At 55.1% G+C, this 68,663-nt stretch overlaps 3 protein-coding genes across 5 annotated transcripts in view; 1 reads left to right on the top strand and 2 right to left on the bottom strand.

Annotated features, from left to right (window-relative positions):
• PRUNE1 (prune exopolyphosphatase 1) overlaps positions 1–18,356 on the bottom strand; it is a 25,624-nt gene extending 7,268 nt beyond the window's left edge. The window contains exons 1-7 of one of the 2 annotated variants that reach the window (XM_054010784.1): positions 18,216–18,356; positions 5,003–5,107; positions 4,566–4,771; positions 2,856–3,034; positions 2,315–2,473; positions 1,938–2,032; positions 1,082–1,240 (exon numbers count right to left, since the gene is read on the bottom strand). In XM_054010784.1, the coding sequence (XP_053866759.1) occupies positions 1,082–1,240; positions 1,938–2,032; positions 2,315–2,473; positions 2,856–3,034; positions 4,566–4,771; positions 5,003–5,107; positions 18,216–18,254 (942 nt within the window). In that variant the 5' untranslated portion in view covers positions 18,255–18,356. Of the gene's footprint in view, positions 1–1,081; positions 1,241–1,937; positions 2,033–2,314; positions 2,474–2,855; positions 3,035–4,565; positions 4,772–5,002; positions 5,108–6,560; positions 6,658–18,215 lie in introns of those variants that run through there. The other variant, XM_054010785.1, reaches the window with a different exon arrangement.
• A 4,575-nt stretch (positions 18,357–22,931) lies between these two features.
• MINDY1 (MINDY lysine 48 deubiquitinase 1) lies at positions 22,932–44,204 on the top strand. Of its 2 annotated transcripts, none has more exons than XM_054010383.1 (10): positions 22,932–23,245; positions 29,226–31,280; positions 32,514–32,571; positions 33,222–33,286; positions 36,186–36,344; positions 37,914–38,016; positions 39,157–39,299; positions 39,695–39,874; positions 40,728–40,862; positions 41,651–44,204. In XM_054010383.1, the coding sequence occupies exons 2-10, from the start codon at positions 30,642–30,644 to the stop codon at positions 41,729–41,731; spliced, it is 1,563 nt and encodes a 520-aa protein (XP_053866358.1). In that variant the 5' UTR covers positions 22,932–23,245; positions 29,226–30,641; the 3' UTR covers positions 41,732–44,204. The 2 variants fall into 2 exon arrangements, with proteins under 2 accessions (XP_053866358.1, XP_053866359.1); XM_054010384.1 differs by lacking the exon at positions 22,932–23,245 and adding an exon at positions 24,428–24,675.
• A 1,382-nt stretch (positions 44,205–45,586) lies between these two features.
• On the bottom strand, positions 45,587–60,002 carry ANXA9 (annexin A9). The gene is made up of 13 exons (XM_054011416.1): positions 59,924–60,002; positions 56,583–56,683; positions 55,679–55,775; positions 55,493–55,587; positions 54,501–54,614; positions 53,592–53,682; positions 52,716–52,795; positions 52,253–52,312; positions 51,654–51,747; positions 50,631–50,726; positions 49,220–49,278; positions 48,781–48,903; positions 45,587–48,404 (listed from the first exon to the last, which is right to left on the bottom strand). The coding sequence occupies exons 2-13, from the start codon at positions 56,655–56,657 to the stop codon at positions 48,342–48,344; spliced, it is 1,047 nt and encodes a 348-aa protein (XP_053867391.1). The 5' UTR covers positions 56,658–56,683; positions 59,924–60,002; the 3' UTR covers positions 45,587–48,341.
• Positions 60,003–68,663: the final 8,661 nt, after the last annotated feature.

Raw genomic sequence — 68,663 nt, 5'->3', positions numbered from 1 at the left:
CTTTTTTGGCAGGGTAAAGAGAGTGCTGGTTCTGCTACAGCCCAGCATGCTGATCTGGGAGACATGGGCTGATCTGGGAATTCACAAGGCCAGGGGCATCCAGAGAGTTGGATACCCAGCGGGGGCTCTTCCTACAGGCAGCTCCCTTGTTTTTTATGTTGGACAAACAAAACCCGCAGATCCTAAGCTTTGGCTCCCAAACCCCATCACGTTCTGCCCCATTTGCAGGAGCAAATCCGTTTCTGCTCTGGGCTCTTTGCAGAAGCAACTAACCAAGGTCCCATTCCTCCCCTCGCTCCATTTCTAGGAGGTTCCCAAGGTGGGGGCGGCAGGGAGGGGCAGCTTTGGGAGCAGGGATTATCAGGGGTCAAGCGACGGCCAGACTAGAGCAATGGGCCACTATGAGAACAAGTCAGATAGGTTCTGACGCAGCAAAGCACTTAAGTCATACATGTCTAGAAAACATGACCTAGGAGGAAAGACTGAGAAAATTGGGTTTGTTTAGTCTGGAGAAGAGAAGACTGGGGGGGGCCAAGATAGCAGTTTCCAAGTACATAGAAGGTTGTTACAAGGAGGAGGGAGAAATATTGTTCTCATTAACCTCTGAGGATAGGACAAGAAGCAATAGGCTTAAATTGCAGCAAGGGAGGTTTAGGTTGGACATTAGGAAAAACTTGCTAATTGTCAAGGTGGTTAAGCACTGGAATAAATTGCCTAGGGAGGTGGTGGAATCTCCATCATTGGAGATTTTTAAGAGTAGGTTGGACAAACCCCTGCCAGGGATGGTCTAGAGAATACTCAGTCCTGCCACCAGTGCAGGGGACTGGACTAGATACCTCTCGAGGTCCCTTCCAGTCCTACGATTCTATGTGACTGAAGTTAAGCACCTGTTTAAATGCCGGGCAGAATCAGGGCGCAAGCAGGGGATTTAGCGCTTGCAGGAATCACAGTGCCCTCAGTTTGTTATATGCATGGGCTGCCGGGACTGGCCACTGAGGGAGGGCGCGGGGCTCTGGAATATCCCTTGAGAATGTGAGGGCAGACCCCAGGCAGGCAGGCGGCATGCCCCGACTATGCTCACCACTGTCCGCACCGCCGCGTGCTGGCTGTACACCGCGAGCTGCCGGAATGGCTCGTTCCGCTCGTTGAAGGAGATAGTCATGGCTACCAACCCGTCGTAGCCATGCCGCTGGCAGAAGGCGCACAGGTCCTGCTGCAAGCCAGGCCGCTGCAGGAAGGCCTAGACAAGGACAGCGATCGGCGTCAGAGTCTGGAACGCACAGGCACGCGATGGGACAGGACGGCGGGCAACGCTGCCAGCTCCTGCCCATCTTACTACCCCCGCCCCCAGCACCACCCACTTGTCTCATGCACCTGTTATGTCTGAACTGTTCAGACTGCAGGCTCCTTGGAGAAGGGATGCTTATTTGGCAGCAGTGGGGTCTAGTGGATAGAGCAACAGACTGGGATGCAGGAGACCTGGGTTCTATTCCCAGCTCCGCCACTGGCCTGCTGGGTGACCTTGGGCAAGTTCCCTCTCTGTGACTCAGTTCCCCACCTGTATTATGGGGATAACAACATTGCTCTGCCTCAGAGGCGGGTTGTGGGGGGAGGTGCTCAGATACTACACTGATAAGTACCACAGAGAGAGAGAAAACCCTCCACTGCCTTGCAAGGTAGATGGGCAGCATTATCCCCACTTCACTGGCAGAGCTAGGGAGAGAACCCAGGAGTCCTAGCTCCCAATCCTAGGATCAGCTTCTTCCCACTTGCACAGGGTAACATTTAAATGGCAAAAGGCACAGATACCCAGCGGGAGAAAGCTGCTTTCACTCCTGGGCTCTATTCCCAGCTCCGCCACCAACTCCCTCCGTGGTCCAGGGCAAGTCACTTCACTTCCCCGCGCCTCGGTATCCCCACGTTGTATTGATCCTTACCTCCAGCGTCACGTACACAGCACTGATGGCAAGAACAAGCCTGTCACTCGACAGCACCTTAAGGTCCTTTCGCAGCATCTGGTCTGTAGTGAGCCCTAGAAAAACGAGAGGGGCAAGCGTGAGTGAAAAGGGACTTTCGTTCCCAGCGGGAGCTCGGATCACTTCCAGGGAGCTTTGTGTTTTGCTGCTCCAAAAGACTCAGACAGCGCTCGCACACACAACCCTCTGACCACGCTGCTAGGTGGATTCTTGGACTGTTTTCAGATGAATTCAGATACTCATCTGATTTAGTGCCTCCAACTATCTAAGCTCCATGCAGTCCCTGCCCTTCCCATCCGTCCCATTTGATCCCCCATCAATCTGTGAAAAGCCGGTACCTGACACATCGAACTTGGCTGTCTGCAGAGCCTCAAACAGGACGCTCCTCGCCGGGAGGTCTGGGAACTTGGATTCCAACAGGGCCACGTACTGAGTGTCTTTGGGAGTCACTTTCCCAGCTTCTGGAGTCATATTGACACAGTCCAGAATTATGGTACCTTTAAAGCAAAGAGAGCAGCAGTTGACACAGAAACACAGTGTGCTGTGAGCCAAGCCACGAGAAAACAGAGACCAGACACAGTTGTTGCGGTCTCAGATATGAGCTGGGGAGTTAGAGCCGCTGGGTCTAGACAGGTGCTTTGGAATATCTCCCCTAGGCAAAGTCACGCTGCAGAAAACGGGCCTTGCAGAAGTCCAGGCTTTGCCGCTTCCCGGGTCAGTGAAGATGCAGCCATGCTGAGCACGCTACTGCTTAGGGGTCGGTTTTGCAGCCAGCAGGATACAGCCTGGGACATGGGCCTGATATTTGCGGCTGTGGGTCTCCGCCCCAGAATGCTACACCCCTCCCTGAGCATCAAAGCCGGCGAGCACTGCTCTCACCACGCAGCAGGGCGGCCGTCTGTCTGTCCAACAGCTCCGCTGGGCCCTGCACGATCCTCTCCGTCACCAGCGTGGCGCAGGAGCCCACCAGCTCCGCGGTGACCCTGCACCGAGGCGCCCTCTCCAGGGGCCGATGGTCGATCACCTCGATCACGGCCTCCTCCAGGGCTGCGTCTCCGCTGGGCGGGCGAGACGGGGAAGTGAGAGCACCCCTCTCTGGAGAGGTGCGTGCAGGCCGGGAAAGGCCCTGGTTTCGTCCCCAGGCGTTTCTCTCTGGCATTTCTCCCCCCACCCCCGCCCCAAAACGAGGGACTTAGGGTCAATGGCGTCACCATCCACCCCAGAGCATCCAAGGGCGTTATGGCGCACCCTGGTGGGCGTTATTGTGTATTTATCGCATCACCCTGGGGATGGACCAAAAATTCCTCCACTCTCGGGCTCTTTTCCTGCCCCCCGAACCAAAAAGGCCGATGTATTGGGGGGGGCTTATTTCCTCTACACTGAAAATATATTGACATGCACATGCAAAGGAGCTGGGCTGAAGGCGGTGCTGCAGCGAGGGGAGGGGGTCTTCAGCCCCTAAGCAGGGAAAGGATGGTATGGCAACTGGGGCGGGGTGAGGTTGGGGTAGTCGTGTAGAGGGGGAGACAATACCCAGAGTGTGGGCAGGGGTGAGGGTGGTGTAGGAATGGGGTGGGGTGGTGGCAAGGCGGGCACAGGAAAGGATGGTAGACACGCATGTAGAAGACGAAGGGGGAACGCCATCGTGTTTGGATTCCCAGCGCTGCAGGGGAACGCTGTGCAAACCTGCCTGCTCATATCAGAGATTTTACAGCTCATCCCCTTTAGCAAAACCCTCCCAGAGCACCCAGGGATGCAGAGCAGCTGTGGGGAAACCGCAGCTCCTGTCTATAGGCCCCTTCCAGCCACGAGAACTCTCCTGGCTCCTCCCAAGGAAGCTGAAGGGTTCATGAACTTGTCTGGACGTCAGATCCGCTCTGGTGGGTAACAGCCCACCCTGCCCAAGCCCTCTGTGCCTTGTCCCATGCTGACCTCCGTGTGCAGAGAGCTGTCCCTGGGAAAGACCCATCTCTTCCCCATTGCCCATGAGATGTGAGCCAACAGCAAAATTAGGAATATTTTAAAGCGAGTCACTTGCTCCTCTAGGGGCTCCCACCTGTCCTTGTGCACCTGTCTTGCATAATCCAGCAAGGATGCCATCCACTCCATGGACAAGACAGTCCCTCTGTTTATAAGACTAAGCAATTTCATCTACTTCGATTGCAAGCTCACTGGGGCAGAGGCCATCCTTCTGTTCTGTGTTCGTACAGTGCCTAGCACAACAGGGTCCTGGGCCAGGATTCTACCACAATACAAATAGTAACGTCTTCATTCGCCCATCATTTACTCCCCACTCCATCCTGCCTGGAGCCCCCACTTTCCCCCTCACCAGGGATTTAAAGATAACACTGAGCTGCCGTATTGCACGTTCTATCCGTAGATCTCAAAGCACTTTACAAAGGTGGTTCAGTGTCCTTAGCCTCATTTTACAGATGGGGACACTGAGGCACAAAGAGGGGAAGTGACTTGCCCAAGGTCACCCAGTAGGTCGGTGGCAGAGCCAGAATTTCACACACACACACACACACACACACACACACACACACACACCCAGATCTCCTAAATCCACTGCACTGCCTCTCCACTTGCCTCGGCAGGATGTGATGGTCGACCAGCGTCAAGGAGAGGAGGCCAGCCCGGTGCAGCGCATGCAGGTTGATCTCATCCCGGAAGATCAGGCAGCTGTCGGGGATCTGCTGCTCCTGCAGGAGGAAGGCGCTCTCTGTGCGCAAGGGGAACTCCGAGCGGGGGCTGTTCAGCACGGGGACAAATGCCACCTTGGACTCCAGAGAGGTCTGCAGGAGAACGCAGCAAATCACAGGGACGGTTAGCAGCAGGCCTTGGCTACGGAGAGCACGGCCCAGGGTGGGTCCAGGCATCACACAGCAGCTTTAGCGTGTGTTGGTCTTAGTGCTATGTGGTCGCCAGCCCATTTCCCCACATCCCCTTCCTTCCCCATCCTTGTTAAATCCACCCCAGCCAAAGCAGAGCGCCAAAGCGGAGCCAAGTCGCAGGGCAGCACTCACCTTTGCCAAGTAATAAGCCAGGGCAAGCGCCGACACTGTGGAGTCCAGATCGCAGGCTTCATTCCCCAGCACCACGTGGACTTCCTGCCTGCGCTGGACATGTTCCTGCCAAGAGACAGGAGGCTTTGAATCCCAGCAGAGCAGGCCCAATGCCGCTGGCACAGGAAAAAGACTCACTCCCATGTGCTAACGCAGAAAGAAAATACAGGCCGTCTCCCCCGTGGGCAGGCTGAGCTGGGAGCGGACCGGGGGGGAGGGGTCTGACATGGCAGGGTCTTCCCGCCCAGCTCCTCCCTGCCTGGCCCAGTAAGGCTTGCTCATCTAGACCCTTTGCTGGCTTAAGGACCTGAGGCTCCCAAGTTCATCTGCTGAGCAATCCAGCACCACACTTGAACCTGATCGTTCCCGGCCCCCCCAGAGCATGTGTCCTACCCAAGCACGTAGCCAGTGCCTGCCCCACTCTCCTCGCATTAAATGAAGTAGCTGAGCAGGACGTCTGCTCTGCCGGGACAGGACAGGACAGGAGAGGAGTCCGTAGGGGGAGCGGGGGGGGGGGGGAGAAGGAGGATGCACTCATGCTCAGACCAGGTTTCTGGCAGCCTATAACAAAACACAGGCAGCCAGATCTCAGCACTGCGTGCTCCTAACACAGCAGGCCCATCACCGGCTCGTCAGAGACGCAATCGAAACTCCAGCTGCTATTGATTCTCTTTGGTTCTGAAACATGGGGGAGGGGGGAGGATTGAGGGGGGGGAGGCACGTGCAAAGAGCTGCAAGAACAAGCTCTGGGCCAGATTCTCCTTTCACACCACTTTTACTCTTGTGTAACTCCACTTTAGACCAGTGCCCGTGGCTCCTCTGGTTGCAGCCAGAAGTTCAGATGCAAGGAAAACGGAAAGGGATGAAGGAGGGAGTTTAAAACTGAGGGGCATGATTCTCTGTTTGCCACGAAGTCATTTACAACAGTGCAACTACGCTGACCTGCCAGCATTTTACAGCGGCGTACGTGACTGTATGAAGTGCAGGGTAAATGGAGAATCAGGCCCAAGATGTTTGAGGTTCAACATGCACGTGGGGTGAAGGGCTGGCTGAGACGCTTATGGCCTCTCTGAGCGAGCTCTGACGCTCCAATCTCTACACTGGCCCTTTTGCTACAGTGCTGAAACTTGCCAGTGAAAAGTGAGCAGCCAAGAAGCCCCCCTTGTCGGACAGCAAACAAGGCAGATTTGCACCAGTTCCCTAAAAGCAATTTGCCATTCCCCGCAGGTGCTAAGAGGCAGCATCTGTTTCCCAGTTACCGTCAAGAGAACAGGCAGACACACTCAGCGCCGGTTTGAAGCCTGGCTGGCCAAGCACTTTAGATAAGCAAGGCTGGGCTAGTGCATTTATGGAGTAGAGTTAAGAGCTGCATGTTATCCAGCGAACATGCAAAACAGCAGCATATGGCCCCAGGGAGGAAAGAAAACAACCTCACCGAGAAATGCACAAGCAATTTGCACTAAAAGGCACTCAAAGGCCTTGGAGAGGGATGTGTACAGCCTTTTCAAAGCTAATTTACCTCCACGCTAGCTGGGAATGGCAGCGATGTCCCAGCCATTCCTGCAAACACATTAAATCAACATGACGGGTCTGAGCCATTAGGATTGTAAGAGACACACTAGCACCTTTTGGAATCAGAATAGATTTGGGGGGGGGGGGAGGCAATTAAAATTGTCATTCCATCTAAATAATACAATCATCTAGTCTGATCTACTACATACCACCGGCCACAGAACCTCACCCAGTAACTTCTGCATCCAGCCCAGACCTTCTGGCTGGGCAAGCGTGTATCTTGTACAAAGACATCCCGCCCTGACTCAGTGTCTGCACCACCATGACCCTAGGAGAGTTGCTTTAGCCTAGTCAGCACTGACTCACTGCTACAGCACCCGGTGTATCTCGATTTGAGATCCTGGGACTGCAATCCAAATAGTAATAGCTATAGCAATGGTAGGTCTCTTCCTGGGATACTGGATTCAATCCTGGCCCCGCTATCTCCAGAAGGAGATTGCCGGAACAGAGAGGGCCTTATGGGAAAACATCCAGATTGAAAAGGCAGAGAGGGTTTAGTTTCCAGAAGCGATGCGAGAGGCAATATGATTGAGTATGTAAAACAGCAGACAATGGAGAGAAGAGAACTTGGGACAGTCCTAGTTATCTTCCCAGAACACAAGAACAAAGGGACGTTTTTCAGCAAAAGGCAGCCAGTTAAAGACTGTGGAAAGGAAATGGTTTTATTTGTATACAGTGGGCAGCTAGCCTGTGGGACTCACTGCCACAAGATTTCAGCAAGGTGAACAGCTCCGTCAGATTCACAAGGATTGGATTTTTATACTGGTAATGAGGGCCTCCAAAGATACTTTAGGTGGGATTGAAGAAAAGATTGGAAGGGAAATAGACCTTCCCGCTTCAGGGCATACACGGCCACTAAGTGAAGGGGACAGGAAGAAAATTCCTTTACAAGCAGGTTATTCCGTAGCGGCCCATTGCAAGGGTGGCTTGCGCCTGCCTCTGAAGCAGCTGGTACTGGCCTCCTTAGGAGACACGATAGTGAGCTGGCTATAGAGAGGAAGGATGGTGCAGTGGTTAAAATGCTAGACTGGGGCACGGGAGATGTGGGGTCAAGTCCCTGTGCTGCCTCAGGCTTCCTTGCACAATTCACTTCGTGGCACATTTTCAAAAGCACCTAAGTGACTTAGGAGCCTAACTCCCATTTTCAAAAATGACCTAGACACCGAAGAGTCCAAACCTCATCGACTCTGAATAAATCACGTGGGTGCATTAGCACATTTTTCCCCTTCGCCTCTCTGTACCTCAGTTTCCCTTCTATACAATGGAGATAATAGCCATGCCCTGCCTCGCAGGGGGGCTGTGAGGATAAGTAAGAGACTGGGAGGGGCTCAGATGCTGCGGGGACGGTGATCAGACTCAGTCTGGCAATTCCCATATTCCTAATTTGTGAGATACAGAAGGTGGGGGGGGGGGGAGGGCAAGAAAAGAAAAAAAGTTCACTTTTGAGCTACTTCTGCAACTGTAAATAGAAAATGCCAATGGTGCAGACCTGTAGTGATGGCAGAATCTGCTGATGAGGAACTGACTCATTCATACTAACAGAACACGAGGCTTAGCTCAGGCGCTGAGTTCATCTTTTGGGTTCAAAACTGAGAGGGGAAGGGGAAGCCGACAGGCAAGGGCAACTTTGGAGAGACAGCCACAAAAACAAGTTGCGGGGGGTGGGGGCGGGGGTAGAAGAGATCCTAACCCAGCATGCCAGGTGGCTCACAGAGCCTTGGCCAGCATCCTGCCAAACTAAACCAGAGTTTCTTCGTACACCATGAGCAGACAGACACCGTGGGGCTGAATGACAGAACGTCGGTCTGGGAGAACAACAAGGAAAGACAGAGGTTATGTCTACACTGCAATCGGAGGTGTGACTGCAGCTAAAACTAGTAGTGAAGACGCAGTGACACAGGCTTCAGTGCGGGCTGGAACAAGCCCGCCAGGGACCCTGGGTATGCGGTCGCATTGCTAGCTCGCATGGGGGTCCATGCCGCTGTGTCTTCACTGCTAGTATTAGCCACGCTAGCTAGTATCGACATAGAGAGCCCAGCGTGGGAGGGTGTCTACTTGAAAAGTCTGCACCCAACAAGAGTCAAAATCGCTGCTATTGTCTGCCCACAGCGCAATCCTCAGCGATTTGAAGGGGTAATTCACAGAACCAGTAGTATAGCTATATATACACGGCACATACCCAGCAGGGGACTGGAGAGGACTTGAATCTTCGGAAGCGGTCTGATCAAGGGAGGTCACAGACCCACCATCTCAAGCCAGGGTAGTATTCCGAGCTATTTACCGCAGTGCCTAGAGAGGTCTGCACTGAGCGTGGAGCCCCACTATGTCAGGCACTGTACCCCAAGACAGTTCCTGCTGCGAAGAGCTTACAGCCTAAGCAAACAAAACAGAAAGGGAGGGGAAACTGAGGCAGAGAGCAGGAAAGTGATTTGCCCAAGGTCACTGGCAGAGCTAGGACTAGGATTAGAACCCAGGACTACTGAGGCCCAGTTCAATGTGCTATCCCACTGGGCCACGCTGCCGCTCAGGCTTCTGGCATCCCCTTTTCTCCTGCCCAACTTTTCTTTTTCTTTTTTTTTTTTAGCCTTGCAAAGGTAGCGCGCATTGTCTCACACCCAGCCTGCAGGCAGCGTTAATTTGCAGGCCCAGCGGCAGCGCGACTTCACGTGAGTCTCAAGCAAATGCAGCAGACTTATTTTTGCGGCAGGCAAAGACGCACACGAATAGCAGCCCGACCATGTCACCGACGCGCTCGGCACAAACAGGCCGCACTCCATGAGCCGCACACAGAGGCTTGTTTATGTGCAGCCCCAAACAAACAGTTATTATGGAAGAACGCCCATCCTGCATTCATCCTACCAGCTCCTCTCTGCAGCCAGCAGAGTCCGTCAGGCCGGGAGAAAGCAGCTTTTTGTGCCGATTCCCCACACTTCCACCCCTCTCTGTGTTCTGTTTGATCTCTAGAACAAGGGGACCCCTTCACCAGGTCAGCATTTAGGTTATGCCCCACCACTGAAGCTCTGTCTACGGCCTGGCTTTTAGTCACCGGTGTAGTTATGCTAATGCCAATCCCTAGTGCAGATGTAAACGAAGTCTTACACTAATGCAGCGCGTGTATCGTACAGGCCGTGTTCGCCCAGTGTACAGTCTGTATAAACCACTACACCACACTGATTCAGCAGCGAGGCAGATTTGGGTATTTACCAAAAATCTCCTTCTCCCCAGGTCCTACTGCCACAGATGCAATCAGAGCAGGGCACTCCCCACTCCCATCAGAGAGATGGTGCAGTTGGTGGAACTTTCTCTGTGAGGGCCCTTTAGTTTTGAATTCGTTCCTTCTGTCCTGGTCTGAAACGGTCCTGCTGGGGTACGCTGCCAGGTCCATCTGCTTTTGGTAACAGAGACGACTCCAACGGAGACCATAAAGACGGGAAATACGGTTCTAGCAGCCAGGTGATGATTTACATTAACGATGGGGCGAAGGAGGCTTCCTAGAGCAAACCATGCATCATGGAGCACGTAGAACCGAAGACACATGCTGCTTTTTTATAGGTTCATGCGAGTTTAAGGTCGGAAGAGACCGATTAGATCAGGGGTCGGGAACAGTGAATCGGGGTTACTGGGAGCTGCGGGGGGGCTGTACCTGCGGACGGTCAACGTAAACAAAATGTCTTGTGGCCCGCCAGCAGATTACCCTGATGGGCTGCATGCCGAAAGTTGCTGATCCCTGGATTAGATCATCTAGTCTGGCCTCCTGTATAACACATTTCACCCAAACACCCCAATATTAAGCCCAAAGACTAAACCAAAACATTTCAGCTCTCAGGAGACTAAACTGTGCGCCACGGGCAGAGAACGGGAGAGACCAAGGTGCCACCAAGGGCAGGGAACTGATTCGGTGGAACGTGCCATGGGGAGGAAATTCCTTCCAAACCTGAATATGTGAGCAAGAGCCATCAGCCAGGCGTCTAAGAAAAAGGATTCGCGGTACCACCTCAGCACACTGGCCCACCCCATCCAGTGTCCCATCTCCAGCTGTAGCCCATCGTTGATGCTTCAGAGGAAGGCAAAAATAATCCCAGCATACATGAAGTCAATTGGGCATCAGGGAAGAATATTCCTTTTTGACCACCCCTTGCATTTTTACAGTGCCGAAAAATAAATACCCGATACCGAAACCTGCACTGGTGTCAGTGATTGCACACGGTGCAGAGCAAGGGAGAATCAGGCCCGAGGCAGAGAACACAATGTGATATACCACTGGCTAAAAATCCTTGTGTTAAATAAGGCCTTAGCACCCCTGCTAGGTCCTCTCTGCTACCCAGCGCGGAGGAGCAGGCCAGTCGGTGAACAGCACAGGGAATGATGCCAGGCAGCGGGGGGAAGGAGAAAGGAAAAGTGAAGTCTTATTCTTTGCGAGTCAGCGTCCCAGCCCTCCCCTCCCCTGCAGCACTGGAAGGTAGGTTTATAGAGTGTCACCTGCCTTCAAGACTCTAGCAACATGGAAAGGTGGGGAACTGTCCTTCAGCAGAACCTCCAAGGGACGGGAGAACAGGAATGCCTAGCTCACCTTACGGAGGCCCCACGCTTCTCCCACAAGTATCACCAGCCAAAAGGCAGCAGCTCCAGGGTCACCCCAAGCAGCACCTCCAAGGACAGACGCAGGGGGCACAGACAGATTGCAACGAGGAAGTTTTAGCACCAATTCAAGAGTTCTTTGGGCATCTGCTGACGAAAACACCCTTGGAGGCAGACATGTGAAACGCACTCTGTCCATGGCCTAGCATTCAAAACACACACTCAACACTGGGGAAGATGAATGGAATGGGTAAGACACCATGCTGCTAACCTATCTATTTCACAGGGGAAAGTGGGGATAATTCTTCATAGCACTTTGTAACTGTGAGGAGGAAAGTTGGTCTTGCAGCTAAGGCACTAGATTGGGACTCAGGAGATCTGGGTTCTAGGAAAGTCACTTAAATCACTCTGCACCTCAGTTTCCCCATCTGCAAAGAGGGGATAATCATCTTCCTCTCCTTCCGCCTTTTGTCTATTTAGACTGTAAACTCTTCAGGACAGGGACTGTTTCTTACTCTGTGTGTGTGCAGCGGCTGGTACGACAGCCCCCTCATGTCAGTTACTCAGTAGTATCTGTGCAGCGCTAGGCTCAATGGGGCCCTGATCTCAGCTGGCGCCTCTGAGAGCTACCATACTAAAACTTACTGCTATTATTTGTAGTAACAGGAGACATCACTTCCCCCCACCCCCAAGAACTGAGGAGGGTTTTCAGAAAGAACAATCAAAGCTGGGGATTAGCCGAGAAATAGGGAGGCTTTAGGGTATATTGAAATGTCAAGTAGATTTTTTTTTTTTTAAATCTCAGCTGATATTTTTACACCTCTGTGCAGAGAGAGATTAAACATATTACCGGCTGCTGACTAGCTCATGTCTCTCTGCAAAGAACTGCATAAAAATACTCATCTATAATTTCCTTACCATAACAAGGTATCAGTGTAGAGAAACCTGACAGCGCTACACTCTGGTTAGGAAATCTAAAGCTATCAGAGGAGAAGTGTAATTTAAATTGCATAGTAAACGGGATCAAAATAGACAAGCCTCTTCTGTCTTTCATATCTTCCATTGCTCCTCAAGCACACGGATATTACCACAGCCTGTAGCTAGCTGAGTGACCTAATTCTCCATTGCATCTATTAGAAGGTCTCTGAAAAAAGCATTGTATCATGTTATCTAGGTTTTGGGGCTTTTATTATTTTTTTATCCCTTGACCAAAGAAGATGAATGACATTTTCCAGATGCAGAGAGACATTGGAACCCGTGGCATGAGAATTTCTGCCCAAACACAAACTCGTGTCATGGCCACAAACAGCATCCGGATGTCAAAACTCATTGCAATGAAACACTCAGCAATTATCAAACCTGCTTGCATAGAACTGTTGCCTTCACTTGAATTTTGGCACACTTGGGGAGATGGGAAGAAACACACTCTATTGTAAGAGACAGGCCATCTTCCATTTGTATTTCCCCACCTGCTCTATCCGATAGGTTCATGCTAATCACGACATTCCCAAGCTTCTCAAGTATATCACCATCTCAAACACCTCAGAGGCCAGTGATGACTGTTTTATTGCCTATCCCAGCCTTACTAACTTATTCCACATAAGCAAAGCAAGTAAGTACTAGGCCTCGAAAAGACAAGCAGGGCCCTGAGGCCAGAATGAATCCCTAAAGGAGGGCCCACTCATATTTCATTTGACTGACATGTCTTCATCCATAGGGTCCTTTTGAACCTAATAATTAGTGCTCACAGCACTCTATGCTAACCCCTCTCTGAAAAGGTTGCTGCAAAGATATACGACGTCAGATGTTCCGCCCCCACAGCCCTGTGCAAAAGGGAGGTGTTGTACAGATGGGGAAACTGAGGCCCAGAGACTTCTCCACGGTCACATGAGACGTCGGCAGCAGGAACAGAACCCATGTTTCCTGACTCGCAGTCATGTGTCTTAACCACAAGTCTGTTCTTTTGCCACTTTGCTCACAGGTCAGAATGCCCCACATTATACATAGCTGTCAGCCTGTGACTGTTGCTGGACAGTTACAGATTGGTGAGGGTGCCCTAGCCCAGCGCAAAGAGAATTCTCTCTAGACTCACAGTGCAGTAAAGTCTCAGATCTGACGCACAACTTCGCCCTTACCATGAGTTTATAGCCTGGGCAGAGATCACATGTAAACGAACAAGCTAGACCTTTGCTGATTTTCGAATCAGGGGAGCTCCTTCATTTCTAAAATTTATCTTTTAAATGTTAGAGCCAAGGTCTACTTCATTCCTGGAGAGAAGTCTACAATACAGACAAGGCAACCACCTCTATTTCCTTCACTTCTTATTTTGACACTGTAACACGTTCACTTTAGAATTGTGCACAGCTGCCCATCACAGCAGAACTGAAAATGCTAAAGAAATGAAAACAACAGCTTCTCCCGAAGGGCAAAAACCGGGTCATTTCGTGCATCCACTTCTGACACTCCCTCTCCCTGCCCATACACACGAACATTAAACACCAGCCCCTTTGTTTCCACAACTTCAAACTGTTTTCATAATATTTGTCAGTCAACAGGTCCCACAGGTAAAGGAAATTATACGGGCCCAAGATATGCCACAGCCAGTTTGAACTAGCACCAAAACAAAACATCTAGCCTGATGGTAGAATTTAAGTCCAGCTTCACATGAAACATCAGAACTAGATGCCACTGGAAAATTGATTTGAAGTGAGTATATATATTTCTTATAATCTCTGGAAAGTCACTTTAAAGGTGTATCTTGCTTAACTTTCGTTCTCTACTTAAATTCGCCCATGATTTTAGCGGTCACTAAAGGGGTCACAGGGGTTCTTAAGACAGCAGACAGTGCTTCAAAGTCCAGCACTCCAGTAACAGAAAGTCTTAGGCTGGGATTCTCCTAGGAACTTGAAAGGAGTTTGGTACCCACCTTTCACTGAAAGTCAATGGGATTTGGGAGTCTAACTTCCCTGTAAGGATCCTTTGAAGATGCCAGCCTCAGTCTCTAACTCTCCTGGATCAGGAAAGATCAGCTGCTAACATCATTTGGAAAAGCGGCAGGGGAAAAGCACAATTGCAATCAGAGCACTGTGATTTTCAAGGTTGGGGTATAAGGTTAGTTCAACACGTTTTGCTAAGTTCTGGTTTCAGTCCCGTCACCAAACAGAAAATACTTCAATCCCCGGGTATCCTTTGTCCTAGTTCTGCATGTGTAAATGGACTACATCAAACTAGGCTCTTCCGTTGGTGCCCATCCCTGCAGCATCTGGGCACCTCAGCCTAGATCCCAGTCCAGTCCCAGAGTCAGGATGAGGGGAGATGGAGGGTCATGGAGGCAGCATGGAGGGGAACCATGGGGTATGGGGAAGCAGAGATTGAAGGGGGAATGGGGAGGCTTGGATGGGGAATGGAGGAAGCTGGAGGACCAGGCATGGATGGATGGGAGAGGAATTGGGGGGCAGCGGTTGGCAGGTGCTGGGGGGCAAAGGGGACCATGGACTAAAGGAGCAGGGAGAAGTGGGGGGCAGCGATGGACAGGGGTTAGGGTGGGGCAAGCTGTGGAGGGGAGGTCAGGCTGGGGAGCAGCAAGTGGGTGAGGTGGGTTGGGCACGGGAGAGGCAGGACCAGGCTGTGTGGTTCTGGGGGGCGCAACAGGGGGAGGTTCAGGGGGCACCAAGGCTGAGGGAGCAGGGGGGAGAGCTGGGGCTTGTGAGGGGGGCGATGGAGGGAAAACTTTGTGGGAGCCAGATATGAAGTTCCATCTATGGTCCCCATATGCCCCCCATGCCCTCCTGACTTCACCCCAGCCCCTGCCCCCCATAGCTCCCGCTCCTTCCACAGCCCCTCATCCCCCCAGTGCCCCCTCCTGCTTCCCTGAGCTCCTACTCCCCATAACTCCAGCTCCTTCCACAGCCCCTCACCCCCCAGTGCCCCCTCCTGCTTCCCCCAGCCCCTGTCCCCCATAGCTCCCACTTCTTCCACTGCCCCCACCCCCCCAGTGCCCCCTCCTGCTTCCCTGAGCTCCTACTCCCCATAACTCCTGCTCCCTCCACAGCCCCTCACCCCCCCGTGCCCCCTCCTGCTCCCCCAGCCCCTGCCCCCCATAGCTCCCGCTCCCTCCACTGCCCCTCACCCCCCAGTGCCCCCTCCTGCTCCCCCAGCCCCTGCCCCCCATAGCTCCCACTCCTTCCACTGCCCCTCACCCCCCAGTGCCCCCTCCCGCTTCCCCCAGCCCCTGCCCCCCATAGCTCCCACTCCTTCCACTGCCCCCCCCAGTGCCACCTCCTGCTCCCCCAGCCCCTGCCCCCCATAGCTCCCACTCCTTCCACAGCCCCTCACCCCCCAGTGCCCCCTCCTGCTCCCCCAGCCCCTGCCCCCCATAGCTCCCACTTCTTCCACTGCCCCCAACCCCAGTGCCCCCTCCTGCTCCCCCCAGCCCCTGCCCCCCATAGCTCCCACTCCTTCCACAGCCCCCACCCCCCAGTGCCCCCTCCTGCTCCCCCAGCCCCTGCCCCCCATAGCTCCCGCTCCTTCCACTGCTCCTCACCCCCCAGTGCCCCCTCCTGCTCCCCCCAGCCCCTGCCCCCCATAGCTCCCGCTCCTTCCACTGCTCCTCACCCCCAGTGCCCCCTCCTGCTCCCCCCAGCCCCCCCATAGCTCCCGCTCCTTCCACTGCCCCCACCCCCCAGTGTCCCCTCCTGTTCCCCCAGCCCCTGCCCCCCATAACTCCCACTCCTTCCACTGCCCCCACCCCCCAGTGCCCCCTCCTGCTCCCCCAGCCCCTGCCCCCCATAACTCCCACTCCTTCCACAGCCCCTCACCCCCCAGTGCTACCCTCCTGCTCCCCCAGCCCCTGCCCCCCATAACTCCAGCTCCTTCCACTGCCCCCACCCCCCAGTGCCCCCTCCTGCTTCCCCCAGCCCCTGCCCCCCATAGCTCCTGCTCCCTCCACAGCCCCCCACCCCCAGTGCCCCCTCCCGCTTCCCCCATTGCCCCCCATAGCTCCTGCTCCTTCCACAGCCCCTCACCCCCCAGTGCCCCCTCCCACTTCCCCCAGCCCCTGCCCCCCATAGCTCCTGCTCCTTCCACTGCCCCCACCCCCCAGTACCCCCTCCTGATTCCCCCAGCCCCTGCCCCCCATAGCTCCCGCTCCTTCCACAGCCCCTCACCCCCCAGTGCCCCCTCCTGCTCCCCCCAGCCCCTGCCCCCCATAGCTCCCGCTCCTTCCACAGCCCCTCACCCCCCAGTGCCCCCTCCTGCTCCCCCCAGCCCCTGCCCCCCATAGCTCCCGCTCCTTCCACTGCTCCTCACCCCCAGTGCCCCCTCCTGCTCCCCCCAGCCCCCCCATAGCTCCCGCTCCTTCCACTGCCCCCACCCCCCAGTGTCCCCTCCTGTTCCCCCAGCCCCTGCCCCCCATAACTCCCACTCCTTCCACTGCCCCCACCCCCCAGTGCCCCCTCCTGCTCCCCCAGCCCCTGCCCCCCATAGCTCCCACTCCTTCCACAGCCCCTCACCCCCCAGTGCTACCCTCCTGCTCCCCCAGCCCCTGCCCCCCATAACTCCAGCTCCTTCCACTGCCCCCACCCCCCAGTGCCCCCTCCTGCTTCCCCCAGCCCCTGCCCCCCATAGCTCCTGCTCCCTCCACAGCCCCCCACCCCCAGTGCCCCCTCCCGCTTCCCCCATTGCCCCCCATAGCTCCTGCTCCTTCCACAGCCCCTCACCCCCCAGTGCCCCCTCCCGCTTCCCCCAGCCCCCCATAGCTCCCACTCCTTCCACTGCCCCCCCCAGTGCCACCTCCTGCTCCCCCAGCCCCTGCCCCCCATAGCTCCCACTCCTTCCACAGCCCCTCACCCCCCAGTGCCCCCTCCTGCTCCCCCAGCCCCTGCCCCCCATAGCTCCCACTTCTTCCACTGCCCCCAACCCCAGTGCCCCCTCCTGCTCCCCCCAGCCCCTGCCCCCCATAGCTCCCACTCCTTCCACAGCCCCCACCCCCCAGTGCCCCCTCCTGCTCCCCCAGCCCCTGCCCCCCATAGCTCCCGCTCCTTCCACTGCTCCTCACCCCCCAGTGCCCCCTCCTGCTCCCCCCAGCCCCTGCCCCCCATAGCTCCCGCTCCTTCCACTGCTCCTCACCCCCAGTGCCCCCTCCTGCTCCCCCCAGCCCCCCCATAGCTCCCGCTCCTTCCACTGCCCCCACCCCCCAGTGTCCCCTCCTGTTCCCCCAGCCCCTGCCCCCCATAACTCCCACTCCTTCCACTGCCCCCACCCCCCAGTGCCCCCTCCTGCTCCCCCAGCCCCTGCCCCCCATAACTCCCACTCCTTCCACAGCCCCTCACCCCCCAGTGCTACCCTCCTGCTCCCCCAGCCCCTGCCCCCCATAACTCCAGCTCCTTCCACTGCCCCCACCCCCCAGTGCCCCCTCCTGCTCCCCCAGCCCCTGCCCCCCATAGCTCCCGCTCCTTCCACTGCTCCTCACCCCCCAGTGCCCCCTCCTGCTTCCCCCAGCCCCTGCCCCCCATAGCTCCTGCTCCTTCCACTGCCCCCACCCCCCAGTACCCCCTCCTGCTCCCCCAGCCCCTGCCCCCCATAGCTCCCACTCCTTCCACAGCCCCTCACCCCCCAGTGCCCCCTCCTGCTCCCCCCAGCCCCTGCCCCCCATAGCTCCCACTTCTTCCACTGCCCCTCACCCCCCAGTGCCCCCTCCCGCTTCCCCCAGCCCCTGCCCCCCATAGCTCCCACTCCTTCCACTGCCCCCCCCAGTGCCACCTCCTGCTCCCCCAGCCCCTGCCCCCCATAGCTCCCACTCCTTCCACAGCCCCTCACCCCCCAGTGCCCCCTCCTGCTCCCCCCAGCCCCTGCCCCCCATAGCTCCCACTCCTTCCACAGCCCCTCACCCCCCAGTGCCCCCTCCTGCTCCCCCAGCCCCTTCCCCCCATAGCTCCCACTCCTTCCACAGCCCCTCACCCCCCAGTGCCCCCTCCTGCTCCCCCAGCCCCCCATAGCTCCCGCTCCCCCCAGCCCCGCCCGGTACCTGCAGGGCGGCCCGGCGGCTCCGCACGAAGCGCTCCATGGCGGGCGGGCCGCGGGGCAGGAGGCGGCGGCCGCAGCGGGCCCTGGCTCCGGAGCGAGCGGCTCCTCCCGCCGGGGTGGGGAGCCCCAGCCCCGGTCCCGGTCCCGGTCCCGGCTCCGGCTCCTCGGTCCGAGCCACGCGCGGGGCTGCCGGGAAATGGAGGCGGCCCCGGAGCGCCAGAGAGCGGGAGTGTCCCTGGGTGGGTGTGACAGCGGGGTTGTGTGTGGTTGTGTGTGTGTAGGGGAGGGTGTGACAAAGGGGGTTGTGTGTGGGTGTGTGTGTGTGTGTGTAGGGGAGGGTGTGACTGTGGGGGTGATGCATATAGGGGAGAGTCTGACTGTGGGGTTGTGTGTGTGTGTGTGTGTGAGGGTGTGACTGCGGGGTTGTGTGTGGGTGTGTAGGGGAGAGTGTGACAGCGGGGTTGTGTGTGTGTGTGTGAGTGTGTAGGGGAGGGTGTGACTGTGGGGGTGATGCATATAGGGGAGAGTCTGACTGTGGGGTTGTGTGTGTGTGTGTGTGTGTGTGTGTGTGTGTGTGTGACTGCGGGGTTGTGTGTGGGTGTGTAGTGGAGGGTGTGACTGTGGAGGTTGTGGGGTGGGGGAGGGTGTGACTACGGGGGTTGTGTGGGGGGGGTGTAGGGGAGGGGGTGACTGCGGAGGTTGGGGGGGAGGGTTTGACTGCGGGGTTGTGTGTATGTGTAGGGGAGGGTGTGACTGCGGGGGTTGTGTGTGGGGGGGAGGGTTTGATTGCAGGGGTTGTGCGTGTGTAGGGGAGAGTGTACCGGAGGGTTCTGTGTGGGTGTGACTACGGGGGTTGTGTGTGAGTGTGTAGGGGAGGGTGTGACTGTGGGGATTATGCATATAGGGGAGAGTCTGACTATGGGGTTTTGTGTGTGTGTGACTGTGGGGTTGTCTGTGTGTGTAGGAGAGGGTGTGACTGTGGGGTGTGTATAGGGAAAGGTGTGACTGTGGGGGGCTGTGATGGGAGAGTGTGTGTGTGTCAGTGGGTTGTGTGAATAGGAGAGGGTGTGATGTGAGAAACCATGGGGGGTTGTGATGGATGTGTTTGTAGTTATGAGTGTGTGTGTAATCAGGAGTGTATGTGAATGTGGTAACTTGTGATTTTATAAGAGGGTTATGAATATAGGAGGGAGTGTGTCGGGGTGACTGGGGGTTGTGTTGGGGATGTGTGGGGAGTGTATAGGAATCTGGTCTGAGTGTAGGGGGTTGTGATGGGGAGGGAATGTAGTTGTAAATGTGTTGAAAGATTGTGCATGTCAGAGATTGTGATGTGTGTGTGTGTGTGTGTAAGAAAGGGATAGATAATAGGACAGAAAATACCGTGTTGCCTCTATATAAATCCATGGTACGCCCACATCTTGAATATTATGTGCAGATGTGGTCGCTCCATCTCAAAAGAGATATATTAGAACTGGAAAAGGTTCAGAAAAGAGCAACAGAAATTTTTTGGGGTATGGAACAGCTTCCGTATGAGGAGAGATTAGTAAAACAGGGACTTTTCAGCTTGGAAAATCTACAGCTAAAGGGAGATATGATTGAGGTCTATAAAATCGTGACTGGTGTAGAGAAAGTAGATAAGGAAGTGTTGTTTACTACTTCTCATAACACAAGAACTAGGGGTCACCTAATGAAATTAATAGGCAGCAGGTTTAAAACAAACAAAAGTAAGTATTTTTCACACAACACACAGTTAACCTGTGGAACTCCTTGCCAGAGGATGTTGTGAAGGCCAAGACCATAACAGGGTTCAAAAAAGAACTAGATAAATTCATGGAAGATAGGTCCATCAATGGCTATTAGCCAGGATAGGCAGGAATGGTGTCCCTAGCCTCTGTTTGCCAGAAGCTGGGAATGGGCAACAGGGGATGGATCACTTGATGTTCTCTTCATTCTCTCAGGGGCACCTGGCACTGGCCACTGTCGGAAGACAGGACACTGGGCTAGATGGACCCTTGGTCTGACCCAGTAGGGCCATTCTTATGAGGGGTGTTCATGTGCTGTGGGCTTGGGTAGGTGAAGGTGTGTGTGGGGGGGAAGTACTTTGCAGGTGGGGGCTATATGGAAATACACATCGGCAGCAGGTGTGAGTGTGTGTAGTTGTGGGATTTGCGGGGAAGGGGTGGGTGAGTAGTTGCTGGAGGATATTGGGGGCTGTGTGTAGGAAAGGGAAGGGGTTGTGATCCAGTTTGACAGGAGTGAGGCAGATCATTCAGGCCAAGTGACAGGGACAGAGGGAGCGCTGTGGAAGTACTGATGGGGCGGGGGTCTGGCTTTTCACAGTCACACGATTCCCCATCCCTCTTCCAGCTTTCCACACCCTGTAACTGTTGTTGCCCTGAATCCTGATTTGTTGTTCACTGCATTTCTTTGATCCAAAACCACTGCCAGAGAACAATATTCCCTGCTACCTAACATCCAAGTGGTGTTTTACATAACCCACTGGCTCTCCTTTCAGAAGGGCTCATTGCTGGACTGGCTCTTTTTCCTATGTTGTTGCAGCAGTCCTGCTTCTCGTTGTGTCTTCTGAATTACTCCTCTTGCTAAAGAGCTAAGCTTCAGATGTGAGTCCCAAATCCAGTGCAGCAGATGACTTGTGGGAGATGTCATTTCTTTGACAGCTGCGGTTCAGAAATAGGGAGGCCAGGGTGTGAGTGCATGTCTCTGTCATACACTCCCTTTGCAATAAATACTTGAATTAAAAAAAACAAATCGTCACAGGGCAAAAATAACCCTGCAGCAAATTGCAATTAGGCTGACAATATTGCCTGTGAACCAGTTTGACTTCCTAATAAAGAAGCGCAAAACAGATTAAAGAGAAAAGGGTATGTCTAAAAGGTAAAAAAATCAAATATGATTTTAAATCATGATTGGCCTAAAAATTATGAATATTTTTATAGCACCGCAACATTTGAGGGGGGTGTCTTCTTTGCTTTCTGCTATCTGAGACTTTAGGGTTCAGTTGCTTCATGTTTTTAAGCATTTCTCTTCAACCGTAAGGACAAGAAAGTTACTTTTTTTCTTGTTTCCTTTTTAAGAGTCTCTTGCAATCTCATGATTCCAGCAGCTGGAAATATCACGAATCTCGTGAGGCTCGCAATGAACTCTCGAGAGGTGGGAATGCTGTAAGAATGACGGTGGTTCTTGTGATGCACGTGCCTATCCCTGCAAGCTCATTTCAGACAGGCTGGTATTTTTTTGGCTACTTAATAACGTGGGCTAGGTTGAAACCTAAACATGAATGGTTCTGCACAACCCTGTGTCATCCATTATGCCAATCAGGATGATTTTTAAAGGTCTTCTGGTGATATTTGTCCAGGGTGAGAGTAGAATTGGCCCTGCTGGAGGGAGGCATCAGGTATAAAACCCCATGAGCTGTGATGTACTAGTTATAATGTCCAGGTGGCAGCATTTCTTATGGAGATAGGCAAGAGGGGTTTGTTATTTCATCTGGGAGGATGTAGGGGTGACTCATAGAGACCCTGGCATGGGGTGAGGATGAGAGAGTGGGAGGCACACAGCTGCTGGTATGGGAGCAGAGAGGAATGGGAGGCATAGGGGAAAGGGAGAATGGAGGGAGAGGAGAATGGGGTAGCACACAGCCCCCAGTATGGGGGGGGGAGAGAAATGGGAATTGGTGAAATGAGGGGCATGCAGCCCCGAGCCTGGGGGGAATGGGGGATGTTGGAGGAATGGGGGGTACATGCCCCTGGCATGGGGAGGTTGCAGGGAGTCCCTGGAATAGAGGGGTATGGAAGCATGGTACCCAGGGACCTGGAGATGGAGGGATGCGAGAAGCCCCTGAGGTGGGCAGTGAGCTCAGCCTAGGCAAGCTACAAAGTGTGCACCCTCCTAATTAATGTCATTGCAGGGCTAGGCAGATTGTACTCTCTGAATTATTATCTGATCATTTCTGTTACAACCCCCTCAGCTGCTGTCCTAAATTTAAAGAGTATCCCACAACTGGAAGAGTTTCCCCTAAAGATGAGTGAGGCCCCCCAGAATCTGACGAGGTTGGCTTAAAAAACACAGGGGCTTTTTTGTTTGCTTATTTTTATTTTTTAAAGCGAGGTTCTTTTTCTTTGGCATCTGTTGTCTCAATCATGCTTTGCTCCGCAACCATGAAAGCTAGACACCTACTTAAAACACGCATGCCACACCTGTGAGTCACACCTAATCACATGCCTCCAGCAGCGGGAGCTTTAAGAAACACGCACCAAATATTGCCAGACTCACAATAAAATCACAGGAACTGGGTGCTGTTGGATAAGAAACGAGATGGACCAGCCCACTGACCCAATATGTCAGATCCTGCAGGCCTTAAATGAGAATGATGATATTTCAGTGTAATCCCCAGTAGGTTGATCTGCTTTGCTTTCGCCCTGGACTCTTATCCTATGAGACAGCTCCTGCACATAAGGCTAATTTCCCTGGTACTGTTTGCCCTGCCTTTCTTTCTCCAGCCAGTTCTTGTGTATTGCTTCAACTGGGAGGGAGGGGGAAAATAATCTCTTTTCCCTCCTCTTTGGTTGCTGTAAATCCTCCAACCCAGCAGATGTCTCTTCCGCAAACACAAAAGCTAGGCCAAGAAACCCAAGTACTTTTCTTTCCCCAGCAGCCTGGAGTCCTGTCCTTGATCAATTCACCCAGGGGGAAAAAAAAATAAAAAATAAAAAACTTCCTAGAGAAGGCAGCAAAGTAGCATCAGAGAGTTCCAGGGGCGTGGGGGTGTTTTGGGCACCCCATGCAGGCAGGAGAGCTTGCATGCATCTATGTGTGTGGGGGGGAGGAAAGATACAAGGTTTCAGCACAGTAGTGTACAATCTGGATTAGTTGCATTTACATTTGCACCAAGAGGGGTGGGGAGGGAGAGCAGCGCAGTGCTGACAACAAGACGAAGGTGAGAAAAGTCGTTCCTTGCCCTGAAGCAGCTTCAGAGTGGAATCTGCAAAGAAACTTTTACACCCATATCAGGTAAAAATCAGGAGGCACGCGGCTTGCGTGGTGGGGAGTGGGACAGATGCCAGCTGTGAAAGAAATATGGCTGCTGAGGAGCAGAGTTTGCAGAGGGTGTATGTGTATGGGAGGGGGGTAATCAGTGGGTTGGGATCACTGTCACATCTGTAATGTAGGGGGGGTGGTTTGGATCCGCAAGGCGACAACTCATTTGCTGGCTGTCTTTGGGGCAGGGGTGGCTGACTCACTGGCTGGTGCACTGTAATAAAATACCCCTCTACCCCGATATAACGCTGTCCTCGGGAGCCAAAAAAATCTTACCGCGTTATAGGTGAAACCGCGCTATATCGAACTTGCTTTGATCCGCCGGAGTGCGCAGCCCCGCCCTCCCCCCCCCCCCCCCCGGAGCACTGCTTTACCGTGTTATATCCGAATTCGTGTTATATCAGGTCATGTTATATCGGGGTAGAGGTGTATTTGGGGGCTGGGGTTGTTTTTAAGAGCTAATAATCTCTCCTGTAGCGCTTTAAACCTGCTGCAGGCTGTTTCCCTAGTCCCCAGGGCAAGCAGCGTCTGTTTGCACGGTGCAAAAGCTTTGCTTTTAATGTCGGCCGGGGGCACCCATGTGGGCAAACCCATCTTGCCCCCAGAGCGGCATGCTCCCAGATTCTGAAGCAGGGCAGAATCTGCTGCTCAGAATCCGTCTCTGGGGTTTGCCGGCGGTTTGTTTGCAAAGGGAACTCAGGACGATTATGGAAAAAATGCCCAGCCACCTAGGGTGCGGTGTTTCTACAATTAATGGACAAGCTTGGGAGCGTCTCTTTGTGTGTGTGTGTGTGTGTGCGTGTGTGTGTGCGTGTGTTGCAAAGCTTGAGACAAAGATTGCTATGTGGTAAAACACAAGGAGGGGTGGATCCAGAGGCTTGTGATTTGGCTTGGAGGAGTTATCCAAAGCAGGGGGAAAACTTTGCCTGGCAGTGGCGGCCTGAGTTTATAAGGCAATGAATCGAGTGTGGGAAGTTTGCTGGGATCCTGGCTCCTCTCCGGTTCCGGCCTAAGGCCTGCCATCTCCTCCCCAGATGTTCCTTTTATTTTGCTGCGCTGGAGCGTGCAATCCTGGAGGAGGGAGGGGCTCAGAGGCCATGCTGGGTGTGCCCAGGAGAGCCACACAAGCCGTGGTGGCTGCTGAGAGCCCAGACAACAGGACCCCAGTTAAGAAACTGGGTCACTCCAGGCTAAGCTCGTAAACCCGTAATTTGCAGTCAGAAGCGGCTCGTGTTCTGGGAAAGGGATGGGGGCCGTGGATCACCCTAGCTTGCCTGTTTAAAAGCTGCTCTCTTAACCCCATCTCTCACGGAGAATGGCGAGCAAGCGAGCTCTCTTCCTTGCTTTGTGGTCCCCATGACTCCGTCCCCTCAGATGATCCTACCGGACACAGCAGTAAAAAGGTCAGCCCTCCTTTTCTATAGCTATTTATAGAGCACCCATCCCCGTGGCATCTAGGTCCTGAGGCCTAGATATTTGAAGCCAGCTGCTCATGTGGGAACGGAGACCCCTTCTCCTTCCCACCCAGGCCTCTCCAACTTAACCCTTTCTATCCTGGGGCCAAATTCACTGCCGGTGTAAATGAATGCAACTCCGATTTCAATGCAGCGCCATCGTCCCATTGAGCCCCATGGTTTCACCAGCTCTGAGTCTAATCTGTGGCCTTGTCCGAGGACTTTCAGAGCCTGTACGAAGTAAATTACAGTTCTTACCCATCACAAAACTTTTAACTGAATAGGTTTTGCATGTAAAAGCCCCCCCTCCCCCCTTGTGTTTTGGTATGTGGTTAGGTATGGGTATGTGCTGTTTTCCTCATTTTACAGGTGGCGAAACTGAGGCATGGAACTGGGAGTGGTTTATCCAGTGGGCTACGGCGAGTCAGTGGCAGAGATGGGGATAGAACTCAGGTGTCCTGCTTTTCCCCGCTAGACTCCAGGCCTGCTAGCCGTTTAAGACTGAGCCTGGACATAAGCAAGTGACATACTCTAGTGGACTAAGGCTAGGGAGGAATTTGGGTGAAAAGTGTTTTCTCAGGGTTTCACTTCTGATAAGTTGCCTTTGTCGGCTGTGATGCAATGGCTGTTTTGACAGCTCCGGGGAGTGGCCCGGGGAAGGAATGTGATTCTGCAACACGACATTGCCATCTCTTGTCATTTTGGGTTTTGTTGTTGCAAGTCTTGTGATATTTGATGTTTCTTAAAACCCCAGCTCCTGGGTGTGGGAGAATCTCAACGTTCCTTTTTTTAAAGTTTCTAGCCCTGGTGGTGGTGGAGAAAAGATTGAAAACGTAAAACCGAAAGGCTCAGTCTCTTTGTCGCTGTTTACAGATCCAGACTAACACGGCTACCCCTCTGATACCTGAAGGCTCAGTTATTACTTGTATTATGGTCATAAATGAGGACCCCACTGTGCAAGGTGCTGTACAAACAGAAGAAAAAGAGGGCCCCCATTCCAAAGAGCTTCTAATCTAAGTATAAGAAAAGAGAGAACAGATGTGTACAGTCAGACAGGGGAGCACAAGGAGACAAATAATGGGCAGTGCTCTCAAAGGCCGAGAAGTGAATAGAAAGAACCCCACATCTATATTTAAAAAAAAAAAAAAAAAGCAACCCCCCCAAAAATCTGTGATTTCTTTGGGATCCTGACTAGTGACTTTTATTTATTTTAGTACCTGGGGCAGGCAAGACTGGTGACAGCCCCGTGACTGCAAATGTTCTGAGCGTATTTTCCTTGGGAAGAGACATCAGATATATACTTTTAAAGCAAAAGCATTTCCGGCTGGCTTGACAGTCTCAGATCTCAAGTCCCCTCTATCACTGGCAAGGCATGTAACCCCCACTGCTTCTCCCACTGCCAATGTGCCTCAACCTTGATCTGGGGAGGGGTCCCCCAAAGGGGAAGCTCATGTCCGTGACCCATTCAGTCCTTAGTCTCGGCAGAGAGGTTACCAAGGAGGGTTCAGATGGTGTCTAAACTGCAGGTGGCTTTGAAAGCCTGTTTTCAGACATAAGACTACAGAGAATAAGGTGGAAGCAGGATGCTTCTCTCGTGAACGGTGGGCGCCTGGATCCTGTCTCTCTCTAATCTATCACAACAGACTCTATTACCGCTCGTGCTTTGGCATTAAGGGAGCTGGCAGTGAATTACAATGGCAAGACAGAATTCACAGCTGCGTCAGTATCATTTTCTACCGATGCAGGGTACAAAGCCCTGTAGCTGGCAACTCTTCACCACTCTCCTTTCTCCCTGCAATCCCCTATGTACTCCGCATGCAAATAGAGGAAGCTTTAATGTATCCTGGCTGCTTTTAAGTGTGCTTTTAAATTTATCTGGTCTTGATCCAGCAAACCACTTAAGCATGTGCTTAACTTTTAAGCACAGGAACAGTTCCAATTGACTTCAGTGGTACTACTAAGGTGCTGATAGTTAAGTATGTGATTAAGTGCTTTCCTGGATCAGGGCTGAAATTATTTGACCTTCCTCTCTTTTTTTTTAAAGCTGTGGTTGTAGCTGGAAAGGGGAGAACTTTACACGGTCGCTTTTTCCGTTCCGTTTGTATGAATCAGATCTGTAGACCTGACTGACTGAGGCAAGTTTTCAGGCCTGTTGCAGCTTTGAGCCTTGGTTGTAGTTCTTCATCCCTCGCTGGTAGAGCCGTCAACAGCTGATTGCCGAGGCTTTAGCGCTGCTCATGCCATCAGGAGGTGGGAAGAGCCATGAAGGAATTGTTAAGGGCTTAAATTTGCAACACGAACACCTGGGGAGTGGTGGGGGAGCATTTTTGTAAATCCAGCGAGTCTTAACGATCAAACTATCCTCGAAGCATAAGGGATACGCTGTCAGCTTAACTTTGAGCTAAAATCTAGATCCCGTATAAACAAATGGAGGGCCTCGTCCAAAGCCCATTGAAGCTACTAGGAATCTTTCCATTGACTTTTGGCTTGTCTACACGCTCAGGCTGTACCACTATAAAGCAGTAAACCTCCCACTCCTGGCCCATGTCTACGGTGCTTGGCCGGTGTAGCCATACTCTTCACAGAACGCGCAGTCAACCTGTGGAACTCCTTGCCAGAGGATGTTGTGAAGGCCAAGACTATAAGAGGGTTCAAAAAAGAACTAGATAAATTCATGGAGGATAGGTCCATCAGTGGCTATTAGCCAGGCTGGGCAGGGATGGTGTCCCTAGCCTCTGTTTGCCAGAAGCTGGGAATGGGTGATAGGGGATGGATCACTTGATGATAATCTGTCCATTCCCTCTGGGGCACCTGGCATTGGCCACTGTCGGAAGACAGGATACTGGGCTAGATGGACCTAGTCTGACCCAGTATGGCCGTTCTTATACTGGTATACTATACCAGCAAAGCTCTCCTGCAGCGGATGCCGCGGGCAGGTCCACACTTAAAAAGCTGCAGCCGCACCAATGGAGCTGCGGCGCTGTAGCGCTTCAGTGAAGACGCTGCTACACCATTGTGTGAGCTTCTCCCGTTGGCGTCGTTAATCCATTTCCGCGAGAGGCGGGAGCTATGTTAACGGGAGAAGCCCTTCCCACTGACAGCGCTGTCTACACCCAGGGCTAGGTCGGTATAACTGCATCGCTCAGGGGGGTGGATTTTTCGCACCCCTGAGTGATGTAGTTATACTGATGTAAGTTTGCAGTGTAGACCTGGCCTATGTATACTGGCAAAACTGCACTTTGCTGGTACGGCTTATGCCAGCCTCTACCCTGAGCAAAACCAGCGATACTGGTAGAGAGGTGCAGCTGTTTCTGTGTGAGAAGGCGAATAAACTCTACTGGTATAAGGCATCTTGGTGCTGGTTTAACTGCATCCACAGTAGGGGTTGTACTGGTATAACTATTAAGGTTTTAAAAATAAATAAATCACCTCCTAACCAAAACAGATAGACCAGTATAAAAACTGGGATTCATAGTGATGTTTTTAATGCCAGAAGGAACCATTAGATCAGCCAGGCTGACCTCTGGGCTGTGTTATGGAGACTTTCACCCCGTCACCCCTCTATCGTGCGTGTAGGCTGTGTCTTTGTGAGTTTGGGATCAAGACTTTGAAGGAAAAAAATTGCGGTTGCCACTGGAAATTTCCAGTTGCTTACATGTTTGCAACCTAGACATTGCAACATTGAGATCCTGCCCCAGAGAAAGTTACATTGGATTTTTCATTTTCAGTTTTAACACCTATCGAAGGAAATTTTTGTTTGACTCAGTAATTATTGTTATAGTTATTTATTTCAAGAGCACCCAGAGGGCCAAATGAAGATCAGGGTCCCAGTAGTGTGGGCTAATGCACTGGATTGGGACTCAGGAGACCTAGATTAGAATTGTAGAATATCAGGGTTGGAAGGGACCTCAGGAGGTCATCTAGTCCAACCCGCTGCTCAAAGCAGGACCAATCCCCAGACAGATTTTTGCCCCAGATCCCTAAATGGCCCCCACAAGGATTGAACTCACAACCCTGGGCCAATGCTCAAACCGCTGAGCTATCCCTCCCCCTGACTCAGCCCCTGGCCTGCTGGGTGGCTTGGGTGGATTTGAATGAATTGAAGCAGTTGGTTTGGGATGGGGTAGGGAATCAGTGCTTTAGGATCAGCATGAAAAAAAGGCCCAGAAACGGGAAATGCAGCCAAGATTTCCAAAAGGGGACCGATGCTGCTGGCCTCGTTTCTGGGGAGCCAACTTCAGACACTTTTTAAAGGACCTAGAGAGCAGGTTCGCAGCTCTGCCTGACAAACAAGGCCCCCTTAAGGCATCTGAAATTGGGCACCCAAAAACTCTGGTTGCTGGAAAGTCTTGGCCTGTATTGCTGTATGCCAAGCAAAGCTGATATCCATTAGGTGTGTGTCTGTCCAGCTGCAAATGAGCTGACCTGTAACGATTATTGGAAATCTCTTAATGGAATTATTAGCTCATCTTTCTCCTCTCTTGTGTGTCTTTATTCAGAGAACAGGGTGGAGTCTTGCTACTGGAGCTCCATCTGACAACTCCAATGCTGCCGATACCCCAACCCAGTTAAATCCCGAAACGGAGAAAAACAGCTACAGAAGAAAAACTGGAAAGGCAAGTCAACGCACTAGGTGGAAAGACCCACAGATCAGGTCAAAACAAGATAAGAAAGCACCAGCCCTCTGCTCTGTTGACATAACCTCAAGGCTAGAGAGAAAAGGACGTTGGGTAAAGAATTGAGAGGAATCAGGAGATTCCAGACCACTGATAAGGCGAGAATTAGCCAAACAACCCCACTGACTTTGCTTTTTTTATTTTATGACTTAAAAATACTTTTTGTAGGAAAATCTTTGCTCTATAGATTGAAGGGGCTGGGAACATACATTTTCTATAATTCCATCAGGCTCTTTTTGCAAGCTAGTGTTCTGTCTTTGTTTTGTTTTGAGTTAAATCTCTCCCCTTCTTTCTAGCTTATTGTTACTTTTCTACACTCAGAAAAGCATTGAGACGCCAGTTGCAGACACACCTTTTTTTATTTTTTAAAGGTGATTTTGAGCTATAATTATCCAAAGTGTGTACACACACACACACACACACACACACACACACAGAGAGAGCAGGTGGAATATTGCATTTCATCAATGCTGAGTAATTGAATTTAAAACAGGAAAGGAAGAGGGATTGGGATTAATTTGCTTTGAGGAAATTGATCAATAAGGGATAGGCCAGGGATCAGTTTGGAATCAGTTTTTTTGGGGAGGAGGAGACATTTAAAAAACCAACTTTCATAGAAACTTCAAAGTGCCTAACAAAGATTTTTTTTTTTTTTTTTAATACCTTGGATTGACCAAGCAGAACTAAATAGATTCTGGAACAAGAATTAGACCGTTTTAAAAGGAGCTATTTATTATAATCTTATTCTTTTTAGATATACTTTTTTTATTAATTTGAACAAATTTAATGGGAAGGAAGGGGAATCTAAATTAATAGACAGGAAGAGGAAAGTGCTCTGAACCTGATAAATGAATAAGAGTTCCTTTTGCTTAAAACACACTAGTTTTATATCCTTGAAAGGAACATAGTCCTTGATTGTTACTGGACAGACTTGACGTGTTTGTAAAGGCTAGGTTGAGACGTGGGGATTTTTTTTTTTTTTTTTTCAGAAGCAGGTTGTGGTGGTTGTTGTTGGTTACCCCCCTCCAGTCGTGTTCAGTGGAATCGGCTTCCCTGAGAATTTGTAGAGTCAGGGACGGGAGCGAAATACGTGACAGTCAGACTGCAGCGGAAAGTGAACCGGGATTGCAGCTGGCGCTGCTTGCCGGAGAGGGACCAACCCGCGCGATCTGCTCCCTGCCCCGGTGAATGTACTAAGGACACCGAGGGGCACTGTGGAAGGGGTTTTGTCTGGGCCAGATGGAGCCCCGACTCGAGCAGGTGGATCCCATGGCTACGAAAGGGGACGATGTAAACACGGAAGTCACCACACCTGAAATCTGCCAAGCCCCTCTGGGGCTAGAGGAGGACGCTGCTGGCATGGGGGATGAAACCCAAGCGGCAGCAGGGCAAGGCCGCATGCTGAATGGGCAGGGGCTAGGAAGCCCAAAGGGGATTGGGGTAACGCATAGCGAGGAGGCTCCTTCTGGGCAGGGCAGCTCGAGCTGCCAGCAGGCCACAGGCCGGGAGCATGAGGACACCCCGAGGAAGGATCCGTCCCCGAGAGCAGAGCCCAGTGACGAAGCCAGGCAGCTGGAGCGTGGGGAGCCAGAAGGAAGAGCGGATCCCAAAGAGAAGCAGCCTCCCCCGAGCGGGAGCATCCAAACGGGAGGCGTCGACTCCCCGCCGGACGACCCCATCTCCAGCCTTAGCCCAGGCGCCGCAGAGCAGGCGTCTGACGCCACCAAGGCCCGGCCCCCAGCCGGCGAGCCCGAGCCTGACTTCTACTGTGTGAAGTGGATCAGCTGGAAAGGGGAGAGGACACCCATCATCACCCAGTGTGAGAACGGGCCCTGCCCACTCCTGGCCATCATGAACATCCTGTTCCTGCAGTGGAAGGTAGGTGGGAGGCCCAGGACTGCCGTTCAGAGCAGGGGCGCTGGGCGCGAGGAGGGGGCGGTAAGGACCTAGAGATCGAATGTAGTTCATGTGAGAGGCTGCTATCTAGTGGCACGGAGGAGGCTACTTGTACTGAGAGGTTGGATGGCCCCAGGGTTAGGACACTGACCTAGCACTGGGAAGACCCAGGTTCAAGTTCCTGCTCTGCCACAGACGCTGAGACACCAGTCATTAGTATCTCCGTGCCTCAGTTTCCCCAGATGTAAAATGGGGATAATAGCCCAGCCCCACATGGGTGCTTGAGGCCATAAAGTGCTCAGATACGATGGGGCCCAGATAGGTATCCAGGACACTGGGGAAACCTGCCACAAGGGGGAACTTAATGGGTGGTGCTAGCTACCTGCTGTTGTGCACGTGTGGGAAACGTGCACCATGCTCCTCAAGCTGCCGTTGTTCTGCAGCCGCTGAAGCGCGGGCCTTCTGAACTCCCGTTGTCAGGGTTCTTGCCGGCACCAGCCCACTGAAGTTGGTGGAAAGACTCCTATTGCCTGCAGTGGGCTTTGGAGCAGCCATGGGTATCCTGGGATGTGTCTGACATTACGGTAAAAATAAGTCTAGTCAAGTCTCATGCTTCAGGGCACCTGCTGGCTACTGCAGGGATCAGGAAGGATTTTTCTACCTCCGTGCTGTGTTGCTAGGTAGCATGGCCCAGTGGATCAGGGCCTGAACTCGGGAAACCTGGGTTCTATTCCCAACCCTGCCGCTGATTTGCTGTATGACCTTGGGCAAGTCACTGCCCCGCTATGTGCCTCAGTTTCCCCTCTGTAAAATGGGGATAACGCGACTGATGCGGTGTGGGAAAGTGTTTAGCAATTGATGGATGAAAAGTCCTGTAAGTGCCACCTTATGGTGGGGTGGTTGTTTTATTGCCATCTTCTGAAACATCAGGTGTTGGGTGGTGGTGGTGTGGGTTTCCCGACATGGTTACGAGGGCTAATGGTCTGAATCAGTATGGCAGGAGGCAGACTAGATGGACCAAGTGTCTGACCCGTTATGGCTGAAGCGGGGCTACCGGGTTAGCTGGACCATCTCATGTGGCATGGCAAATCTACGTAAGGATGCTATTGGTATTGATTATCCCTGTGCCCTGATTCAAGGGGAAGCCTTGAGGGTCAAAACAGTGCTGGGAGAAAGGGTCCTTCGCTAACTTCCCCACCCCCCCTCTGTCTGCAGGTGAAGCTCTCCCCCCAGAAGGAAGTGATCACGTCGGACGAGTTGATGGCGCATCTCGGTAAGTGGTGACTTCAGGAGAGCACCTGAGGGGACTGGGCTTCCCGGAGCTATGCTGTGCTCCTGGGGCGCTCAAGATTCCCATCCGCTTCTCTGGGAATTCTAGGTACACAAAGAAGAAGACAGGACCGGACCCTCCTGCCTGCTTGTGTGGGTGCCTTTCTCCCCTGCCCCAAATGGGAAACGGGCTGCATTTAGTGCGTCTCTGTTCTGTTCCTCCCACCCCACTCCCTCCATCCCAGTCTTCATCCCCTGATCCCATCAGGACCATGCTGCAGGGCTAGACAGAGAGCCATCAAAGGGGCCTTTCCATTGAGCCTGTGCAGGAATTGCCATCTTCACCATAATCTAGATCCAGCCCACGCCCAGGGATAGGCCAAGCCCTTGCCCTGGTCCTAGAGGCAAAAAGGATACTCCAGTTCCTGGCTCCGCCACAGACTCCACGTGTGACCTTGGTCAAGTCACTTAGCCTCTCTGTGCCCCAGTTTCCCCATCTGTACAATGGGGATAATAGCCCTGTTCTGGCTCACGGGTGGGAGGGGGCTGTGAGGATAAAAATATTAGAGAATGGCGCCCAGGTATTACGGTATTGGGGGACTAGATAAGTACCATCCATCAGTAATAGGGACTGGGTGTTTTCTTGTCTCAAAGGCGACTGCATCTTATCCATCAAACCCCAAGAGAATTCAGAAGGGCTGCAGCTCAACTTCCAGCAGGTGAGACCATCTGGATCCATCCCCCCCCACACACACCTTCCGCAGAGTATCGAGGGAGGTCCGGGCGGCAGGGTTTAAAAATGCCTATCCTGTCATCCTGAACCGCAGCCCCACTGCGAGGGGGAGAAACCTCGCATGCTGCAAAAGGAATCTGCAAATCAGGGAGCTGTGTAGCTAGCAAGAGTAGTCTAGCAGACAGGGACTTGTTCTGCCATTGGCCCGGTTGAAGCCCTTGTGCGAGCCACTTAATCTGCCCGATGCCTCAGTTTCTCCACCTGTTTAAACAGACAAAAACCCCAATGTGTGTGTCTATGTAAAACAGGGATGGGCAAACCGTGGTTCCCAAGCCACATGTGACTCTTTTACAATTAGTGTGCGGCTCGCGGAGCCCTCCATGCTGCCCCCCATTCTCCACCTACCAGACTTGAGCCCCGAGCCCCGGCAAGTGCCTCCCGTGGGGCAGAAGCCCCAAGTCCTGGCAGGTGTGCCCAAGTTCTTGAGCTTCTATAAATTGTTCTATGCGGCTTGGAGGGTCAGTGAATTTGGCCAGCCCTGATATAAAATAAAATAAAAGTTATTTAGGTAACACTTTCCATCTGGGTTATAGGGATTAAAAAAAATTCCACGCTCACATTTGTTGCTGGTGAAGGCCAGATAGGTGCCTGAACGCTTAGATAAGTAGCAGACTAGTTGATCAGGCAGCGGCGGGCAATTTCAGAGCCGCATGCTGCTCCATCTTCCTTCGCCCTGCGTCCACACTCAGGATGCCTTCCGCCTCTACGGCACTTTCCACTAGGGTGAGAGAGGAGCCACTGAACCTAAAGGGGAGTGTTGGCCCAAGAACAAATGGGGATTAAACTGGCCAGGAGTCAATGGAGACTGGAAATTTAAAAGCGGGTTTCTAGCCACCAGAGGAGGGAGGTTCTGGACCAGCCTCCAATACGAGGGGGAAATGGCCTACCTAGTGTTAAGATGGAGCTTGATCAGTTTCTGAACGGGCTGACGTGGCAGGGTTGTCTGTGCTAGCAGGGACTCTGGACTCCGTGACCCAGAAGGCCCCTTTCAGACCTGTGTCCTCCGTTCCACACGAGCATCTTGTCTGGATTTCGATCAGCTGTGCAGCCTCCTTTAGTTACTGTAGCCCCAAAAGGATAGGGCAGAACTAGCGCGGGGTTCGGAGAAGGGCAGCGAGAATGGCTGGAGGCCTGAAAAGACTCTCCGATGGAGCGAGATTGGAAACCTTGAGATTGTTTTACCTTACAGAGGAGGCAAATGGGGGGGAGGGATAGCTCAGTGGTTTGAGCATTGGCCTGCTAAACCCAGGGTTGTGAGTTCAATCCTTCAGGGGGCCATTTAGGGATCTGGGGCAAAAATCTGGCTGGGGATTGGTCCTGCTTTGAGCAGCAGGTTGGACTAGATGACCACTTGAGGTCCCTTTTAATCCTGATATCCTAAGAGGAGACACAGTAAAACCATATGCAGTAATGAATTGGACAGAGAATGTCGAGCAGGCACTTCTGTCTTCTCTCATTTATTTGAGAACAAGGGGACAGTCGGTGAGATTGAAAGGTGGTAAATTCTAAGCTAATAAAAGGAGACGTGTGATTAACCTGTGGAACTCATTGCTGCTGGAGGCCACTAAGGCCAAGAATAGAGCACAGCTCAAAGAGGAGTTGGGTGTCTATATGGAGAACAAGTATAGCCAGAACTAGAATAGCTAATGCTGACTATATGAGCACTGGAAGGGAGACAGAACTTCAGGGCTGAAATCCATCTCGGTAGGGGCTAGGAGGAGCTGTTTGGGGAGGCTGGTCATCCCACATCTGCCCCTGTGGGGTTTGTGCACCTTCCCCTAAGGCATCTGGAGCTGGCCATTGTGGGAGTTGGGATACTGGGCTTTAGGTGGGCTCGGGTCTGATCCAGGCTGGCCAATCCTATGCTCAAAGCCCTTTGCAAGCACTAATGGCTTGTCTACACGGGGAAATTGATCGGCATAACTGGTGCCGAAGAAGCTCTTCCGGAGCAGCTGTCCTTGTGAATGCTCAGTTCCAGAATAAAAGTGACTTTATTCCAGAATACTTACTCCGCTTTGGAAGGGCACTGATTATTCTAGAGCAGAGTGACTCTTGTTCTGGAGTGGAGTTCTTGTTCACGGGGAGCGATTCTGGAGTGGCTCCTCTGGTCAGTTTCTCTGTATAGACAAGTCCTGACTGAGGCTAGGTCTACACTACCCGCCTGAATCGGCGGGTAGAAATCGACCTCTCGGGGATCAATTTATCGCGTCCCATCGGAACGCGACAATCGATCCCCGAATCGGCGCTCTTACTCCACCAGCGGAGGTGGTAGTAAGAGCCGCCGACAGAAAGCCGCAGAAGTCGATTTTGCCGCCGTCCTCACAGCGGGGTAAGTCGGCTGCGATACGTCGAATTCAGCTACGCTATTCACGTAGCTGAATTTGCGTATCTTAAATCGACTCCCCCCTGTAGTGTAGATGTACCCTGAGTCTCACAGCTGCCCTGCTAGGAAGTTTATGTGACAGTAGTGCCCGATTCGGGATTGGGACCCCATTGTACTAGATGCTGCGCAGGCCTCACAAGAGACAGTCCCTGCGCTGGGAGGACACAGATTGGTGAAGCGAAGGGCCAGAAAGAGAACCCGAGAGTCCCGACTTCCAGTTGGTACTACTAGGAACGCTAGCCGAGGATCAGGGCCCCCTGCACAGACAAGTCACAGAGGGACTCTCCCTGCTCTGGAGTGCTTATGAACGATGTGACGACAGGATGAAAGAGACCGACAAGGCAGGGATAGGACGAAAGCCGGAATCCCAGCCCCTCCCTTGCCACAGCTCCTCTGTCTCCTATCTATACAAGGTGCTGTCCTCTCTCTTTCCCGACTCCAGAACGTCAACGATGCCATGATGGTCCTGCCCAAACTGTCCACGGGGCTCGACGTGAACGTGAGGTTCACGGGCGTCTCCGACTTCGAGTACACCCCGGAGTGCATTGTCTTTGATCTCCTGAACGTCCCGCTGTACCACGGGTGGCTGGTGGACCCGCAGGTGAGTGCCGTTGCTGTAAAGTCCACCCTGGGCATCGAATGGATACAAGCCAGAGCCGGTGTGTCGGTGCATGGAGAGGGTGAAGCAGGGGAGGGGGAGACAGCATGGTCTAGTGGATAGAGTGCTCGACTGATCCTTGTAGCACTGACTGGCGTCTCCAGCTCTGGCACTGCCCTGCTGGGTGACCTTGGACAAGTCACATCCCTGCCCCGTGCCTCAGTTTCCCCATTGCAAAGTGCTTTGAGATCTGCTGGTGAAAGAGCAATAGGAAAGAGCTAGATGGCATTATGGTTATTATAGGAGTGGGGACAAAGGCAGCTGTAAATTCAGAGGGGGTTTTAGGAATTGACGAAGCTGAAGTCCCGTCCAGAGCTTCTTAATTCAGTTTCTTATGGCTGCTGGTAGCTGGGAACATCGGGGGGGACAACGAAAGGTTTGGAGCCCGCTCAAGGGCCGTCACTCCACACAGTGGGGTGACACCCGTCCACGTCCGCTCCAAGAACAGAGGGGACGGTCTGTGGGAGGAGATGATCTAGCCGGGCAGGAGATGGTGCAGTCTGTCTCTGCAACGTTGTGGGTCGTGCCAAGCTGACGGCAGTTTCGGCCCCGACTGTGAAGGAAGTCGAGCCCAGCCCCCAGATAGCGGGAGAAGAGCAGAAATATCTCTGGGACCAAGAGCCAGTGTTTGGGTCGATGCTGAGACACAAGGGCGAGCGGGTGGGTCGGGGGGTTTGCAGGTGAGATCCTGGCCTCGCTGAAGCCGACGGCAAAACTCCTGGGGGCTTCAACAGAGCCAGGCTTTCTGTGCCTGTCGGCTGCTAGTTTGAATCCAGCCGGGCTGGTAGTGACCAAGCACTCTGCCCCCCCGGAACGGGGCTCCGGTCCCATTTTCAGAGCAGATGTGTCCGGATTGCACCCCCAAAAAGCCACCAACCTAAGAGCCGCCCTCGTTGGCTGCCCAGCAGAGAGCTGAGGGTGGAGCGGGCCACTCTGGCTGAGATTTCCCCATACAGAAGGATGGGCTGCCTTCTTCCAGGACAGGTGGGGGCAGGGGAGCAGCGTGGTGGCCCGGCTGTCCCAGATCTGGGAATAACCAGGGGCCCCGGTCTCCTGTCTCCTTCATTTACAACTTAACACCAGAGGTGCAGCTAAAAGACCAATGGCGACACCAGGGCAGGTTTGCCCCATTGCTGGCAGCGGCACAGAGGGCAGGCAGCCTGCACCACCCCAAAGCAGGGGCAGTGGGCACCCATCTGGCCCTTACTGGACCCTCTGGTTCTTCGGCCCCCCTTGGGGCTTTGCAAGGCAATGGATAGCCAGAGCGCAGGGCTGCACCAGAACCCTGGATTGGGTGCAGGGCTGGCTCTGCTTGAGGGGAGCATCCCCTTGAGGGGCGGAGGGGCAGGTTGTACGGGCATTAAACTCCCTGTGCACCGTCCTCGGTGGCGCAAAGGGGCCGCAGGGTAGCGACCAGTCAGGCCTGCGCTTTCCCTTCTGGTCTGGGTTAAAAAACCCCTGTCGGGAGCCCTCCTTGGGCCATCTCCTTCCCCCTCCCCCCTTCTCCCCCAGAGCCCGGACGCGGCCCAGGCCGTGGGCAAGCTGAGCTACAACCAACTGGTGGAGAAGATCATCACCTGCAAGCACTCGAGCGACCCCAACCTGGTCACCGAAGGTAAATCCCCATCCCCCGGAGAGCTCAACTCCCGACCTTGGCACGGGGGGGACCTCCTGGGTGCTGGGGCTCCCCTGGCCTTCGGGGGCTCCTGACATTGTTAACGGAGGGGTAACAGCGAGCTGATTATCCTTTGAGCTGTTCCTCCCCCGTCCTGCAAGGCGCCGAGTCCCCCTTCCCCCCTGCTGAACACCAGAGGGCACTCGCCCCTCGTTCGGGGCATAGTGAGGGAAGCGATTTCAGATCTGCAATGGGGTAGACCCCGTGGCCAGATTCACCCCTGCACTGGTACGGGGGGGGGGGGAAGTCTCCCCTAATCAGGGGTTACGGGAGCCTGTGCCACCCTCAGGGGACCCCCCCGTGTGCCAGCAGAAGAGTGCAGAATAACCAGGGTACAGACTTGCTCACGGGCAGCGAGGAACTGGGGTTCCCCAGGGAATCGGAGGATGTGGACGTGGCTCTTTGAGGGGCCTGGCTGCGTTGAGGGCGGGGGTGCTGCAGGTGGGACACTCCCCTTCACCCCATTTCCACCAGCCCACCCAGTGTCGGCAGGTGGGAAAAGCTCAGGGAGGAGCCACCCTGCGCCTGGCTGCGTTTCCGTTCAAGGCCTTGTCGGGTTGCCCTTGCTGGCGTCAGACAACCGGGCCGTCAGGTTGCGCCCAGGAGGGTTAGGTGGGGACGAGGCATCAGAGCCATTCCCTGGCTGTCTGGGCAAATGCTGACTCCGCTACAGGCATGGAGGGAGCTAAACCACTGCTCGGCAGAGCACCTGCACCCCCCCCACCCCAAAGGTATTTCCTCCCAGCCCCTACCGCTGTTTGGTGAAGCTGCAGCGTGTTCGCTCTAGGCATGTGCTTCCCAAGCTGTGGGTCGCTAGGCAGAGTGGCCCAGTGGGTAAGGCGCTGGATTGGGACGCAGGAGACCTGGGTTCCGTTCCCTGCTCTGGCACTGAGCAAGACCCGTCCCTTCCCTCTGTCTCTGGTTTGGTAAATCGATTTAGCTACTGTCAGTCAATTTGTAGGTGCAAGCTGAACCGGTTTCACGCCCATCGGTTCACCCATGCTGAGCGCCGGTCTAACACCTCCCCCCCCGTTCACACCTGCACCCCACCCCAGCTGACAACTCGTTTCTCCGCCCCAGGCCTGATCGCCGAGCAGTTCCTGGAGTCCACAGCCACCCAGCTGACCTACCACGGGCTGTGCGAGCTCACGGCCGCCGTCAAAGAGGGGGAGCTGAGCGTCTTCTTCAGAAACAACCACTTCAGCACCATGATCAAGCACCAGGTCAGCCTGGCCCCTTCCACCCACACCTCTGCCTTCCATAACCGCTGCTGCGTGCATTTGCGCTGGGGAGGCTCCAGGAAAGGGTTAATGGGCTACTGAAGGCCCAAATAGAGACATTGGGGAAACAGAGGCACGGCTGCTGCCCCAGCACGGCCCTTTATGGCCCAGTGCGGCATTTGTGGCAGCCGTGCCTCAGTTTCCCCAGTGTCTCTATTTGGGCCTTCAGTAGCCCATTAACCCTTTCCTGCCTTGCATGGAGGCTTGTGTGCCCCACTAGAGGTGGAGTGATGGTGACCCCTTGATTGCGACGTCCCCATTGTGAATCACAGGCTGCTGCTCCGCCCGCCCTCCGAGGGCTCTCAAGTGGACGCTGTCTCTTATTCATCTCTCCACAGGGCCACCTATATCTGCTGGTCACAGACCAGGGCTTCCTGCAGGAGGAGAAGGTGACGTGGGAGAGCCTGCACAATGTGGATGGGGACAGCTGCTTCTGTGACGCGGAGTTCCACCTAAGCCACACCCTGGGGAAGGAGGCGGCCGGCAGCTCCCCCCAGGAGCAGAGGCAGGTGGACCAGGTAGGAAACAAACGGCTCAGCGGAGGCTCGACTGCGCTGGGAGGTGGTTAGTTACAGTTTTGTAGCTGAGTGGTTAGAGAAGAGGGTGCTGGGCTTCAGGACTCCTGGGTTCCTTTCCAGCTCCAGGCAGGATATGTGGCCTAGCGAATGGAATTTGTAGCTCCCCTGCTCTTCTGACTGAAATGTGTCACCTCCAGGAATCGGTATCTACTGTAGCAGGATCCTTATCTTTAGGACAATGTTGTCTAGTGGTTAGAGCGGGGTGACGCTGGGAGCCAGGGCTCCTGGGAGCTGTCCTGGGTGGTCAGTGAGGGAGATAGGAGCTCAGGATCTCTCTGGGTGGCTCTGTCTCTTAACCCCTCTGAGCTTCCATCCCCCCTGCGCACACACTCCCCATAGAGCAAGGCTGATAGAACCTCCGGGGCGGAGAGGGGGTCATTGCGGAAAGGTGACCTAGCCCAGAGCCTCCGAGCCTTCCAAACCCCCCTCTCCCGATAACTGCTGCTAAGGTGAATTCATGCAGAGGCCTGTTGAGACTGACGTACCTCCTCAGCGACTTGTCTCTAGTTCCTGCCCCTAAGTGTTTTGCAGCACTGTTAAATGACTGCTGCGTTGCTCCCCAGAGGTGGCCGCATGCCAGCGCTGGCCGAATGAGCCCTCTTTGCACACCTGCTGCGTTGCTCCCCAGAGGTGGCCGCATGCCAGCGCTGGGCGAGTGATCCTGTACGTGCACAATTTGTGTAGGGCTTTGGAGCCCTCTGGGATATAAGATCTCCTCCTCTTCCGTGTATCTCACTCGCTGGAAGTCCCAGCACTGACCACGTCTCCCCCCCCCCCCCCCCCTTGCCCCCAGGACTACATGATAGCCCTGTCCTTGCAACAACAGCAGCAAGGCCCCTCTGCCCTGAGCGACCTAGAGCTTGCGCGCCAGCTGCAGCAGGAGGAATACCAGCAGCAGCAGCAGCAGCCAGCGACGCCTCCTGCGCAGGTAATGGGCCCTGGCCCCCTCCCAGAATACATTGCAGCCCCATCCCACTCCCCTGCTGGGAGGACCTTCCTTCCTCAGGGATTCCGGGGAGCCTGTCAGCGCTGCTCCTAGACCGGCCAGCAGGGGGTGCTGTGGGGGTGGCACCCTCCTACGGCGAGGGAGACTCGAACTCATGCCTGCATGGTGGGTCCATTCCAGCCTCCCTTTAACCCTCCCACCCAGGAGTTGCTCAGCCCGACCGTCCCCCTTGTGTGGGGACGACGCGCCGGTCACACGCGGTGGTGGTGGGACTGCTACCCCGGCCTGTGCAATTCTGTCTCCTCCTCCCCACGGCCTAGCTGCGGCCCGCAGGCCTTTGCTCCGTGGCAGAGGGCAGAGCGGGGATCTGCGGCTTTGCATGGGAATCTAACTCCAAAGCCTCCGTGTTCTCCTCTGCAGCAGCTGCTGCATCTCTCAGGACAGCGACTGGAGCCTGGAAGTGAGGCCGGGCACCTGGGTTCTGTTCCCAAGCCCGTGGAGGGTGCCAGGGTGCAGTCCTGGAAATGGGGACCCATTGACTCAGCTCTGGGAGGAGTATTGCCTAATGATTAGAGCAGGGAGCTGGTGCCAGGACACCTGGGCTCCATCCCTGGCTGCGCCAAGGCCATGTGCCAAGTCACTTCCCCTCTCTTTGCTTCCATTGCCCCCTCCTAGGAGAGGCTATTGGTGGGGAGGGGAATGGGACTGGTCTGAAAAGCACCTGGAGATCGCTGAAGGCAGTGGCTGCTTTTTCGTCTCCTTGGTTTCAGGGGAGAGCTCAGCCGTCCAGCCGGCCGGCCGGGGAACGCAGGCAGAGACACAAACAGGAGTCGGACTGCGTCCTCCTCTAGAGCTGCTCGCCCCCTGCCTACTGCTTTCGGACCCCTCGCCCTCCCCCGGTCCTGCCGCGTCACCGTAAAGACTCCCAGACGACAGCCCCTGCGGGGCTCGCCTCACCTCGCCTCCGGTTCCCCCGCTCGCCGCCCTCCCCAGCACAGGACCCGCATCCCTAAGAACTCGGTCCTGGCTCCCGCACTGCGGGGGTGAAACCTCGGGCCGTGCTGCTGGTGTTTCCCCGGCCCCTGGCCTGTGCATCGCAGCGCGTGGGGGCCGGGAGGGACCTCGCAGGGCAGAGTCCAGCTGGGCTGTGCATCGCCTGGGGTTTCTCCTCGTCCCCGACGCCCTCAGCTGTACCTCGCACTTCTGAGCTCTCACCAAAGATGCCGAGTGTTCTCCTCTCCCAGCTCACGCCGGGGCCAGGCCCGGGGCTGCTCTCACTCCTGCTGGTACCCTTTGAGCTTCCTCCCTGCAGAGCTCTGTGGTGGAGGCAGAGTTCAGTGATCAGAGCCCCGACTCCTGGGTTCCATTCCCAGCTCCGGGAGCGGAGTAGGGTCTAGTGTCTAGAGCAGGGTGGGGCTGGGAGCCCGGACTCCTGGGTTCCATTCCCAGCTCCGGGAGCGGAGTAGGGTCTAGTGTCTAGAGCAGGGTGGGGCTGGGAGCCCGGACTCCTGGGTTCCATTCCCAGCTCCGGGAGCGGAGTAGGGTCTAGTGCTTAGAGCAGGGTGGGGCTGGGAGCCCGGACTCCTGGGTTCCATTCCCAGCTCTGGGAGCGGAGTAGGGTCTAGTGCTTAGAGCAGGGTGGGGCTGGGAGCCAGGACTCCTGGGTTCTATTCCCAGCTCTTGGAGTGAAGTGGGATCAGTGCTTAGAGCAGGGTGGGGGTGGCGGTGGGAGCCAGGACTCCTGGGTTCCATTCCCAGCTCTCACCCTGACTTGCTGTGGGATGCTGGAGCAAGTTGCTTCCTCCCCCCCCCCCCCCCCCCCCCCCCGTTCCTCCATTTCTCCATCTGATAAAGCGGGGGGCGGAGGGGAGAAAAGGGGGGGATGGGACCGGTGCACCCACTCCTTCCTCAGATAGAAGCAGCTGTGATGCTGTGAAAACACAGAGGCTTATTTAACAGGGACGAAGCGGCAGCTGCCAGCCTCCCTCGGGCGGGGGCAGCTAACCCACTGAGCGTGCCAGGCAGCTGCCCGGTGCCTCTCGTGAATTCAGTGCAGGATCTCTGGGGCAGGGGGAGCCCTTCCAAAGGTGGAGGGACACCCGTGTGTCCCTCTCCTGCCGCAGGTGCAAGGAATGCTCTGCACGGCCTTGACGCAGACCGGAGGATGCAGAAGGTCCCCAGGGTGCTAGCCCATGAGTTGCTGCCTCCTTGTTTCGATTCTCATGGCAGGGCGAGCGCAGAATCTGAACAAGCACATTTTTCCACCCCTCCCCCTCACTGCTCCTGTGTAGGAGCCGATCCCATCTAGTCTCCCCTTGGGCAGGCCCGATCCTGCACTCAGCGGTGCCGCGGGGAATTCGGCGGGCAAGGCCGTCGGCTCTAATTAACTAAGGCAGCGTTGGCTGAGGAGCGGGGGGATCTGTCGGGTCAGAACTCTCTGTCCAGCCCAGTGACGCGATCTGAGCTGCAGGAAGCGCATTGAAATAATTACAGAGTAAAGCACTCAGAGCGTAGGAGACAGGGGGTGAGTTTGGATGTAAATTCCTTGCTGGCGCTTTCCCTTAGCCCTCTCCACCATGGCAGCGTCCTCCCTCCAGCAGGGATGGGTTTAAACCAGGCCCTGTGGAACACAGCCCGAGGAAGGATGGTGGGTCATTGCCTGGGCCGAACCTCGTTGGCATCAGCAGCCACCTAGCTGGGTCGGGGGAGGCACTCGGAGCTTTGCAAGATGCTGAGTGATGCAGGACACTCCTGGTCTAGCAGCAGCCAGCAGGATTTGCAGCTCGAGGGGGGGAGAGTGCGATTACCCCGGCTCCCGGGTGACTGCACACTGGATCCCAGCGCCTCCCAGGGAGGAGGAGAATTGACCGAGATGCTTGTGGCCATTCCAGGTCAGCGGTGTCCGAGCCCACAAAAATGGCCAATATCCCACAAAAAGCATCTCTTGTTCCCGTCCTTTTCTGGTTCTGCCCGATCCCTCGTCCTCGTCTAGACAGCCTCCCCCCCGGAAAAGTTGCAGTGGGGAGGGGCATGCTTAGGAAAAGGGATCAGGGTGGCTACCACGTGTGGGTTAACCCTGCCCCGCTCCTCATCCTGTGACGTCCCCCACCTCCACCCCGCGGGTTGAATGGGATCAGGATCAAACCTCGAGGATACGAACGACCCTTCTGCGGTAGGCGCCTGGGCACTCCCTTTGACAGGGGGCTGGGCTCTGTCCCCAAGCTCTGACTCTCTCGGGCTCGACGAGTTTTACTCTTTCTTTTCTACTCGCCGTTATTTGTAACACTGCCTTAGACGTTTGGAAATAAACGTGTCTTTCCCTAGGGTGCTGGTGTGATGGTTTGGGGGACAGGGTGTGTCTAGGGCTGCGGGCTTGTTCCTAGGCTGCTCATGGGGTGTGTCTGTCTCCTTAGGACTGGTGTGATGACTCTGTATGTCAGTCTCCAGGGCTTGTCTGTCCAATCCAGCCCCCGGGCTCCAGTTTGCTGGGTGTTTGTGTCTCCCCCAAGGGGGGAGGGGGGATGTCCATCCAGCATGGGTGGGGTGGGGGGGCATTCTGCCCCTTGCAAAGAACACAGCCCCCCCCCCCCCAAATTCCAATTAAAGTCCAGTGGGAGTTGCTCTTCTGCAAGCCAGGCATAGTGCTTTTAGGTAGGTCCTACATAAACAGTGAAGACTGTTGGGGGTTTTTTGTTGTTGTTTTGGTGGCAACAGAGAATAAATGAAAGTCCCTGATGTCTCACCCATGACCAAAGCACGTCTCGAGCCCAGCAGTCTTTTCCTTCCAACTGTTGGGGCCTCCAGAACGGGCGGCCTGCAGTGTCTTTGGGGGATGTGGCCACCTTTGGAGATGACTGAGACTCGACAAACTCCCTTCCTGCAGGTCACTGGCAGAAGAGCGTGTTCGGTGTCGGGACTAAACCCATCCCCCCCTTCCCTATCCACTCTCCAGTTTTGGTGTCTGGGTTTGTCCACGGGACTGGGAGTTACTCTGGAATAGCTATACCTGATTAGCATCCTGTGTGGACACTGAGTCTGGATTGAGGGAATTTGTTTAATAGTTTAATCTGGATTAAGATAAACAGGAAATAAGGCACTCTTCTGCCAGAATCCTTGACTCTATTCGGGAATAGCTACTGCAATGTAAATTCATGCCCTACCTTAATCTGAATTAACTTTTGAGTGTAGACAAGCCTTCATTCGGTTTGTTCCAATCTAGCAGCCCAAGACGCTGCACCTCAGTAGCATAACCTCCCTCAGTCCTAACCTCAGCCAGGCCCAGCACAGCACCGGTGTGGGGAAACGGACAGCACCTTGGTATGAGCAAATGAGCCAGGAATCCAATTTGTGTTTAGTTCTTCTAGCTTTTCCGAGGCCCCCTTTGCCAGCCTGTCAGTCACCCTGTGGGAGCCGCTGTTCAGCTTCTCTTGCTAGTCTCCGTTGCCAGCAAAAGGTACATTTAAAAAGTTGCTGTTTATATAGGACCTGCCTAAAAACGATACGTGTGCTGCAGCAACAGTGAACCGTTTCAGGTGTCACTGAGCAACTGACCCCTGAACTGGGAGGCAGGACGCCTGGGTTGCGTTTCCAACTCTCGGGAGGGGCGTGGGGAAGGCCTGGGCGTCAGACGCTGACTCTGCCACGGGATCCTTGGTCTCCCTGCATCATGCCACCTCTGGGCTGAGAAAATTAAAGGGGACGGCTGCTTCATTCTTTCCATAACCCAGGGTTTCATCATTTATTTTTTTAAATGACGCTTGTTTCACTTTGGCGGAGTGATTCAGTTCAGCAGAGCTGCAGGGCCTCCCATCGGCTTCTTTCCAGGAAACGAACAGGGCGAGCACTCGATTCTAGCAGCGTTCAGTCCTACCAGAACCCCCAGCTCCCCCGCATGGCCTTGGGCCAATCACGTAGCTTTTCTGGGTGCCGGTTCCCCATCCATGCAAGGGGGATAACAGCACCGCCCTGCCTCCAAGGCACTCTGAGTCCACGCCACTGCGAGTGGGGCCAGATATGCACATGTGGCTCTGCTAGAAAGTTGTACCACTTTGAACTATAGCCTGGTATAATTAAAGCAGCAAACGCCACCCTGCAGCCAGGGCCCTGCTTGGCCCTACGCTACAGTGATAGACCAGCAAAGTACGTTTACACTGGCAAAACCGCACTTTTACCGGTCTAGCTTGCGCGAGCCCCGCCCACTGAAACGAGCGATGCTGGTAGAACTGTGGGGGTACAGCTCTGTAGCTGGGGGATCACGCTGCTGCCCATCATGTTAACCAGCTGAGATCAGGGTAGCCCTGGCCTTAAAGGGGCAGCTCTCAGCTATATGCTGGCAGAAGTCCATAGCAGAGGACTTCCAGGGGGTACTCAACTCATCTAGATTCACGTTTCATAGAATATCAGGGTTGGAAGGGACCTCAGGAGGTCATCTAGTCCAACCCCCTGCTCAAAGCAGGACCAATCCCCAACTTCCCCCCCGGGCCCCCTTAAGGATTGAACTCACAACGCTGGGTTTAGCAGGCCAATGCTCAAACCACTGAGCTATCCCTCCCCTCCTCAGCCTGGGGGTTGCAGGCCCTAGGAGGGTCACGGGATGGGTTTAGGTGGATCTCAAGTGCAGGGCCAGCATTAGGGGGTGGCAAGCAAGGTAATTGCCTGGGGCCCCGCCTCACAGGGGACCCCGCAAAGCTGTGTTACATGCTTCAGCCCCACTGCCTGAGGCTCTGGCTTCACACAAGGCTCTCACTGAAATGTAAGTACAATATTTATATTCCAGTCGATGCATTTGATAGAATGATATGGTCAAAAGGAGAAAGTCAGCAATTGGTCAGTAATAGTGTGGCTATGACACGCCTGTATTTTTATGGCTGATTTTGTAAGCAAAACTGAGGTGAAACTTGGGGGTACACAAGACAAATCAGACTGCTGAAAGGGGTGCAGTCGTCTGGAAAGCCACTGATCTATAGGGTAGCCCTGGCCCTAGTGGGGATGCAGTTATATGAGGAGAGAGGTGCATTATGCCAGCATAGCTAGTCTTATATGAGAAGGGGAATCAGCCGTACCAGTATAAGGTGCTTTTACACTGGTATACACGGTATGATTTGACCCATTGGGCTGACTAGACTGGTTAAAACAAATCACCTGATTGACAGTTATGAAGGTAGAAATTTTAATAGTGGCCAGGCCAGAGGTTCAATTTTCCTGACTCTCTGTTGCCAAAGTCAAGGGATCGAACACCAGGTATCAGGCCTGCAAAGATCACAAGCTTGGCTAAAAAATCATGAGCTTGTTCAAAAATAATAAATGTGGAGTCTGGCGCCCTGTTCCCCAGGCCCCGGTTTCTGAACTTTGAGGGTTTCCCTCGGGTCACGTTCTCAAGCCCAAGGGCTAAAAATTGAGAGCGTGTCTACACAGCAGTGTTTTAGCAGCTGGAGCGCTGGCCTGCTGGGTGACCTTGGGCAAGTCACTGCCTGCTCTGTGCCTCAGTTGCCCCATCTGTAAAATGGGGATGGGAACACTGCCCTCTGTTAGAAAGCACTTTGTGTTCTGCAATAGCAGAGCTTGGTATTATAATTAGAGAAATACTGGGGTAACCCTGGGTGTGGCCCCTCTTATTTCAGTAGGATGGGGGGGTGTGGATTTCACTTAAACCCTTTCCAAGTGACATAGCTAAGTGGCCCTCTTGCACCAGGATAGGCGTGTCCATGGAGGAGGTTATACCAGTATAACTATATCAGTTTAAAAAAAATCACATTTTTAGGTGACACTGGAAAACTTTCCCAGGTGGACAAAGCCTGTTTTGAAAATGCAAGCCAACATTCCCCCAGAATCACATGACTCCTGGAGCTGGGACTTCAAGAACATCACAAGAATTGGCAGCACTGCTGATTTCTCAGCCCCAGGCCGGCTGCAGGTCCTGGTATTCCTAGAGTCCAAGGCCAGAAGGGATCATTGGGCTCATCTAGGCTCACCTCCCGGATAGTGCAGGCCAGAGCCGTGCCCCAAAACAATTCCTAGGGTAGAGCTTTTAGCAAAACCTCCAGCCTTGATTTAAAAATGGTCTACCCTGCCATGGGGAGGTGTGACTGCAGAACATGCAGAGGGGATCTAGCCAGCTCGCTCCAGTAACAGCAGCAGTGATGCCCGCACCTATCGAAGCACTGCATGGGCGGAGGCCATTCAATTAAGTATCCAGGGTCCTGGGAGGGCAGGGGTTGCCCGGGCAGCCACCCATCCCTGCTCTTGTTATTCAAGGCTCGGGTATGCGATCCCATACCCCAGCTGCAGCGTAGATGCACCCTGCTGAGTGCGGCGCGTGGCTGTTTCCGTGATAAAACGGCAGAGGAATGAACCCGATGCCACAGGGCGGACTCATGCTTCCCTCCCTCCCTGGCGCACCGCTCCCCACCGTTTTCTGCAGGTCACTGGGCTGAGCGGGTTTCTTCGAAGCTGGCAGCCGCCCTACAGGTCTTCCGCCCTGCACAAGGCTAGCAGCGCTGCTTGGTAATCGCCTCTCGTCTCCACCTGGAGCAAGGAAAGGAGAGAGCAATGAGACATTTCCTCCTTCTCTCCAGCCTAAATCTTTACAGCAAGCACTGGAAGAAAGCAGCGCGGTCTAGTGGTTAGAACAGGAAAGTTGGTGGTGGAGGGCCTGGATTCTAGGCCTGACTCCAAGGAGCAGGCTCTGGTCTTGCTCTCACTCAGCAAGGGGCTGGGAGCCAGGCCTCCTGGGTTCTAGTCCTGGTGCTGGGAGGGAAGTGGGGTCTAGTGGGTAGAGCAGAGAATCTGGGAGTCAGGACCACGGGGGGCGGGGGTCTTGGTCTAACGGCTCTATGCCCCTGGGTTCTAGGGCATGCTGTTGTTGGGTCTGTCTCTGCCCCCGGGGGCGCAGCGTGCTGACCTGGAGACAGGAGTACAGAGACTTCCCATGGCGCTTCTTGAACTCAGAGCGGATGCTCAGCAGGTCGGTTTCACTGCGGGAGATCAGGATGCGGATCAGGACTTTGTCATCGGTGCCGGGGCCCTGTGGAGGGAGGGGAGGTGCATGCTCAGGCTGGAAGATGGAGAAATTCCAGCCGCTAATAGATGGGAAGTGGAGCCCCAAGTTCCGGAGGTAGGGGTCACTGTATCCCTGTTAGTCCATACAGCCCAGTATCTGCCCCCGGCCAGCAGACTGATCTGATGCAGCATCGGCCCCCCTCCCGCTGCCTAAAGACCCTGCCTGACCCTTGTGGCATTCAGAGAACCCCTTGCAGCCTGAACATCACTTCCAGGCTCCCCCAAAAGGAGGCTGGGCCCATACGCGGCCGATGCACCGGCGCAGGTTGACGGCGACTCACCTTCATGGCGTTGTGCAGCTTCTCGGCGAAGTAGCGCGGAGTGTTCCTGCACACCGAGGCTGAAATGAGAGAGGGGCTCAGGGTTCAAACCATGGCACAGGCTGGCTGGCTGGCATGCAGGGGGCACCGTTGCCCTTTGCTGGGTGGAATCAGAACTGCTCCACTGTGTGTCATAAGCCCTGTACTGTACACAGCGCCTGGGGATTCTCCCATAGCTGACATGACGGGGTGGGGGGTTATTAGAGTAGGATTCTCTGCCCCGGGGTTCGCTGCTGTTGCCTTGCACCATGGTGTCACCTGTCACGTCCTAAGAGACCACAGAACTGATACAGACCCACAACTGGGTTTAGTACTGATGTCCTCTGTTCTCCCCCCGCGTCTCCCCCAAGTGCAGGGCAGCAGGAGGCAGAGCCAGCACCACACTGCCCCTTTCCCAGCGTGCTTCCTCCCCCATGACCCCTTCAGTGCTCAGCCACTCAGAGGGGGCTGCCAGCCCGGGGGGGCTCGCTGGAGACAACGCTGCAGCTGGCGTCTGCGAGGCGAGCACTGGCCCACTAGGAACTGCGCTGACAAGGAGGGGCCAGCGGACGGCAGTGCTCCTTAGCAAGCAGGTGGCATTTGTCTCGGTGCCCCAGGGGCAGCGATCGCCCATCTTGTCCCTCAAGGCCAGGCAGCTCGGCGCCAGCCCCGAGTCACCTATCGAGCCCAGAACCTTTTGTGCCCACTGCCACGCGCATGCTCGTGTTCTTCTGGGCCTCAAATGGAGTCCAAAGCCTGGCTCTCATGCTTGGCACTGCAGGCCAAGGTTTCTAACAGGTTAGTAAATAAATGAGTAGCTTGGCCCAGGCTCCCATTACGCTAGGGGCTGTACAAAACCAGTCCCTATCCCACAGAATGTATAACCTACGTGAATCAATTGAGTGTTATAGACGGACTCAAACAGGGTCCTTATAACCATCTATGCCCCCTTCTTCTGGTGGCCGCATAGCGACGCTCACCACCCACTACTCATGTCTGTACCATGTCTACCCCGTCCATTCGCCAGGAATTAGCCCTTTATAAATGGGGCCCGTACCCGGCGGGTGACACGGTCAGAAAACAGGGAATCTACAATAGGGACTCCCACTAAATGTTCTCTTCTACCTCTCCGGCCGTCATCCCTGAGCGCCAGCCGCCATCCCGGATCGATCCTCCCAACCCGCTGTGAGGCAGGTCAATGCCATGGTCTCCCATGGGAAACTGAGGCACAGAGCGACTGGCCCAAGGTCACCCTGGGAGTCTCTAGCAGAGCACCAGTCCCCAGCTGGCACACTAACCCCTGGGCCATCCTGCCTCTCTGGACCGCACTAGGCTGATGGCGCTGTCAGGTTCAGAGGCCCCAGACCCAGCCACAGCCCGGTTTAGTGCTTACCCAGGGCCAGCATGGCCACCTGGCCATCTCCCCGGAAGCGCTTGCAGATGGTCTCCTCCACCTCCAGCCCGTGGGATTTCCGGTACTGACCGAACACTACCGAAGTTGGAAAGGGGAGAGTTAGTCCTGGCCTGCACGCGGTGCGCTTTGCCAGGGAGCCGGCCCGGGACTCTGTATCAGCAAAGCGCTCCTGGGGCAGGGAGACACTGCGTATACCAGCCACACTGCGCTCTTACGGGTAGGGCTTACTCCCGCCCTGCCGAGCGAAACGAGCAACACAGGTAAAATACTGCGCTGCCGGCATGACCACATCTACCCTGGGGCCAGGACGCCTCCAGACATTTTTCACATGGTATGCGCCCGCCACCCCTGTCCTGGCTGGCTCCCCCGGGCAGGTACCCACTGCAGCTTCCCTTGCTTGTAGCAGGTCTCCAGGCTGTTGCTGAGCGAGTCCTGAGGGCAGAGCAGAGGGGACATGGGCTGATGGAGGCTGGGCAGCCCCCCAGTGGGGAGCCATGGTGCAGGAGCCGGCCCCACGGCAGCGGTAAGGAGGCACAGTGCTGGCCACCTCACTGACCATGGGTCAGACCTAAGCAGCACTCGGACCCCAGGCATCAGATCATGACACTGCTCACTCAGACTTGGCCCGACCAGCATCCTTGTCATAACCGGGGGGCCGCAGGTCCACACCTGAGTGGACAGTGAGGTGGCCACTGCCGCTTCTCCTCTGCTGCCATGGGGCTGGCTCCTGTAGGGCTTCCCCCCAGGGCCCTGCCCAGCCGCACCCTGCTTCCAGGAGTCCATTGATTTAGTTGGGGATTGGTCCTGCTTTGAGCAGGGGGTTGGAATAGATGACCTCCTGAGGTCCAACCCTGATGTTCTATGATTCTATGATTCAATTTCCGGGGGTATCCCTGAGTCGGGCCACATGGACACAGAGAGAGAAGGACCCCGACTCCCTGTGCCAGCTCCCAGCTGTGTGCGATGCCAGGGGCTCCCTGCAGCAGGGCGTCCGGGCCTTGCCTCTGCTGAGATGCTCAGGGCTTCGCTGCGTGAAGATGCTTATCCACGTCCTCTCACCGGCCCCCTCGCTCCTGGCTCCTGGGTCTGCAAGAGCCTGGAAGGAGGAGGAGAGCGGTGACGGGCTGGGGGTGCTGCGAGAAGTGGCTCCCTCCCCCCAGGGGGCTTCCCCATTAGCCTGGAATTAACCCCACTGTGTTCTGGGATGCAGCAAGATGGGACCGGGGGCACCTATTCCAGAGGCATAACCAGGCCACTCTGAGCAAAGCTTGGCTTCGCTGGGGAAGCTCGGACCTGAGGCACGCAGGGGGCATGTGATCCAGCAACACAGGGATGAACAGGTGCAACGGGCAGGGACAGCCGCCCATTGGCACCAATCGTGTCACACTGGCGGCATGTGGCTGGTGTACAGCAAGGTGCAGTACTGACTGCTGCCACTGGAGGGCTCCTTGGCCTCCTTTGGTCTAAAAGCAACCCCTCCCCAAGGCAGCTCTCTAGGGTAACTGAGCGGGATCCATGGGGACCCCGTGAGGCAGGGAATCAGTCCAGCAGTAGGATTTCAACAACTCACGCCCCCAGCTCGGGCACATCCCCAGGCTCACCTGGGCATCCTGCTGTATCAGGGCATAGTCGATGATCCCGGTGTAGTGCTCGCGCTTCCCCTGCAGGGTAGAAGGCCAGAGAGACGGATTTGTGACATGGTCAGAGCTGGCGTCCCTCGCCCCACAACCTGCCTAACGGTATGTCCGCTCGCAGTTACAGTATTCAGCCACTAGAGGACCCTTGGGTGGGCTGGGTGGAGGAGGCGGAGAGTGGCTGTCTGGTAAATAACAGAAACAAAGTTGGGTCTTGAGCTGGGTGGAAGCTTGTCTGTTTGCCAGTAGCTGTATGTACCACGATGCCCACAGATGCTGAGTGAAGGGAGTGTTGGAGATGATAAAGTAGATGGGTGAAGGCTCGCCCCCCCCACACACCCTTGCTGTGCTGGTTCCTGTGACTGAACAGTGGTCCCCAGTGTACGTGCCCATTCAGGTCATGCAGAAAAGGAACCAGGCAAAGTTTTACCTTTGCTAGCGCCAGGAGAATTTCCTTGAACCAACCGCTGGTTTCCGAGGCTATGTCCTTTTCAGGCTCTGCTTTAAAATCTGGAGACAGAGAAACCACCCTGGTTAAAGGGGAATTCAGCTCAGTGGCTTGCATGGGTAACACCGCCGCCAGCTAGAATATATGCAGGGATCAAACTAAGAGACCTCTGGTTTGCAGCAACCTCTTCTGCTTGAGTGAAAGGAGCACCCCTGGTAGGGTGGCCACAGAAGCCTGTATATATACTCTAGTGTTGGGGTGGCGGGACAGAAAGCTACCTTAATGTGCGACCACATAGGACTGGTCCAAAATTTTTCATTGAAACTGTTTTTTGACAGAAAATTGGGGGTTTGACTAAAAAAATAATAATCACAAGACGTATCTGCTCCCCCACAGAAAAGTTTCATTTTTCATTGAAAAGCAGAATGCCCCAAAACTGAACTCTTTCAGTTAGGAAATGCTATTGCAGTGCCTCACGGGAGTTGTAGTCCAGGTGCCTCATGCTCCCCATGTTCCTCTCTTGGGCTAGGCTCCCTGGCTGGACTACATTTCCCATGATGCATCATGGTCAGTGATTCCCATGATGCACCACCTCTCCCACCAAAAGGGGAGAGCATGGTCCATCATGGGAGATGTAGTCCAAGCAGGGAGCCTGGCTGATAGATGACAAAATGATTTCCCACCCTTCCCCCCCCTGCCATTTTCATTGAAATTTCCCACGAAAAAGAATCCCAGCTGGCTCTAGAGACACACGGTTCCAAATGTCCTCAGAGTAACAGGGCCCTTCCTCCCGAGCTCAGACAGCGCTAACCTGGGGCTCCCCTCACAGCCCCTGGCCTTCCCCGCCCCCACTTTTACCTTGCTGGTAAAAGGCCAGGCTTTCTCTGAGCTGCTGGTTGGATCGAGTGGAGAGAATTTCAGTCAAAGCATCTTCGTCAGTGCCTATGCCCTGTGAAAGCAAAGGGCACAGAGCGGGTACAGGAGTGGCTGGCACAGGAGTGGCTGGCACGGCTGAGGGATGAGGACGAGCCCGCTGCTGGCTGCACTGGAATAGGGGGCGGATAGAGCCAGCCCGAAGGGGAAGCACTAAGCCAGGAGCAGGGATGGGCGGCCCTGTGGGCAGTGACGCTGCTTTGTGGCAAGCTAGCCCTCGGGATGGGGACGGCATTTGCTGCCGGTTATCACGTCCCCCTTCTAACCTCTCCGTACAGCTCCTGCCACCCTCCTTGTCTGTGCTCCTCTTCTCGGACCTCCCTCCAAGGTGTCACCCCAGAGCAGCAGGATACCTGGGTTCAATGCCCACGGACCAGCTGGGTGAGCTTGAGCAAGTCCTCGCCGCTCGCAGTGCCTCAGTTTCCCCTCCAACTCTTTGTCTGGTCTGTTCTGACTGTGAGCTGCTTGGGGCAGGGACTGTCTCCCTTTGGGTCTATGCAGCGCCCTGCGCCATGGGGTCTCCACACATCATATATGATAATATCACATCCCAGCACCTTGACTTGGCCAGTCCAAAACTCCCTTGAGCTTTTCTGCTGCTATATCCCCTTTGCAAGCCCCTCACTCACTGCCCCCTCCCCAACTCTTCCTGCTCCTCGGACCCCTCCCACTGACCGGATGAATTTGTCGAATCTCCTCTGGGTATTTTCCCCCTGTGTTTATAATCTCTCTGGCGGGCCCCTCGCTGCTGGACGCGACCAGGCACAGAGTCGGGAGCAGGGCCACATGCACCCCACCGGCCTCCCAAGGGGGAGCGGCGTCCCCAGGCCGTACCTGCATGGCCGCCCTCAGCTCGTGAGCGTCGTACTGAGCCGGCGGCTTCAGCAGCCCCACGATGACCCGCTCCAGGTTCCCAGACAGAGCTGCTTCCATGGATTTCAGCAGGTCCTGGAAGAGAGCCCCGGAAGGGTCAGAACTGAGGCCAAGCAGCGGCCTAGCTCCAGGCCCCAACTCCCCTGAGACAGGAGGCTTCATGCATTTGGGGGACCCCTGGCTGTTCCCTTCCTCAGGGCCCTGCGAATGGTCACCCCAAGTGGGCTGGTCTAGCAGTTGGAGCATGAAACTAGCCAGGACTCCTGGGTTCTGGGAGGGTGTGTGGTCCAGTGGGTAGAGCAAGAGACAGTAGGTCAGGATTCCTGGGCTGTCTTCACGGTTCTGCCACTGACTCGCTGGGTAACCTCAGCACAGCCTCAGTTTCCCCATTTGTTAAGTGAAGAGAGTAAGGGCTCCCATACAGGGGAGCTACAAGGGTTAATAAATATTACTTGCACAGAGTTTCAGATGGAAGCCTCTAGAGAAAGGAAAAGGGTTGCATTGAGGTGGCCAGTGTCTCCGGGTGCGTCGCTGCCCTCTAGTGGAGAGATTTGGTAATGTGTCATAAGCCCTATACTGCCCACAGCTAATGAAGATTCTCCGTTGGCACAAGTGCTGAGGCCTGGGCTATGGCTATAGGAGGATCAGAGCAGCTGCAGTGAGGATCGCAGTGGCCCGTTGTGCAGCGTAGAAGCAACCAGGATGTGTTGGGTTATTAATATGACGGGGTGGGGGTTGCTCCTTTGGGGACACAGAAAGGAGCCCGCTGAGCGGCTGCTGTGTCTTCTGCATGGCTGGTGCATTGCCAAATGCCCGGCACATGGCCCCACCTTGTGCACTAGGGCATGTCTCCGCAGGGCAGACAGACTCCAGTGCCTGAGATCGGCCCCAAGCGGACACCATCACTGCTGCTGAGAGCCCAGCCCAGCGCCCCCCGGGGCCCTTCCCATCACCTGCTTGGTGAGGGCCTGGAACACCTTGGTGATCTGCTGCCTCTGGGCGCTGGTCCGATTGGTCAGCACATCCAGGATGGCCCCATGGTCAGCGCCTGTAGCAAGGGGTCAGGAAAACTGGGTGTGAATATTCAGCTGGCTGCCGGGATCCCCTCCCCGCACCCCTCCACGGTGGGATCGCGTTACCATTGCCCGCGATGGCCTTTACGAGGTGCTGTACGTCGCTCTCCGCGTCGAAGCCCAGGTAGGGTTTGATGGTGCCCAGCGTCCCCCAGGCTGCTGTCTATGGTAAGAGTAGAGACGGTTAAGCGGGTAGTTGTTATTGAAACTCATATATGGAACTTGCTGCTGTGTGATATTGTTGAGGTGAGCCTGTGGGACTCCCTGTCACGGGATATTGGTGGGGTTAACCCAGGGGATTCACTGCTGCTAGATATTAACATGATTAGCTTGTGGGGCCTCTCTGCCCCAGGTTATTATTGAAGTTAATTCATGAGACTCCCTGCGACTGGATATTACTCAGTTTAACCTGTGGGACCCACTGCCATTGGATAGTACTGGGGTTAATCTGTGGGACTCACTGCAGTGGGATATTACTGAGGATAGCCTGTGGGACTCCCTGCCACTAGATATTATTATGAGAGTTAACTCATGGAATTCACTGCTACTGGAAATGATTTAACCTGTGGAACTCACTGTCATTGGGTCTTACTAGGATTAACTTGTGGGACTTCTGCCATTATGGAGGGTAACCTGTGGGACTCCCTGCTACTTGATATTAGTGGGGCATGCCTGTGGGACTCCATGCTGCTGGCTATCACTGGGGTTAACCCAATGGAAACCCAAATCATCCACTGTGGTGTTGCGAGTGCCCCCAAATCACCCCCTCAGAGTGCCCAGGGTGATCCCCAAATCGCCACCCCCCCACTTGCTAGGGTGAAACACTCACCATGGTGCCCAAGACCATCCTTAAAATACCCATGATGCCTACAGAGACCCCCCGAAACACCCTTCCACCCATGCCCCATGATGCCCAGGGCAGGGATGCCCATGGTGCCCCCCTCCTCCCACGCTCTGTGGCACCACTCACCTGCTGGGCCAGGGGCAGCTGGCTGAGAATCTCCTGGGCGAGGGAACGTCTGTCCATCCTGTCCCCCAGGAGCATCGCGTCGTCTTTGCCAGCAGACGGCCCTGAAAGGCAGAGGGGAGGGGGTGAGGCCCCCCCACGGGGAGACTTAACTGTCCCCCCGGCATCCCAAAACAGCCGCCTTCAACAGGCCCGGTCATAGGCCTGATTTCCTCAAGCCTGATCCGATTGGGGTAGGAGGGCTAGTTCCCTGCCCTGGTCCAGGCCTCCTGCCAGCGCCCTGCTCCTTTGCCGGCACTCGGGGACAGAGGACGGAGAACTGCGGGGCGCGTGCGAAGTCAAAGGGGACGGATTGGGAGCCCTGGAGGGGATTAAGTGCACCCCAGTGGGTAAGGCACTGACCAGAGAGCCACGTGGGAGACAGGACACCTGGGTTCTATTCCGCTATCTGCTGTAAGACTCTCGGCAGGTGTGCTGTGCCCTGGGCCTCCCATTTGAGAGGGCCCCCTAACCGGAGTGGTGCTGCAACCCCATGCACTAGGTTGCAATGCCCAGAGTGGGGAGCCAGCCCTGTGGGACAGTAGCCACTGCTGCTGGGCGAGTGCAGGGCAGACCCCTCCCCGCAGGGATAATATTTTTGGAAGGGTGGGGAGCCTCTCTTTCAGATTTTGTCTCAGGCTCCCCACCTCTCTGCACCCTGCAGGGACTATCTCTCAGGTGTGTCTGGGCAGCGCCCGGCATGATGGGGCCCAGGGCCGGCTCCAGGCACCAGCCGAGCAAGCTCGTGCTTGGGACGGCAGATTCTGAGGGGCGGCGTTCCGCCCAATCCTTGGGTGGCACGGCCGCCCTTTTCTTTTTTTTGTTTATTTTTGGTTTTGGTTCGTTGCTCCGGCCGCCCTGCGCCCTGGTGTTTTTTGTTTGTTTTTCTTTTGTTTCGCCAACGACTTTCAGCGCGCCACGGAGGAGGGGAGCGCCCTGCTGGGAGAGGGCTGCGCGCTCCGTCTGCCCCAGCCGGTGCCAGGTCTGCAGCAAGCCCGGCAGGGCAGCCCGCGTCCTTCCCTCCCCGCCGACCGACGACTTTCAATTCACCTGCAGGCGGGAGAGGCCCGGAGCCCTCCCGGCAGGCGGCGCGGCGGGAGGGGCCGAGTGGCGAGTGCCTCGGCTGAAGGAAGCCCTGGCCGCCCCCCTTTTCTCTCTCCCCCCTGCTAGCCGGGGCGTGCACTTTGCTGCCCGGGGCATGTCTGCAGCGCAGTGAGTCCCGCTAGCCAGAGTGCAGCCGCCGCCCGCCCAGAGGCTTGCCAGCGCAGCCGGGGGAGGCAGCCGCTAGCTGCCAAGTAAGTGGCACCGAAAGTTTGCACCCTGTTTTTTTTGTTTGGTTCGCTGCTCCAGCCTCCCTGCACCCTGGTTGTGAGTATTTTTTTTTTTTTTATTGGGACTGTGAAAAAGCCAGAGCCGGCCCTGATGGGGCCCTGATCTCGGTTACTCTGTGTCTGGGCAGCACCCAGCACACCAGTGTTCAGGATCCTACAGCTTCGGTCATTGGCTGGAGCTCCATTGATTTCAACATAGCACTGCTCATGGACAACAGCTGGGGACCTGGCCTGCACATCTGCCGCTGACACACACTTCCCTGCGGTGAGGTTTTCCCTGAGCTAAAGGGCGTGGATCCAGTTTTGCCAACGTAACCGATGGGTGTGCGCTCTCGTCCCTCTCTGTGCTGGGTGTTGAGTGTTGGCGCTTTTGCCCAATTCGTCACAGCTCCTGCTTTGGACGGTGGAGGGCCCTGGCGTGTCAGCCCAGCTGTCAATCAGGCAGACGGGGATCGTGGCGTTTGAAGGGAATTTGTTCATTGCGGACGGGGCTTTAAAAGCAACCTCCAAAGGGGCGAAATAAACGAGGCCCGTGCTAGCAATCCAGGCCGCGTGACTGGGGTGAGGCGAGACCACTTTGTCTAGAGATCCAACCAGCTCTTCAGTGCAGCCAGAGCCTTTCCACAACGGCCTCCCCTAGGGCTGGCCTCCCTCAGCACCAGCCAGCCCCAAACCTCTTGCTTTCCAGGCCCCCTCGCCAGCCTCTCTTTCTCAAACCGCACCCGGCTGGGGGATGGGAGGGCACAGTCCATGACACATGCCTTGGACAGGCGCCAAGGGGAACTGAGAGCCACGAGGGCTTTTATTCGGACTGTTTCGAGGCTCCGGGTTGCTTTTTAACTCAAACATCTTGGGAGGAAAGACAGTTCGAGCTGCCCTGAGCTCTTTGCAGGTTGCCTCTCCCAGCCTGGCCTTTAGCGCGGAGTTGGAGCCTTTGCCACCAGCCCGGAGATGGCCTCCTTCTCTGGCTCCCTCCTCCATCTCCCGGCTGCGCTTGCTCATGACCGTGGCCCAGCGAGCCGCCAGGCAGAACTAACTTGTTTAGTCTATTGCGAGCGGGGAGCTGAGATTCTAATCTGGTCTGCGGGGAGTCTGGCGCAGGGGATGGGGGGGGTACGCTGGGGAGCCTTGCACGGGAGAGAGAGCCTTTCACAGCACGCCCGGGGGAGCGTTGCTCTGGGGATCGCGGCATTGGGGGGCTGCACGCGCTCCTTCTTCTCCGTGCCCAGTGCCCCTGCCCCACTCTGTACCCCTCTCCCTCTTCCCTGCAGCCCCATTGGGACACGGGGATCCCTTACTGGTGTGAAGCCCGGGGGGTGGCAGCCGTCAAAAGCAGGAGTCCCCCAAAATGTAAGGCAGATTGGCCAGTTTAGTGGGGCTCCATCTCCCCCCTGCTTCTCAAGCACTAATTGAGGTTAAGCTCCCTGTGGAAATGCTAAGAATTATTATGAATTAATGAATCCACCCTGTGGGAAGCCGGTAGATGTCTGCGTCTGTCCAGCTAATCCCCATTGGGATCTAGGTACTGGACACGCTCTTGATCATCAGCTGCGGATCCACCCCTGTTAATTAGCATCATCCTCATTCCACAGATGGGGGAACTGAGGCGCAGAGGGAGAAAGTGAGCGGGCCAAGGCCATGGAGGGAGTCAGTGGCGGAGCTGAGACTCGCTCGCAGGAGTCCTGACTCCCAGTTCCCTGCCCTCACCATTGGAACGCATTCTCCTTCCAGAGCTGGGAAGGGAACCCAGGCGTCCTGACTCCCACCCCCCGCTCTAACCACTAGACGTCACTCCCCTCCTAGACCCAGGAAAAGAACCCAGGGGTCCTGACTTCCTGTGTTGTACCCATTAGATCACCCTCCCTCTGGTAGATAACACTCTTCCTTTGCAGCCCAGCTGGTTTCCCAGGGGCCTGGCCAGCAGAAGAGCTGGATTCCCAGAGACGGAGATAGACCTGACGAGGCTGCACTTACCCTGAGCCGCGCTAGACAGAGTCCGGATCAGTGCACGCTATGACCCGACCAGTGTGTGTGCTCGGCTGGTGCAGGGCAGGGGCAGGACTAAAGTAATCTGATTGGCTGAGGTCCACACAACTGGTGGGTGTGTATCATCTGTCCCACCCCCACCCCACCCCCGAACAAACACCCTTCTGTGCAGGTGTGGGGACGAGGGGGGGCACAGAAAGAACCCTCCACCCCCTAACCCACCCAGAAGCAGCCATGGCAACCCACACATACAGCCTGCCCATCCTCCCAGCAGCCGGATCTTTCAGGACACTGGCTGCATTGTATTGCGCAGTCCTCGGCTTGACGTGACATCCACCGCCAGCCAGTACCCGCTGGGGCAGCGGGCACTGGAGGGATGCCCCTCCCCGGGGGGAGCAGGCATTGGGCAGGGAGCTGCTGGCGAGAAGTGCAAAGAAAAACCTGTCCAGCGTGTCGCTCCAGAGCTGGGGTGGGTGGGAGCAGAGAGTCAGATGGTTCTCAGCTTGGCTTGTGCACCGTGCCAAGCTTCACTCCTGCTGGAGGATGCCAGACGGGCCGTGCCCCAGGGGGAGCACTGGGGCGAGCGGCTCTGTTTTTTTGGATCGGTTGTGACCGACCGTGGGTTTCTTAGTGGGGAGGCAGTGAGTTGACTTGCTACAGCATGACCTGGGGACGGGTTCCCATCGGGAAGCCAGAGAGGGGGACCAAGTGGTGTTGGCAAGAGGCCAGGCCTACCGGTGCAGATCATTCAGTGGAGAAGACGGGTGGCGGAGGGGTTAGTGTACTACCTGCCCGTAGCGAGAGCTGCTTTCAACTCCCCCACGCTGCCTCTACGACCTTGGGCAAATCAACCAGGCCCAGCTCCTCAAGGATATTTAGGTAACTAAGTACCCCTGAAATCTCAGACTTAGGCCAGGTCTACACTACAGACCTATATCGGTGTCACTATGTCGCTCAGGGGCCACGTCTAGCTGTGGGCGGAGCCTGGGATTTGGGGGCGGAGTTAGATTCCCAGCCTGCCATCCTGGACAAGGCCTCTTGGCCGGGAAGGTTCTCAAGGCAGAACGACCTACCCCTCCACATACACAGTGCGCGGCATGGAAAGGGAGTCTCTGGGAGGTTAAGAGGGGAAACTGGGCAGAGGAGTGTGGATTGTAGGATCATTGGGGGCTAAGCCACTGATATACAGTGGGGTGCAAACACCACCTGCTGCCACTGAAGGTCTGGTAGGGCTGGAGCAGCTGCAGTAGACCCAGCTGCCACCAGAGAATGCCAGCAGGAGCCAGCAGAGCTTGGATTTTAGGGTTCAACGGGACCATTGGAATTCAGCCCCACACACTCAGAGCCCTGTGCCTCCGTCCCCCCTGGATCCGGCAGCCGCACCGGTTCAGCAGCAGCTGCCGCTGCCTCTTAGCAAGCAAAAGCTGGTGTCGGCTGGATCCGTCTAGGTGGCCAGCGGTGCGTTTGTGGCATAAACCCCCACACCTGCGTGTGCTGGGCTGAAAACGCGGGGGTGTCTCTCAGCTGTCTGGAGCTGCATCTAGGGGTGCACTGAGCCAGCCAGTCTGACTCCGAGCCTCCTAGGCCCAGCGACTTCTAGCTCAGGGGAGTGAGATATGGAGCCGCTCGGCTCTAGGGCCGTTGGGTGGCCTGCATGCAACGAGCCAGGTGGGATGGGGAAAGCTTGCCCCGGCCATCCCCATGCTGTGCTTGTTCTGTGGCTAGAGAGGGGATTTCAGCCTCCATCAAGCCAGCAGGAAAAAGCTGGATGGGGTGGGGGAGATCTCGGTGACTGGCGGCTTCTTTCAGGCATCTGACCACGCACAGTTCCTCTGGGTGGCGTCCACAGACTCCCTTTTGGGGAAGCAGGCACAGTCTGGGGTGCTCCGCTCGGTGTCCCCTTCTGGGTCCCTCATTTTGACCCTATTACTGTACTCCCATCCCTCTGCTAATTTTTTGTCCCCCATGCTCAGTTATCATCTGGGTCCTGTGGCCCCGCCTACACCTGAGGAAGGCGGGGCCTTTTGGTCCAGTGGGCCCTGCCCACCATCTCAGTCATCAAACAGGCTGGGGAGAGCTGATGGCCTTGTGATATGACCCTGGGCTAGGGGACTGAGGTTTGATTCCCTCTTCTGCTCTGTGCCTCAGTTTCCCACCTGTTAAATGCGGATGGTATTTCCCCAGCTCCCAGGCTGAATTCACTTCTCTTTATTCCCCACCTGGGGTTAAACAGATCAGGTGCTGTGGCGTGGCAGCCAAAACAGAATAATCTCAAGCAGGTAGGAACCTGGGCCATTTTTCCGACCTCCCAGGAAGGAGCCCGGAGGCCCTGGGTGACTCAGCCCCCTTGCTGCCAGACTGCATTCCGAGCAGAATTTCCTTCCTTGTCGAACAAGATCAAACAATTCCTGCCTTGGAGGAGAACGGGGAATAAGTAACAAAACCACTGATGAGGGCGGATCAGATGGGCCCAGAGCCCCGCATGTACAACACGGCAAAGGTTTCCGTGCCTGCCAGCACCTGACTCCGGGCTCTGACGCCCGGAGTGCTGCGGGGCAGTCACTGCTGGAGGGCAGAGAGCAAAGTCCGGGGCTGGGTCCCAAAGCTCTCGCTGGCGGGGGTGGGGTTGGAGCTGGGATTGGGAACTCGGAAGCCCCCCCAAAGTTAGAGGGGATAAATCTTGGGTGTGTGGGGTTCATCTCTGCATTCGGGGTGAGGAATCTTATCTTAGCCCTACACACGCCTGTCTGCCTCGCTAGGGCTTGGATGTGCCGCCCATCCCCGTGGCATCTGACTCCCCAGCCGAAGGCGCCCCCCAGCTCTTTTTTCCCAAATGGTATTTGCTGCTGTCAAGCCTCCTCTGAACTCTTCTGTTGGGATCTGCTCTCCCTTCCCAGCCTCTTTGCCCCCAATCCCCGAGCCCACCCCACAACTGAGCAGAGCCCCCTCCCCAGCCCACCTGCTGCAGCCCTACAAAGAGCCCTGCCTCCCCCGCTTCCCTGGCCCGACTCCCCACTTATTCCCCCCAGCCTCAGCCCTTTCCCTCCCCTGCACCTCCTCACCCCTCTGCGCCTGTCTCCTTCCCCCCACCGCTGCCCCCCGCATGCCTTGTCTCCCCGCTCTCCTGAGCAATGCTTTCCCCTCCTGGAGAAGGGCTGTGTTGCAGCTGCTCAGGTCCGGGTGAGCCAGCCTGCCCCCTGGGGAGAGGGAAGGGGCAGGAAGCCTTGGCTGCCCGCTTAGCACCCATGGTAGCCGGGAAGCCGGGCACATGCCCCCCAGCCCAGCTGGGGAACAACACTGCAGCTGGGCTGAGCGTCAGGCAAGTGCAGGGGGCAGGGCTAAGGCTGACACTACCTGTCCTGGCAGGTGGGCACTGCTGTGCCCGTGGGACTTGGTGTGTGTGTCCATGCGTGTGTGGGTGTGCGTGCAGGGCCGGCCCTAGACCACATGGGGCCCCAGGCAAGGAGCGTCTTCGATGCCCCCTCCCATTTGTTAAACTTTTGAATACCTTCTTTTTCATTGCATTTGTAACCCACGTCACAACGTTGAGGCACCATTTGCCTGCGTGATTTATCCCCGTCGTATAAGCTGATACATTTGCACCCTGGGATCTGTACATCTGTAGTTATTCGTGTTATAAGTAAATAACAAAAATTAGTTTCCTCTAAAGCTTCTAGAAACCTTTTAAGAATAACTGAAATGTACAGAGCAGGGCTGACCACTTTCTAGGAGGTTAGTGAAAAATGAAGCTACGGACAGAATGCCAGAAACATTTTACTTCAAACGTTCTATTTTCCCTTTTGTTGCTAGTAACAAAAACAGCCCCCTAAGCCTGGTGCCCCCCGATCCCAGCGCCCCCCGAGCCCGGCTGCCCATAAAACTGGCCCTGCGTGTGTGTGCCTGCGTGTGTCTATGCGTGATCTTGCGTGTGTGTGTGGGGCGTGCTCCCAGCCTGCCTACCTCTCGCACGTTGCTCCCGGGCCCCGTGAGCTAGTGCAGAGATGCTAATGCGGGGGTGGCACGGGCAACACAGGTTGGGAAAGGATCCCAGCAGTGGAGGAGGTGGGCGGTGTGGGTTATAAAGTGCCACAGGATTCTTTGTTGCTTTTTAGGAAACACAGGACTCTCCAGCCTGGATTGGACCAATGGACCCATCTACCCAATATCCTGTCTTCAACAGTGGCCAATAGCAGATGCTTCAGAGCAAGGTGCAAGAACCCTGCAGCGCTGGGATAACCTGCCCCCCAGGGAAAGTCCCCGGCTGATCCCAGAAGCTAGAGCTTAGTTTATGGCCCTAAGGAGAGAGGTTTACAGCCTTTCCAGAACCTTTCACTCCTCCCCCCTGGAGGTTTTCATTACCCACATCCATGTCTGATCCTTTCTGGAATCCCTCTAAGCTCTTAGCCTTGATGCTATCATGTGGCAGTGAGTTCCGCCGACTAACGGCAGGTTGTGTGAAAAAACAGTCATTGCATCCCACTGCGATGCAGCAATGGGGTCTGGAGTGCCTGGCTGCCAGGGCCCCACCCTGTGCTCTTTGCAGACCCAGAGCTCCCATCGGCAGCAGTGGGCGCTTCCGGCATACAGGCCCCATCCCCAAGGTTAGAATAAACCCCTGGAGCCAGTGAGCCAGATGCTCTTGCTAGTCAAACTGCCTCTGATGCAGAGATTCTGTGGGCTGGACAGGGGCCAAGCAGCTTTGAAGACAGACACTGCTGCAGGATCTCTCAGGCTGTGGACGTGGACAGGTTCCTGGTACCGGAGGAGGGAGGGACTATCTGCCGGGCAAAGCCAGCCGGGGAGGGAGGGAAGCTGCCATACCACACCCTGGGTTGGCTGGATTTTATTGACTGAATTTCCTGGTGCAATACGAGGCCACACTGTCCCCTGGAGTTTAGAGACCCTGGCTAGACGCTTGCACGCTCGAATTTTAGAGGGTAGATTATTATTGCCTGATGCTATAGATCTGCAATAAATAGGCCAGTTCTCTCAACATCCCCCCGTTCACGCCCCCTCCCTCCCTCTCTCTGCTTTCTCCCAGATGGCCTGGCATTGCTTCCCTATTGTTCTCTGCCCGTCCCACCTTTGTCTGAACGGCAGTGAGGGCTATTATTATCATTGTTATTTATTAGGTGTATTACGGTAGCGTCCAAGAGCCCCAGTCACTGAACCCAGGAGCCCCACAGTGCTAGGGGCTGTACAGACTGAACAAAAACACTGTCCCTGCGCCACATGGTTCATAAGCAAAAGGTGAGAGCATGGTACAGGGAGGCAGGATGCCTGAGCTCTAATCCTAATGATGTGTGGCCCCCTGGCATGTCATTTCTCTGCTCCATGACTCAGTTTCCCTCCCCCCCTGTAAAATGGTGGTACAGACCTCCCCTTTGCCCAGAGCGTGGAGATCCTGGGATGAAAAGCGCAAGGTGTTTATTATCTGATCTGATTATAAATCTGTTCTGGGAAGCTGGGCAATGCCAAAGGAGAGAGGCTCGTCAGAGGAGGGAACTGCTAATTGTTCGGCAGGTTACCTTGCTGCGCCACGCCTGTTCATGGCTGTACGGAGAAAAATATAGTCCTGGCAGATATTGGGCAAACTTCCTTCACACAGCTGTGCCGATGCCCCTCAATCCCGACCCGCAGCCCCCTGCTATCCTAGCCCTGGACTTCCCCTGACGCCCGCTCTGCTGATGTCCCTCAATTCCAACCTGAAGCCACTGCCCTGACAGCCTTGGGCTAGCCCAGAACAGCTTTCCCGATGCCTCCTAATTCTGACCTACAGGCCTCCCGTCCCCCGCTATTCTGCCCCTCCTTCCCCAGCTCTTCCGATACCCTGCATCATGACTTGCATGCAATCATAACCCACCACCCTGGTATTCAATAGTCCTTTCTCTAATTTCTATTCGTCATGTATGCGGGTTTTGTTGTTGACTCTGCTACTTGACTTGCTGCGCGACCTGGAGAGATTCACTTTCCCTGTCTAGGCCTCATTTTCCCCATCTACAAAACAGGGATCACAGCTCTTCACAGAGACACAGGGGGTCTAATTCATTAGTGCCTGTGAAATGCGTTGAGATTTTCCGATGGAAGGTGCGAGAGAAATGCAAAGTGTCATTATTATTATGGTAAGAAAATCTGTCCATGTAGGAGCTGTTGCAGGATTAGCCCCTGGGAACTTTGTAGCAAGAGGGGGAATTGCCCATGGATCCTTCTCCCAGAGCCCAAGCCATGCCCCTACCACTTGAGCTAAAGGAGAATCACCATTTATGTATAGGCCATATGACACACAATGGAGTTGTTTCAATTCCATCCAGTAGAGGGCCACTCTCTTACTCTCCTTCTATATCTCTCACACACTCTGCAGTCCATTACAATATTATGAATGTAATTGGTCATTATTTAAACTCCATTTCCCAGCAGGCTATGATCCCCATTGCTTTAGCCTTAACGTTTCTCAGCACTTACACGGCTTTTCACTTTCCAAGGCTGTGCGTTCATTAGCTTTTAATCACCCTATTAACAAACCACACTTCTCTACCTGATTTGGAGAAGAGAGGGTTGTGTTGTGGGAGGCACTCAGTACATAATCCTCAGCTGTGAGGAATGCGAAGCCGATCACTGCTCCTGCCCCTAATTATTATTTTTATTATCAATAAGAATAATAACGCGGATCCCCTTTCTGCTTCATATTGCCAAGGCACAGCAGATGGCAGCAGAGTAAACATAGAGATGTTTGTATTACAAACATTTGCTGGGCGGTGACTCAGCAGTCCTGTAGGTCTGGGAAATTAGTTCTCCCCAGCTGGGCTTTTCAAGGCTCGTGGGCCCTCCAGGCCTAATGACAACAAAGCTAAAACCTCGGACTGTAAAGCCCTACCCAGCTCTTGGCTTTCATTCGGGGAGATGAGCCAAACCGGATGCGTTTTTGCGAAAGACTCACGTCCCGATCACACAGCTGGAGTCAGATGGGCAGGGCCCAGAGTGGCACCAAATTCTAAGGTAGATGGAAGTCCAAGTGTCAAATAAATAAATACATTTAATTTAATTCTACTTTATTCTGAGTTCTATTCCCCGCTCTGCCACTGGTGACCTTGGGCAAGTCACGTCCCTGCTCCGTGCCTCAGTTTCCCTAGCTGTACAATGGGGATAATGATACCTACCTCCTTTCTAAGGCACTCTGAGATCTAGGAATGAAAAGTGCTGGATAAGAGCTAGCTAATAATCATTTCAATATATAATATAATTATACAATTATTATTATAAATCGCATACACACAAGCCTGTTTGCCACAACACATTTTTTCTGTGTACTAAAACCAGTCGTATTCTTTGGGCCTTTTGGAGAATACAGTCCAAAAAATGGGCAGTGTGGAGCCTGGGATAAAATGTTATCAAGGCGTGTGTTAATGCTGATTGTTAATTAATTGTTACTCATAATTAATGGTGCAATCATGGTTGTATTGTTTATTGTGCTTGCTGTCTTGTTTTGATCTAATCTCTTCATGATTTCACTTGCTTACGAATTTGTTTGCACGCCAGCAGCCTGCAAAGGAGGGCGGGAGGCGTTTGCAGACAGATGCTCTGGAACAGACATGCAGGGAAGGGGCTCAAATTTTCAAACGTTCTTAAGTAATTTTGGAGCCCAGATCCCGCTGGCTTTCCTTGAGGCTGACGCTCTGGAATCGCTCAACTATTTTAACCAGCGTTCCTATCCGAGGCAGCATTTAGGGAGAGGTTGATAGAACTGGACATGTTTAGTCTAGAGAGAAGAAGACTGAGGGGTGACCTGATAGACTTCAAATATGTTAAGGGCTTTTATAAAGAGGATGGGGATCATCCAGAGCCGTCCCTAGAGTACGGCGAATCGGGGCAGCCGCCCTGGGCCCCGCGCTTTGGGGGACCCCACGGCCAAATCGCCGTACCCTAGGGACAGCTCTGTGTGTGTGTCGTGCAGGGGGCACTAGGCCAGACTAGTGGGGGAGGGGTTAGGGTGACCAGATGTCCCGATTTTATAGGGACAGTCCCGATTTTTGGGTCTTTTTCTTATATAGTCTCCTATTACCCCCCACCCCCGTCCCGATTTTTCACACTTGCTGTCTGGTCACCCTAGGTGGGGTTAGCAGGGCCGGCACAACCCATTAGGTGACCTAGGCGTCGCCTAGGGCACTACAATTTGGGGGGCGGCGACTGCGGCGGTATTTCGGCAGCGGGACCTTCTGCTGCCTCTGTGGGGGGCGGCATTTCGGGGTGGGACCTTCTGCTGCCTAGGGCGGCAGAAAAGCTGGCGGCGCTCTTGGGGGTTAGGGTGCAGGGGCCAGACTGGTCCAGGGGGATTAGTGAGGGGCCTGGCACCGGCAGCAGTGACCCAGCCTGCCCCGCTGGCTACCGGCGTCACTTGGGGGAAGGAGGCGGAAGCTGGAAAGAGGAGGGGCAGGAGTGGCGCAGGGGTGGGGCAGGGACTTGGGGGAAGGGTTGGAGTGGGGGCGGGGCCTGGGGTGGAGGGGGCAGGGCCTGGGGCAAAGGGGGCGGGATTGTCCCAGGCCCCGCACCCCCTAGGGTCGGCCGTGGGCTCATGAACTCTTCTCTGTGTCCACTGGAGGTGGGACAAGACGTAACAAGCTTAATCTGCAGCAAGGGAGATTTAGGTTAGAGCAGGAGTCGGCAACCTTTCAGAAGTGGTGTGCCGAGTCTTCATTTATTCACTCTAATGTAAGGTTTCGCGTGCCAGTCA

This window comes from Malaclemys terrapin, chromosome 21 (assembly GCF_027887155.1).
Source record: "Malaclemys terrapin pileata isolate rMalTer1 chromosome 21, rMalTer1.hap1, whole genome shotgun sequence".
Lineage (NCBI taxonomy): Eukaryota > Metazoa > Chordata > Testudines > Emydidae > Malaclemys > Malaclemys terrapin.
The sequence above is the reverse complement of the archived record's forward strand: the minus strand, read 5'-3'. Positions and strand labels throughout refer to the sequence as shown.

What these genes read in the sequence shown, in the direction of transcription:
- MINDY1 (XM_054010383.1), top strand. Translation starts at nt 30,642, where the DNA reads ATGGAGCCCCGACTCGAGCAGGTGGATCCCATGGCTACGAAAGGGGAC. An exon ending in TCCTGTTCCTGCAGTGGAAG is followed by an intron (nt 31,281 to 32,513) that starts GTAGGTGGGAGG and finishes CTCTGTCTGCAG; the next exon opens with GTGAAGCTCTCCCCCCAGAA. An exon ending in GGTGGCTGGTGGACCCGCAG is followed by an intron (nt 36,345 to 37,913) that starts GTGAGTGCCGTT and finishes CTTCTCCCCCAG; the next exon opens with AGCCCGGACGCGGCCCAGGC.
- ANXA9 (XM_054011416.1), bottom strand. Translation starts at nt 56,657, where the DNA reads ATGCTCCTGGGGGACAGGATGGACAGACGTTCCCTCGCCCAGGAGATT. An exon ending in AGCTGAGGGCGGCCATGCAG is followed by an intron (nt 53,683 to 54,500) that starts GTACGGCCTGGG and finishes TTGCTTTCACAG; the next exon opens with GGCATAGGCACTGACGAAGA. An exon ending in TTCTCCTGGCGCTAGCAAAG is followed by an intron (nt 52,313 to 52,715) that starts GTAAAACTTTGC and finishes TCTACCCTGCAG; the next exon opens with GGGAAGCGCGAGCACTACAC.